The sequence below is a fragment of the Lissotriton helveticus genome, chromosome 10 (genome assembly GCF_964261635.1).
Source record: "Lissotriton helveticus chromosome 10, aLisHel1.1, whole genome shotgun sequence".
Lineage (NCBI taxonomy): Eukaryota > Metazoa > Chordata > Amphibia > Caudata > Salamandridae > Lissotriton > Lissotriton helveticus.
In genome coordinates this window covers 37,984,467-38,056,555 of record NC_136071.1, presented here as the reverse complement: position 1 = coordinate 38,056,555, position 72,089 = coordinate 37,984,467, and the positions used below count along the sequence as shown (strand labels likewise).

Sequence of the window (72,089 nt, the reverse complement as noted above, 5' to 3'; positions counted from 1 at the left end):
GGGGAAAACTCCTTACCTTTTTCCCATGAAAACACCATCATAGAGGCGAGGCTGCATGTTGGTGACTTGGTAAACCACTTCAAGAATGTCAAATATTAACAATGATCCTGCCACAATCTTCAGTTTGAACTGCTAATACACTTATCAGGTATCGAATGCGAAGAAACCCTTTACAGAAGATGCATTCAAAATACCTCTTAAACATACACTTAGGGCCCGATTATGATGTCGTTAGGAACGGCTCCAAACGGGATTTGGATTAAGTGAATCCGATTTGATGCCTATACTTCCAACCGAAGCGTCCGCTTTTCCGGATGAGCAAGTAGGCTGCGTGGAAGCCGTCCGGGCTGACTGAACCGGTTCTGAATGTGATGCAGGCAGTCTGACTCGTTCGGAGGCGAATCGTGCAGCTCAATGGGGACGGTTTCTGAACAAGTAAGTACGATGACTGATTCTGACAGCCGTACTGACTCAGTTTTGATGGACAAAGCGGCTGTGGGAATCAGACTTTGGTGGCCCGTAGCAGGCACCCCTTCACCCGGGCCCTCCAAATTGGTCACATGAGGGTGCCCATTGGTCCCCCTTTTTCATGCATTCACAGTGGGGCGGCACAGGGTGACCGCTTTTCCCCACCAACCCCTTTTTTCAATGGGAGTCTGTGTTCACGTTGGGTACACAGGCTCACATTGAATTCAATGGGAGTCTGACTGAACCGAGTCCGTAAATATACAGACATTTCATAATTGATGGGTGGGACACCCAGAGTGCGATTCGTACGGAAACCTTTACGGAACCAACTTGCCCGGAAGGTTTTCCTAGCGACATCGAAATCGGGCCCTTAATATTGAAGGTACCTTTCTGACCATGTGTATAACTACTGTGATATAACATTCGATTTGAGGTGATGAAAACATTCTCACAACTTTCCTAATTAGTCACAGATAGCTGCTGGATACTTCTTCATCTATTTATTTGGGGAAGAGATATATGATCACGTGATACTTGCTTCTTGACCTCCCGATTCATAATCATATTGATTATCTACAGCAGCCGCCTGCCTAGGATGAGAATCCACTTGTCTGAAAAACAAACTCCCTATTTGGGGACCTGAGTTTATAGTTTATTTTATTTTTGCTCTGTCCTCCTTCCAAGCTAGCTCGCACACTTGAGTTTTACATAAGGGCTGTGCTTTACCTTCTTCTACCATTAAATTACTTCACACCCTCTCAGTACTCCCCATTTATATACATTGGTATTAATAAATCTCAAACTTGGCTTGGGTGCAACCGACATCATTTGTAATCAAGACTGCATACATCAAATGGACATTTACATATTTGCATTAAACAGTCTTGGAATTATTCCTTTAACTGAACAATTTTACAATTTGAGACACACTGAGATTAAGAGATTTGACTACAACACATGTCATTAATGTGAATATAAAACTTGCAACTTCTGGATGCCAATTAACAATGCAAAAAGAACTGAATCACCTGATCATCGTTGATCAATTTGCAAACAACTATAATATCATTACCAAGAACAATTTTTAGAGCTGAGGCACTGAAGATCTATCACATACAGCAATTGTCTTAGAAGGAGTATATGAGACCCGTTTTACCTCCTGTGAATAACTGCTAATCCAATGCATAAGCAGTTCTTTCACATCTTTAATAAGCTCTATACTCTGTCACTGTCCTAAAATATGTCTAATATTGCTACCCCAGGACCTTCTCGAGCTAGCCCAAGGCCTATTTCATATCGTACCTTCACCGTAAGTGATCCTAAACACCTGGGCAGATGAACCATATAGTTTGTATAGTCAAGGCCTCCTTGATGATATTGAAATCCCTGGTTTCACTTAGTTGGTAATGAGCCGACTCATGCAGGATGTCACAGCCTAAACGTGTTATTTACCTTGTTACCTGAACTCCATTGTGTGAGAAGTTTTGCCTGATATGTGATGTCCCCTATTCTAGTGGGCACCCTGAATCAGTCCAAACAACCCTTATGGTGATGGTTGTAAAGTCAACCTTATAGACCATCTATCCTAGTGGTAGCATGGACAAAAGCAGTCTTAGGCTAAACTCAAGAGGGCATGTGAAGCCAGCTATTTTACCATATGCAATCCCTTTAATACCAAATGAAAGGACACCACACAGGTTATATATTCAAAATATATGTATTTATTTCTAAATCAATCCTCTGAACTCTTTATGAGGGCAGAAGCACAAGCGCATGACAAATAACTCAATATAACATACAATAAGTTGCACAATATGGATAGGCCCGGGTGGCCCACTAAACCATATACTAAAATAGTGGTATAAGAACTACGTCACAAACAGTTAAAAGGCCTAGGGCCTAGGGAATCGCTGGGGCTACACTAGACTAACAGTAGTTAGGAAGCAGGAGGCCCACGGGATGCGGGTGCAGAGTCTAAATGCACACTAGTGCACACATAGAAGTCAATGGGTGCGTAAAGTTAGAAAGTTAAAGATTTAGGAGTCTTCCGACTGGACTAGAAGCTAACCACTTGAAACTAGGACACTAGGAGAGTTAATCTTCACAGGAGCACAGCAGTACTCACGTTACCTCACCCACAGGAAGCGGGTGCATAGGTCCCAACGTGTGTCGGGTTTCGTCGTGGAGTTCTATGGAGCTTTGGAGAAAAGATGCTGCTGGCGACCAGGAGAGAAGAGTCCGGTTGGATCCAAGGGCGGATCGAGGATGAGGAGTACCTGAAAGCAGAGGGGACAGAGTCTGGGTCACTAGCCAGTGACCAGGATGGAACCAGGAAGGAACCAGGCGATGTCAGGAAGCAATCAGGTGTTGTCGTGAAGCTTGTCTCCGCTGCCACGTGGACCAGGAGGTGTCAACGACAACCAGGAGCTGGGCACGGACTGTCCCACAAAGGCTCTCGCTGTCGGCGGTGTCAGCTTCCGGATTGAAGTCAACAAGCTTTGGCAAAGGCAACCCACGCAGGATTCGAAGAGGGCTTCTTACTCAGGCCAGCAAGGACTGAGGGGCTTCTCCTTCGCAGGGAAGCAAGGGCCAGTCTGAAGCAACCAGACCAGTGGTGTAGATTTCGGATTTCTTCATCACAGAGGCCACTAGCCAACGGGTAAATGACCGGACAGACGCGTCAAGCAGGAAAATGCAGAAGGGCCCCACGCAGAACTCATGGAGTGTGGAGGGCTGATCTTCGGTGCAGTTGGTGCTCAGGGCTGGGGCTTCTCAATCCCCAATGCACAACTTTGAGGGTGCCTCGGAAGTTGCACAGAAAGCAATTTGCTGGCTTTCCAAGATGGCCGGTCCCACGTCTCTCGTCGCCTCCACGGGTCTCAACTTTGCTGTGGCTGTGGATCGGGCTGTTGGATGTCTGGAAGTCCGGGTCTTGTCAGGCTCTGTGTTCAGGCTCCGCAGGAGCAACGACAAAGCAAACCGTTGAGCGCTTGATGGTGCCTGCTTGTGCAAGGTGGTCACTCCTTGACCACAAGGGAGATTCTTCAGTCTTCTACGTCAAGTAGAATGTCGAAGGTCCAGAGTTTTGTATCAGAGTTTCAGTCAGGATAAAGCTCCTACCTATATACCAAACAAAGGGGCTGGATTACCTGCTAGGTCCCTCCTATGGGTGGGACCCAAGAAGGGGGTGGTTACACCCCTTCCCCTTTGTCCAGTTTCGCGCCAGAGCTGGGGCTGGAGTGCCCCAGCACCGGTTTGAACTGGACTATGCATGGGACACCTTGTGTGCCCCAGGTAGTATCTCATTTCATTCAGCCCTCCCTGCCCCAATACACTATAGCCTGTCTGGGTTGGTGCTAGCACCTCCCTGTGACAGGAAACATATTGTCCAAGCCTCCCTCGCTGGAAGGACTCCCAGCAGCAGGAGGTCAGACTTGTGTCTGTGGCAGCAGCATCCATTTTGTGATGCTGAGGCTCTGGTTAACTTTAACCGGGATTAATGGAAGTAACATGTCTTCTCCCTCTAGAAGGGTGGAATGCTACCCCCGTCGCCAGGACTGGCGAGGGGGTAGTATTCCAAAGCGTATGACACCTTACACGACATGTTTTGATAAAGCCAAACCAGAGTTAGCATTTAACCGCGAGGTTCATAATGCACTTAAGAGTATATGGTATGGCAATATCCTAGAACAGCTATAAGGGCATGGTTCCTAAAGCTGCAGACAGGCTCAGCTCATGCTAGAGCACCATCTCACATAAAACCAAGCTCTCTGCCTTCACGATTGTTAAGGCCTGCCATAGGAGTGACTTATAGGTGTATAGGTGTCTAGATATAAGGTTAGACATAGGAATACTATATCTAAGCAAGGGGTGATTACACGACCTTGCCCCAGCTGAGTGATAAGCCAGTTGTGTCAGTTTGGATGGCCAGCCAGGGGTGGCAAAAGATATGCTGCAGCCCCTGGTAGCCTTGGGTGCACCTATGCCCTGGGTACCTATAGTACACTGTACAGGGACTCATAAGAGTGACCCAAATCCCAATTGGTGATGTACCTAAAGTACATGGTGTGAATTTAGAGAGAGAACAGCAGGGCTGTGGGTCTGATTAGCAGGCCCACAGCCACATTAAGTCAAAAACCAGTGAAGCAAAAAGCAAAAAAATGGGGTGACCATAGGAAAGCAGACCCTACTCTCCTACATACCACCCCCACCCCCAAACGCAGGGACATTAGACTAACCTTGACCAGTTTTGTCTTCATGTTCTAAGTGGAAGTACCTGGAGAGACCATCTGCATTGCCATGGTCAGTCCCTGGTCTGTGCTCCACTGTAAAGTCCATCCCCTGTAGGGAAATGGACCACCTGAGCAGTTTGGGATTCTCACCCTTCATCTGATTTAGCCACAAGAGGGGCATATGGTCTGTCTGAATTTTGAAGTGAGTGCCAAACAAGTATGGTCTCAACTTCTTCAGGGCCCAAACCACAGCAAAGGCCTCCCTCTCAATAGCTGGCCAATGTTTCTCTCTAGGGGTCAGCCTTCTGCTAATAAAAGCAATGGGCTGGTCTTGACCATCTACATTAAGTTGTGAAAGCACAGCTCCCACCCCCAACTCAGAAGCATCTGTTTGGACAATAAACTCTTTGGAGTAGTCAGGACTCTTTAAGATAGGTGCAGAGCACATGGCCTTCTTCAGGTCATCAAATGCCTTTTGACAGCTGACTGTCCACTTAACCTTTTTTGTCATCTTCTTAGAAGTCAAGTCATTAAGTGGTGTCACAATGGACCCATAGTTCTTAACAAACTTTCTGTAGTAACCAGACAGGCCCAAGAAAGCTCTGACCTGTGTCTGGGTGGTTGGAGGAGCCCAGTCCTTGATGGTCTGGATCTTACTCTCCAGTGGTTGAACCTGACCTCCACCTACAAAGTGGCCCAGGTACACAACCTTACTCTTCCCTATCTGGCACTTTGTGGCCTTGATAGTTGGGCCTGCCTTCTGCAGGGCCTCCAAAACCTTCTTCAGGTGGATCAGGTGATCCTCCCAGGTGGAGCTGAAGACAGCAATATCATCACGTTAAGCTGCACAAAAGTCATCCAACCCAGTGAGGACTTGGTTCACCAACCTTTGGAAAGTGGCAGGTGCATTCTTCAAGCCAAAGGGCATTACCACAAATTGATAATGACCTCCTGGGGTTGAGAAAGCAGTTTTGGCCTTGGCATCCTCAGCTAACCTGATTTGCCAATAGCCAGCTGTCAAATCAAATGTGCTCAGAAACTTGGCAGAAGCCAATCTATCAATGAGCTCATCTGCTCTTGGAATTGGGTGAGCATCTGTCCTAGTGACAGCATTGAGACCTCTATAGTCCACACAGAACCTCATCTCTCTCTTACCATCTTGGGTGTGAGGTTTTGGTACAAGGACTACTGGGCTGGCCCAGGGGCTCTCTGATGGCTCAATTACTCCCAACTCAAGCATTTTCTGTACCTCAGTGTTAGACCTGTCTGGCCTTTTGCGTGGCTCCTCCAATTATTTATTTATTTTGTCCCCTTTTTGCCCCTCATACCTTTATATCTTTTTGACCTCACCAGATTTTTATATGTTGGCCTGGGGGTTGGATGCTCTTTTGCCCTCATGATTTTTCACCTCAGGCCTAGGTGCCTTTCCTGACAGGAATGTATCCAGATCCACAAAATGGTGGTTAACAACTGCCACTGCCTAGACCTGACCCATATGTCAGAATAGGAGCATTCCAGAACCTTCTGGCCCCTTCTGGACCTCAGAGGGTCAGCCTATAGAAGGCGGAATGCTAGTCAGCCATTTTGTTGGTACCCAGTGTTCTGTGAGGTGGGACTGGTGTGGAGTGAGGCAAATCTGAGGTGGAGGATAGAGCTTACAGAGAGCAGGATTGACTTGTGGGCCAGCTGATCTCCTGTACTGACCCATCCCTATCCAGTGCTGACCGATCCCTGCCATAAAAGTCCCCACCTGGAAACTCCTGAACAACCCCTTAGAGACTCTAAGGTAATAGACCCAGGTGATTGTGACTGAAGTGTCATCGTCGAGGGAAAAAGAAAACCACCTCCTCCCTCAATCCGGTAGGACCAAACCTGAAAGCGGTGGGCCTAAATTGAACCCCATCTGGTGGTCTGCAGCATACTGGACTCTCGTTGTGGTCTCCCTGGACCGGGGGTCTAGTGTGCCCGTGGGCGTCCTGCCTGGCGCTGAATTATCTTGTGGTTAGCCAAGGACGGGAGAGCGACATCTGAGGAAGCTCATCGGAAGAGGCGGGCTCTTCAGGGAGTGAGAGCCCCGTGGAAGAAACTGCCCGGAGAGGAGCGTCAAAGGAAGTGTCTTCACAACGTACAGAGCGCAGGCCCAGTAGCGGTGGGTGCGCGGCGGGAGCAGTGTCTCCCTAACGGAGCGTGCGCAGTATCAGCCGCTGTGTGAGGAGGCGTCGGAAGTGGCGCCTCGGTGTCCTGAATCAGTGCGCAGGTCCGCTGGTGTCGATCTAGAGGAAGGCACCGGGCGGCGTTGTGAGGCCACCGTCCCTGCGGAGCGCTGAGGTGAGAAGGGCGGGGCGGCTCCGGCATAGGCGATTGCTTTGTGAGCCTGTACCTGATCAGAGAGCTGTTCGGCGGGGACTGCTTGTGGTGAGTGCCTAGCGGAGCCTGGCTCCATTCAGAGTGTGCGGCGCTGCCTCCCGGAATTGACACTGCCGAGAAGTCCGGAAGAGACCTGGTGGGGCATAGCAGATTGACAGTGTCCTGAAGTGGGAAGTAGGGGTTAAGCGATCATTAGACACCCGATCGGAACTCAGGCCCCTCTGTCAGTCTCCAACTGGGCCTGGGGGTAAAACGTACTGGGGAAGCCTCAGGAAGAGTTGAGTAGGCGAACTGAGGTAGAAGGTACAGTAGGAAGCGGAACTTTCTCATGCCAAGTTCCTGCAGGAGAAACGATTAAGGTTCACACTGAGTAATAGAGAATATGTTAACTGCTAATTTCTAGAGAAATCAAGGTTTGTGTCAGCTGCCTAGAGAAGAAGGTGGTAGGAAGCCTTTTAGTCAAGGTGGAAATCCCTCTGGGAGATCCTAGTAACCTTCAATCTGTCATTAAGCCTGTGTATCTGTATCTTCTTAAGCTGAGAAAAAGTACATGCATAACTTTTAGGTAATGTGGAAGGATTTAACATTGCTGAATTGATTTCTCTTAATGTTAATTGAAATGTGGGAAGATCTGATAAATATTGCACAGTATACCTATTTGTAAACTACTGAGAGAAAGAGAGTAAACAATAAGTATATTATTCATAAAACAGCTCGTATTTTTACACAAAGATTGGTGTAGTGTCATTTTTGAGTGGAATTTCCTTGAGTTACTGCTGGGTGGTGTGCAATCTTCACACATGTGCCTCTATTAGAGATTGTCTTACCCTAGGCCAGGATACCCTATGTGACCTGACAACTTTAGGTTCCAACATATTGGTGTCAGCGGTGGGATGAAAACTGTGGTTGCGACTACTCTGCAGTAACTAAGTGAAATCCACTAACCTACACCTGGAGTTTTCTCCTGGCGGCCTTCCTAATTTTTACTTTTGTTTTTTCCAAATTTATTCCTGGTGGTGGGGTGGAGGTAGCTTCAGGTTGCCCTTGTAACTCTAATCTTTTTGTGTGTTTGACCCTGAATTGCCTCTTGCGAAATGGAATTTGCACTGGAAGAACTGGACACTTATTCTGTGGCCCAGCTAAAGGACTTCTGTCAACAAATGGGGGTGTTCTTTAAGCGTGGTGCCAAGAAGAGGGAACTCCAGACCAGTTTGAGGGCTTGGGTGGAAGCACACAGTGAAGGGAAGGAGGAGGATTATTCCACCCTGAGGTGGGAAACCTACTCCCAGGACCAATGACCTCCTCTAGGGGGGGCAGTAGTGTCTCCGGGGGAAGCTTGACCGAAGCGGAACTCACAGACAGGAGGGAAAAAAGGAAGCTGAAGTGGGAGTTAGCCAGGTTAGAACAGGAGAAGGAGGAACAGAGGATGACTCATGAGCTTAGACTAAAAGAGCTAGAACTCAAGGCTCTACAGTTAGGACTCGCCAACTCTCCAAATGGTGGCAGCGAAACCAGAGAACCAACCAGGGAGTCCAGACCCTACTTGCCTAAGGACATAGTTGCCAGCTATAGTCAGGGGGATGATATAGCCAAATGGCTGGCTGCCTATGAGGTCTCCTTAAGAGCCCATGGGATCCAGGAAAAGCACTGGGGGGGGTGGGTTGTATAAGTATATGCCTCCCACTGGTCGAGACACCTTGTTAGCCTTAGAGCCAGAGGAGCAGACTAACTACCCCACCATGAAGCTAGCATTGATCAGGAAGTTTGGGTTAACCCCAGAAAAGTATCGCCAGAAGTTCAGGGGGAGCCACAAGTTAAGCACCCAGAACTGGGTGGACTTCCTAGATTATGCAAGGAAGGCATTGGAGGGCTGGGTACAGGGCAGTGAGGTGAAGGATTATGAGGGGTTGTATAATCTTTTTTTGAAAGAGCATCTACTCGAGAAATGTTTTCCCGAGCTGCGCCAGCACCTGGTGGACAGCAAGCTGACCAACCCCCGGAAGCTTGCAGAGGAGGCGGACATCTGGGCAAGTACCCGGGTGTCCCCAAAGGGGACTGGAGGGGATTCCCAAAAGGCCGGACAGGGCGCCCCTCAGAAGAAGGAGGGGGGAGATAAAAAGCGGGAGTTCTCTAAAGGTCCCCAAAACAGTTTCCAGGGAAAGGGAACAGGTTTCACCCCTAAGGCTAACCCGCCCAGAAACCCTCATCCTGGCCAAAGCCAGCAGCCAAGGGTTGTCCACTGTTTTGAGTGTGGTGGTGTTGGACATTATAAGGGAGATGTCAGATGCCCAAAGAGACCACCCCCTCCCACCAGAGGAAAAGCCCCGGGAGTAGCTAGTGTAGCGATCGGGGAGGAGTTGCCCTTAGATAAGGGGGGTGAGTGGGCGGGTGTCACCTTAGTGTCTCTGGGAGAACGGGAGATGGTTCCTAAGATCCAGGTGCCCCCAAATACTACCAAGTATGGGCAGTGGATCACCATCAATGGCCAGAGAGGGGAGGCTCTGAGAGATACAGGAGCCAGTATGACTATGGTGAGAAGTCATCTGGTGTCTCCAGAGCAGGTGATTCCCAATGTACTCCACCCCGCCGCGATGGCTGACGGCAGAATGGGCCACTACCCCGTGGCCGAGGTTCCCTTTGAGTGGGAAGGGGTTGCAGGTTCACTTCGAGTTGCCGTAAGCCCTGCCGTGCCAGTTGATTGTCTGTTGGGGAATGACATGGAGCACAATGCTTCGAGAGAGGTGCAATACCGGACGCATTCAGCGATGCTAGGTACACCTGACTGGGCCTGTGTAAGCACAAGGTCTGCGACTGCCTGGAGAGGGAGTTCGCCTGGGTTGGAGCCTGGAACAATGGCCCAACCCGCTGCCAAAAAGGGACAGACCCGAAGACAGGAGACGCCTGCTTCGGCTTCCACACCCCATGTGAAAGATCGGCCACCTGCGGTGGTGGACCAGGAGTCCGTGGAGGGGGGAGTAGTTTCTCTGGAGGACCTGCCCCTCCCTGCTGAGTGGCATGTGGAGGGGGGGCCTACCAGAGAAGAGTTCTGTAAGGGCCAGACGGAGTGCCCTACCCTTGAGGGACTGAGGCGACAGGCTGAAGCCCAGGCAGCAGGGGACGTTGCGGGACACTACCACATTTACTGGGAGGATGGACTCCTCTACAGTGAACCCAAGGTACCCTTACCTGGTTCATCAAGGGCCTTGGTAGTCCCGCAACGGTACCGAGCCTTTCTGCTGGAATTGGCTCATGAAATTCCCTTGGCAGGACACTTAGGTCAGGACAAGACCTTTGCTCGGCTTGTCCCCCACTTTTACTGGCCTCAGATGAAAGTGGCGTCTACCACCTACTGTCGGACGTGTGTAAACTGCCAAGCCAGTGTGAAAACAGGGGTGAAGCTGAAAGCTCCCCTGGAACCACTTCCTGTCGTTAGCACCCCCTTTGAAAGGGTGGGCATCGACATTGTAGGGCCATTGGATCCACCAACAACAGCTGGTCACAGGTTCATCCTGGTTCTGGTGGATCATGCCACACGGTACCCAGAGGCAATTCCTCTGAGGACTGTCACTGCACCTGTGGTGGCTAGGGCCCTGATGGGGATCTTTACCCATGTGGGATTCCCCAAGGAAGTTGGGTCCGACAGGGGGACCAACTTTATGTCAGCGTACATGCGGGCAATGTGGAAGGAGTGTGGAGTGACCTACCGGTTCACCACTCCCTATCACCCCCAGTCCAATGGACTGGTAGAAAGGTTCAACAAGACCTTGAAGGGCATGATCAGAAGTCTGCCTGAAAGCCTGCGGAGGAAGTGGGACGTCCTCCTACCCTGTTTGCTATTCTCCTACAGGGAAGTGCCACAGAAGGGAGTGGGCTTCAGCCCCTTTGAGCTTCTGTATGGGCACCCTGTACGCGGTCCTCTCAGCCTGGTGAAGGATGGATGGGAAAAGTCTCCCAGGAAACCCCCCCAGGATGTGGTGAGCTACATGCTGGCCTTCAGGAGCCAAATGGCGAAGTTGTGGAAGCAAGCTTCTGACAACTTGGAGGCCAGCCAGGCAGTGATGAAGGAGTGTTATGACCACAACGCTCACCAGGTGGAATTGGAGCCTGGCCAGAAAGTGTGGGTGATAGAGCCAGGAGAGCTAAGTGCCCTCCAGGATCGCTGGACAGGCCCCTTTGAGGTGTTAGAAAAGAAGGGTAAGGCCACATACCTGGTGGACCTTAAGACCCCTCGACAGCCCCTATGGGTGCTACATGCTAACCGACTCAAACCCCACCATGAGAGGCCCGAGGTCATCTTAATGATGGTGACTGATGGAGGAGAGGAAGCGGAAAGCGAACCTCTCCCAGACTTGTTCTCATCTCAAGAAAAGGATGGGTCAGTGGAGGGAGTGATTCTCTCCCCATCCCTAACTCCTGAACAGCGGGAGGACTGCCGCCAGATACTGGAGCAGTACTCTACGTTGTTCTCCCTTGTCCCGGGAAGGACCCACCTGTGTACCCATGATGTGGACACAGGAGACAGCCCACCAGTGAAGTCAAAGACCTACCGGCTGTCAGATAAGGTGAAGGCTAGCATCCATGGAGAAGTTACCAAGATGCTGGAGCTAGGAGTTATAGAACCTTCCAACAGCCCCTGGTCCAGTCCGGTGGTTTTAGTGCCAAAAGCCGCTCCACCAGGCACCACTCCAGAACTGAGGTTCTGTGTGGATTACCGGGGACTGAATTCAGTCACTAAAACTGATGCTCATCCGATCCCTAGGGCGGATGAATTAATTGACCGACTGGGAGCTGCCCAATATCTAAGTACCTTTGACCTCACTTCGGGGTACTGGCAGATCTCCCTGACAGATGGAGCAAAGGAAAGGTCAGCCTTCCCCACGCCTGAGGGACACTTCCAATTTTGTGTGATGCCCTTTGGGCTCAAGAATGCCCCTGCCACTTTTCAGCGGCTGGTGAATCAGGTCCTCTCCGGAATGGAGGGTTTCTCCGCTGCTTATCTGGATGACATTGCTGTCTTCAGTAGCAGTTGGGAGGACCATTTGCAAGCAGTTCTCCAGGCCCTGAAGCAAGCTGGATTGACAATCAAGGCCAGCAAATGTCAGATTGGGCAGGGGTCGGTTGTGTACCTTGGACACTTGGTGGGTAGGGGAACAGTACAGCCCCTTCAGGCAAAGATTGAGGCAATCATGGCCTGGGAACCCCCCCAAGACCCAGACTGAGGTCGGAGCTTTCCTGGGCCTCACAGGCTACTACCGTCGCTTTGTGAAGGGGTATGGCACTATTGTAGCGCCCCTCACAGAGCTTACCTCAAAGAAACAACCTCGACGGGTAGTTTGGACAGAGGCTTGTCAGCAAGCCTTTGAAAAGTTGAAGCAGGCAATGTGTGCAGCACCGGTCCTGAGGGCCCCAGACTTCTCCAAGGAGTTCATTGTCCAGACAGATGCATCAGAACATGGCATTGGGGCAGTGTTATCGCAACTGAATGAAGAGGGCCTGGATCAGCCTGTAGTTTTCCTATCCAGGAGACTGCTTCCCAGGGAACAGAAGTGGAGTGCAATTGAGAGGGAAGCTTTTGCGGTGGTGTGGGCTCTGAAGAAGTTGCGGCCATACCTGTTTGGCTCGCACTTCCTGGTTCAGACTGACCACCGACCCCTTCGTTGGCTGATGCAGATGAAGGGGGAGAATCCCAAGTTGCTGAGATGGTCCATCTCCCTACAGGGAATGGACTTCCGGGTGGAACATCGGCCTGGAGTGGACCACGCCAATGCAGACGGTCTCTCTAGGTATTTCCGCCTTAGTGATGAGGACTCCCAAGGGGTTGAGTAGCTCTCCCCACTTTCAGCTGGGGGGGACGCGTGTTAGACCTGTCTGGCCTTTTGCGTGGCTCCTCCAATTATTTATTTATTTTGTCCCCTTTTTGCCCCTCATACCTTTATATCTTTTTGACCTCACCAGATTTTTATATGTTGGCCTGGGGGTTGGATGCTCTTTTGCCCTCATGATTTTTCACCTCAGGCCTAGGTGCCTTTCCTGACAGGAATGTATCCAGATCCACAAAATGGTGGTTAAAAACTGCCACTGCCTAGACCTGACCCATATGTCAGAATAGGAGCATTCCAGAACCTTCTGGCCCCTTCTGGACCTCAGAGGGTCAGCCTATAAAAGGCGGAATGCTAGTCAGCCATTTTGTTGGTACCCAGTGTTCTGTGAGGTGGGACTGGTGTGGAGTGAGGCAAATCTGAGGTGGAGGATAGAGCTTACAGAGAGCAGGATTGACTTGTGGGCCAGCTGATCTCCTGTACTGACCCATCCCTATCCAGTGCTGACCGATCCCTGCCATAAAAGTCCCCACCTGGAAACTCCTGAACAACCCCTTAGAGACTCTAAGGTAATAGACCCAGGTGATTGTGACTGAAGTGTCATCGTCGAGGGAAAAAGAAAACCACCTCCTCCCTCAATCCGGTAGGACCAAACCTGAAAGCGGTGGGCCTCAATTGAACCCCATCTGGTGGTCTGCAGCATACTGGACTCTCGTTGTGGTCTCCCTGGACCGGGGGTCTAGTGTGCCCGTGGGCGTCCTGCCTGGCGCTGAATTATCTTGTGGTTAGCCAAGGACGGGAGAGCGACATCTGAGGAAGCTCATCGGAAGAGGCGGGCTCTTCAGGGAGTGAGAGCCCCGTGGAAGAAACTGCCCGGAGAGGAGCGTCAAAGGAAGTGTCTTCACAACGTACAGAGCGCAGGCCCAGTAGCGGTGGGTGCGCGGCGGGAGCAGTGTCTCCCTAACGGAGCATGCGCAGTATCAGCCGCTGTGTGAGGAGGCGTCGGAAGTGGCGCCTCGGTGTCCTGAATCAGTGCGCAGGTCCGCTGGTGTCGATCTAGAGGAAGGCACCGGGCGGCGTTGTGAGGCCACCGTCCCTGCGGAGCGCTGAGGTGAGAAGGGCGGGGTGGCTCCGGCATAGGCGATTGCTTTGTGTGCCTGTACCTGATCAGAGAGCTGTTCGGCGGGGACTGCTTGTGGTGAGTGCCTAGCGGAGCCTGGCTCCATTCAGAGTGTGCGGCGCTGCCTCCCGGAATTGACACTGCTGAGAAGTCCGGAAGAGACCTGGTGGGGCATAGCAGATTGACAGTGTCCTGAAGTGGGAAGTAGGGGTTAAGCGATCATTAGACACCCGATCGGAACTCAGGCCCCTCTGTCAGTCTCCAACTGGGCCTGGGGGTAAAACGTACTGGGGAAGCCTCAGGAAGAGTTGAGTAGGCGAACTGAGGTAGAAGGTACAGTAGGAAGCGGAACTTTCTCATGCCAAGTTCCTGCAGGAGAAACGATTAAGGTTCACACTGAGTAATAGAGAATATGTTAACTGCTAATTTCTAGAGAAATCAAGGTTTGTGTCAGCTGCCTAGAGAAGAAGGTGGTAGGAAGCCTTTTAGCCAAGGTAGAAATCCCTCTGGGAGATCCTAGTAACCTTCAATCTGTCATTAAGCCTGTGTATCTGTATCTTCTTAAGCTGAGAAAAAGTAAATGCATAACTTTTAGGTAATGTGGAAGGATTTAACATTGCTGAATTGATTTCTCTTAATGTTAATTGAAATGTGGGAAGATCTGATAAATATTGCACAGTATACCTATTTGTAAACTACTGAGAGAAAGAGAGTAAACAATAAGTATATTTTCCATAAAACAGCTCGTATTTTTACACAAAGATTGGTGTAGTGTCATTTTTGAGTGGAATTTCCTTGAGTTACTGCTGGGTGGTGTGCAATCTTCACACATGTGCCTCTATTAGAGATTGTCTTACCCTAGGCCAGGCTACCCTAGGTGACCTGACAACTTTAGGTTCCAACACTCAGTCTTTATACAGTCCCTGACATGGTCAGGTTGCCTGTAGATCTTACTCTTCACAGGAGGACTGTCACCAGTTTCCAACTCATGGGTGCACCAGTTAGTCTGACTAGTTGTCAATGAAAACATATGTCTAAAGGCCTGTAGAACTTGTCTGCAGTCCTGTTGCTGCTGGTCAGTGAGGCTGCCAGCTAAGGCCACACCATCAACTGAACCATCATCAGGGTTCTGAGTCAACAGGTCTGGGAGAGGGTCACTCTCTTCCTCCTGTCCCTAATCTGTAGCCATGAGCAAGCCCATGTCTGCCCTGTCAACATATGCTTTGAGTCTGTTGACATGGATCACCAAGTAGGTGACCTCTCCCTTTTTCTCAACAATGGTGTGGGGTCCAGACCATTTGTCCTAGAGTGCTGCTGGGGCCACTGGCTCCCACACCCACACCTTCTGTCCTGGCAGGTACTCAGTCAGCACAGCCTTTTGGTCATGCCAAGCTTTTTGAAGTTCTTGGCTAGCCTCAAGGTTTTTAGAAGCCTTCTTCATATACTCAGCCATCCTGGAGCGGAGACCAAGTACATAGTCCACTATGTCTTGTTTAGGCTTTTTGAGAGGTAACTCCCATCTCTCCTTCACCAGACATAGGGGTCCCCTTACAGGATGCCCAAACAAAAGCTCAAAAGGGCTGTAGCCAACCCCCTTTTGTGGGACCTCTCAGTAAGCAAACAGAAGGCAGGGTAGAAGGATGTCTCATCTTCGCCTAAGCTTTTCAGGTAAACCCTTGATTATACCCTTGAGGGTCTTGTTTAATCTTTCAACAAGCCCATTGCACTGTGGATGGTAGGGTGTAGTGAATTTGTAATTAACACCACACTCCTTCCACATAGCAGTCAAGTACCCAGACATGAAGTTTGCACCTCTGTCTGAGACAACCTCCTTTGGAAAGCCCACTCTTGAGAAAACTCCCAGGAGGGCTCTTGCCACAGCAGGTGCTGTTGTGGTCCTTAGGGGAATAGCTTCTGGATACCTGGTGGCATGATCCACTACCACCAGTATAAATCTGTGCCCAGAGGCTGTTTGGGGATCCATTGGTCCAACAATGTCAATCCCAACTCTTTCAAAGGGTACCCCCACCACAGGTAGTGGTATGATGGGGCCTTTGTTGTGCCGCCTGATTTGCCACTGGCTTGGCAGGTCACACAGGTGCGACAAAACTCCTTAGTATCTTCTGACATATGGGGCCAGTGAAAGTGAGGGACAAGCCTGTCCCAAGTCTTGTTCTGGCCTAGATGTCCTGCTAAGGGAATATCATGGGCTAAGGTAAGAAGGAAACCCCTGAAGGTCTGAGGTATGACCAACCTCCTGGAAGCACCAGGCTTGGGGTCTCTACCCTCAGAATAAAGGAGTCCTTCATCCCAGTAAACGTTATGGGTACCTGTAGCATTCCCAGCAGCCTAAGAAGCAGCTTGCTGTCTGAGGGGTTCAAGAGAGGGGCAGTCTAACTGAGCCTGCCTCAAGTCTGCCCTTGAAGGTCCCCCTGTCCCAAGAAACTCCACCTGTTCAGGTTCAAGCTCTTCCAGGACAGTTCCTTCAGGAGTCTCAGAATCAGCTTCCTGTGAAGGCTGATCCTCACTTGAGGTCAGGGGGGAAGGCACTGCCTTAACCCTACTGCTCTTTCTCTTGGATGGCACTTGGTCCATAGTTTCAGGATCCAAGGCCTGCTCAGTTTGGCACTTTTTGGCCTGTGGCCTGGTCACAGCAAGGACATGTGCTGATATGCCTAACATCTCTGCATGAGTCCTATACTCCACTTCTGACCATACTGAGTTTTCAAGATCATTGCCCAAAAGACATTCAACTGGGAGGTCTGCACTTACCACAACTCTTTTGAGGCCAGTTACCCCTCCCCAGGAGAAATTAACAACTGCCACACTATGTGTAGTAGTGACATTGCTAGCATTGGTCACCAGGTAATTATCACCCAGTACAATCTGTCCAGGGTCCACAAAGTTAGGTGTCACCATAGTGACACTGGCACATGTGTCCCTGTAGGCCTGGGCCACTTTATCATCAATCAAAGGTGCCTGTCTGTACTTGCCCAAAGTATTGGGACTCACAGTAGTGGACATAGCCATGTCCACATCACAGATCAGGACAGCCTGAGTTGGAATCCTGACTAGGCCAGAATCCACCTCAGTACCCATGGTTAACCCCACTATAGCCTTGGGTTGGGAACTACCACTGCTGACTGTACTAGAGGGTGCAGTCGCCTTAGGGGCTGCAGTGGTAGGGGCTGTACCTTTCTTGGTGCACTCACTAAACCAGTGTGAGGCAGATTTACAATAATTACACCAAGGTTTCTTTGGACCTTCTTTCTTCTTCTTCTTAGAAGTTTGGGACCCCCCTTCATTAGAATTTTGGGGGCTGATGAAGACTTCTGGTCTTTTTGTTTCTGATCCCCACCTTTTTGGTCTGCCTTTTTCTGATCACCACCTTGGTTTTGGGGCTTCTACTTAACCCTGGTTCTGACCCATTTGTCTGCCTTCTTTCCCAATTCTTGGGGAGAGGTCAGATCTGAGTCAATCAGGTGTTGGTGCAACAACTGGTTCTGACAAATATTAAGGATTTGCTCTCTCATGATCAAATTATACAATCCTGTATAGTCCTTAACTTTGCTTCCCAGTAACCAACCTTCCAGAGCCTTAGTGGCACAATCAACAAAATCAGTCCAGTCCTGAGTCTGTGTCTTCTGGGTATCTCTGAACATCAACCTGTACTGTTCAGTGGTTAGGCCAAACCCATCAATCAGAGCACTCTTCAGGACAGGGTAGTTATTAGCATGCGCATCACTAACTGTGAGGAGCTTATCTCTGCCTTTTTCTTCAAAGGAGAGCCACAAGATAGCTGCCCAGAGTTTTGTATCAGAGACTATGCATGGGACACCTTGTGTGCCCCAGGCAGTGTCTCATTTCATTCAGCCCTCCCTGCCCCAATACACTATAGCCTGTCTGGGGTGGTGCTAGCACCTCCCTGTGACAGGAAACCTATTGTCCAAGCCTGCCTCGCTGGAAGGACTATCAGCAGCAGGAGGTCAGACTTGTGTCTGTGGCAGCAGCATCCATTTTGTGATGCTGAGGCTCTGGTTAACTTTAACCGGGATTAATGGAAGTAACATGTCTTCTCCCTCTAGAAGGGTGGAATGCTACCCCCATCGCCAGGACTGGCGAAGGGGTAGTATTTCACAGCGTATGACACCTTACACGACATGTTTTGATAAAGCCAAACCAGAGTTAGCATTTAACCGCGAGGTTCATAATGCACTTAAGAGTATATGGTATGGCAATATCCTAGAACAGCTATAAGGACATGGTTCCGAAAGCTGCAGACAGGCTCAGCTCATGCTAGAGCACCATCTCACATAAAACGAAGCACTCTGCATTCAGGATTGTTAAGGCCTGCCATAGTAGTGACTTATAGGTGTCTAGATATAAGGTTAGACATAGGAATACTATATCTAAGCAAGGGGTGATTACACGACCTTGCCCCAGCTGAGTGATCAGCCAGTTGTGTCAGTTTGGATGGCCAGCCAGGGGTGGCAAAAGATATGCTGCAGCCCCTTGTGGTAAATAAATAAATAATACCCTATTTTTGACTAGACATATATCATAACAGATAGCTCAATAAATAAGAGTCAAGATTCGAGGTAGTAGGAGTTTTGCAGGTTTAATACAGCATAAGGACAGGAACAGGACAACCTGCATAGGAATAGGATGACAGGGCCCAGCAGCTGCTGGGGCTGGGTCTGGGATGAGCGCGCTGACTTTTAATAACAATACATGAGCATATATACACAACGCAAACACATAGCATTACATTGCAGTAGGCGTAGCAGTGGGTGGAGCAGAAGGCGTGACGCGTAGCAGTCGCGAAAGATAAGGGCGAAAGTAGGTGTAACTGGGCGTAACATAGACATGTGATGCAAACGTAACAGAATATGTCATGAATGGGGCGGAAACCATGGAGGGGGCTACCTAAGGAGCCGGGACCTCTAACCTGATGGTGCGCGCAAACTAGAAATGACGTATCACTAGGAGAAGCTGGGGGCTATGAACTCTGTGCTAGGAGCAGAGACTGAAGTCTGGAGAGTCAGGGCGACATGTACCTAAACAGTATCTAGTATCTGATGTTTAGAGAACATGTTGATATAAACTAGAAGTCAGGAGAGGAAAGGCTAACTTGATTCTAAGACTGGACCATGCATTATTCTACATGTAGTGCGTGATGAAGAATATTAAATGACCATTAAATGCAGTATTCCTCTAACGTGGAGACGTGAAGGCTAGACAATGACGGAAACTATTGATGCAGTTCAGTAGCTTAGGAATGCAGAGAAGGAGGACTGAACTGATAACTGGAACTATAACATACTTTTGGCAGACTCAGAGACTGAGCCAGGCTGAGCCGGGCACTGCGAGGCAGGAAGTAAGTGAAGGGTCGAGGATACAGGTGGGGGCTGTATCGCTCCTCAGCGAAGTTGCAGGAGACAGGAGCTGAATCTGGTGTCCAGGCCCTTTTGAGGCCTAGAAACGGGAGCTTTATAATAGAATAACGTGCACACTGAGAAACGTGGCAACGTAGCTTTACATAGGCCTGATATTCGTAGTATTCACGAGAACTGGAAACTGGCATACTAGAGGTGGACACAACTGTAATTGCGTCATTAATCGGACATGGGGAATGCATATGCATATTTAATCATGCACACATAACATATGATGGATGACACGTAGGGACACAGAACATGGCAAAATTTACTTTTCCACATTCCCTCCTTGTCACTACGTTTCCATCAGGAAACATCAATATTCATGATATCGTCTATCATTTCATACAGTATCATTTGCTCGTCTCGAATTATCCTGGAACGGGATTTAGAACGGGGCTTGGGACTAGGAATACAAGAGGTAGCACAAATGCCGCAAATCGCAGGGCCACATTGTATACAGAGGCAGCAGCTGAATATGATCGCTACTGCAATACCTAGAAAGGACAATATTTTCCATCCCCATGCGGAAATTATATTCCAGAACCAACCGGACCATGTCCAGGTGCCTGGATCTTGGTGTATCAGATGGGCAATTTTATGGAGTCTGGTTATAGCTGAATAAACAGACGGCGCGTTATTTGGAATGAAAATGCAGCAACTAGATCCGATGACTCTACAGGCCCCGCCCCTATCGGCCAGTATGACGTCAAGGACGAGACGATTCTGTAAAACGACAAATCTAATAGCAGATTGCTCTTCTGTTAAGTTACCTAGAGCAGAGGCAGTCTCATTTACTACAGCTTCGAGGGTTCTGGTTAACCTACGGATCAGTTTACTATTCTGGATAGGTCCTATAAAGAAGAAGAAACCTCTGTTGAAATCTGTATATTGTTCTAGAGCAGTTTCAGTATAATCGACAATTGGGGACTCCCTTTTATGTCTAATGTGTACTAGATGTGTATTCCTATGATAATCAGGTGGGGCTAGAAAAACTGGTGGCAGTAGGAAGGCAATGTAACAGGTTCCCTCCCAATCGAGGGGCAAACGAACATATGCGGTTTGACCACAAATAAAATATGAATGACGTGAAACTTTGAAAATAGATTTCCCACTGTCACTATACTTGACAATAGTAGTACAATCACTATGTCCTACGTGTACGGAACCCTTATTTCGGACACATAATTCGCCTCTGACTGGTAGTACTGAAATAGCAGGTAAGTCTGGAGTAGTATCAGACTGAACATTCAGGACCATAAAATTCGACGAATAGTTACCTAAATTATACACTTCATTTTCTAGATCTAAACCTGTTCTGTGGGGAAGACCTTGCTTGTCTGGAAAACATGTACTGTTAAGAAAAGACATATCTGTTGAGGATGACGTTAACGTGGACCATGCTCCACACGAACCATTATGTGAAAATGGATAAGGAAAAAGTGGCAGGACTCCCTTCGGTGTCTGGAAAGGGGGGAGTCGACCACACACCCAACAATTAGTGGCATTGCTGGTCTGGTGTGAGTAATGTAACATGCGGATAAAGGAGTTATTACGCATAGCGAGGCGGTAAGAGAGTTCATGAGGAGGCAGATCACTAAACGTGTGTTCTACTGTAGCATTAGCAGACTTATTTACATGAAGAACTGGGAAATACAAGAAAAATGCATAACTGGTGCAGGAAATCATAAGGCTGAGAAACAATATGAAACATAGAAAAACGATACATCGGATTGAGTTTTGACTAACTCTCTCACTATGGGGGTCTATTTTATACATGTCAGAAACAGTCTAACCGTTTCACCTAGGGGAGGACTTAGACAATCAAACTGACTGACTTATTTTACTAGACCGGAGTTTTAGCTTGTACTCCTGTTGCGGAGTTTTCTCTAACAGGGGAGGGGTTGTAGCAATGTCTTTTGCGGGACAGTCCTTGAGAACTATATTTTGGCAATCCTTCAAATCCTGGGAAATGTTCTTTAAGACGGGTTTCAGTCCATTAAAAAGTTTGACATGAGAAAGGTGTACCCAGCCTTTGCGTCCTTCCAACTTCACGGCTGTACGGGTGGTGAGGAGGACCTGTCGGGGCTCTTTCCAACGAGGCTCCAGCGGACTTGATCTGTCAAAGTTGCGGACCATCACCATGGATCCTGGAACGATTTCGTGCGGTGCCACCTCGGTATTGTCTGGAAATGCGGCGGCAACCTGTGAACGACATGAGTTGAGGGCAGACATCAAGGAAGCTAGGTAATCTGTCAGCATATTACTTGAAACATCGGTAATACTTCGGGGTCTAGGAGTACCCCACATGTTAGGGGGGCGGCCGAATACGACCTCATACGGGGACAGACCTGATCTGGAATGTGCGACCATGCGCATATAAAACAAAGCGACTGGCAGAGCTACTAGCCAGTCCACACCTTTTTCTTTACACACTTTTGCAATACGGATTTTCAGGGTCTGGTTATGTCTCTCTACGAGACCGGCTGCTTCAGGATGGCGTACACAATGAAACTTCCACTGGTACCCTAATAACAGGGAAACATGCTTCATGAGTTCAGATGAGAATGGCTGGCCGTTGTCAGAATATACGACTCTAGGGAGTCCATAACGAGGGAAAAACTCACGAACCAACTGCTTGGCAGTGGTCGCGGCTGTGTAATCTGGGACTGGATATGCTTCTGTCCACCTGGACAAAGCGCATACAACTACAAGGACATACTTGAAACCTCGACATCGCTCCATCTGAATATAATCCATCTGGAGGACTTCAAAAGGGTGGTCAGGAGGCTGGAATCCACCTTGTTCCACCGGGACACTTTTACCTGGATTAAACTGACAACATATCATACAGGTACGGACTTTCTGCTTGGCTGCAGCTCGTAAATGCTTGTTGAACCAAATGTTCTGGATACTATCTAACATAGCTTTTTCTCCTAAATGTGCTGGACTATGTGCGGTATTAATAATGACTTGAACCATAGAGTCGGGGAGAAACCATGTGGCTCTACCCTTCGTTAACCATCCTTGATCTGTCTGGACCCCTCCTTGTTCGGACCATTTCTTGATTTCTTCAGGAGTAGCATGTAACTGGATATCTATGACATCTTGTGTAGGGTCCTTAACTGTCATGCATGTAGTCGGATCTGGAGTATGTGTCTGTGTCGGATTAACTGGAATGTCTGGAGTCTGTGCTGTAAACTTGGCTGTGCGATCTGCTAGATCATTACCTTGAGAAATAATGTCAGTAACTTTCGTATGTGCTTTGCACTTCATGATAGCGATAGATGTCGGTAAATGTATGGCATCTAACAGAGCTTGAATAAGGAGACCATGCTGAATCTTGGTTCCATGAGAAGTCATGAAACCTCTCTCCTGCCAGAGCACTCCGAAGTCGTGTACAACTCCAAATGCGTAACGTGAATCTGTGTAAACATTAACTTTCTGGTTCTTGGCGTGTATACAGGCTTGTGTCAGAGCAACTAGCTCTGCTGCTTGAGCGGACAGGGTGTCAATACGGTGTGTTTCAATAACTTTAGTGTCAGTAGTCACTGCATACGCGGCGACTAGTTCTCCTGTACTTGTTCTCATACATGAACCATCCACATAAAGTGTCAGGTCGGGGTCTGGTAACGGAATATCTGTCAGATCTTGTCTTGGCTTTGTCGTAATGTTAACTACTTCCACACAGTCATGTGTGGCTGGATTTGAATTAACTGATGGTAACAGTGTAGCAGGATTTAAAATGTTGCAGCGTCTGATTTCTATGTGTGGCTGGAACAGTGTCAATTCATAACCTGTTAAACGTGCAATTGTCAAGTGCTGAGTTTGTGTTCGGTTTAAAAGAACTTCCACAGAGTGTGGAACTTGTACTGTCAAGGTATGTCCTAAGACTATGGAATCACTTTGTCTGATAGCTAGTGCTGTGGCTGCAACTGACTTGAGGCACGCAGGCAGAGCCTGGGCTACAGGATCTAATGCGCTCGAAAAATAAGCACAGGGCTTGTATTGTACTGCTTGATCTTGTGTAAGAACAGATAATGCTGTACCTTCGCGTTCAGTGACGAAAAGTGTAAAAGGCTTACTGTAGTTCGGTGTTGCTAGAACTGGAGCCTGGCATAAAGCTTTCTTTAACTCGTTGAAACTAAGTGTATGTTCAGATGTCCAAGGGAGGACAGTCGATACGGCTGCCTCCTGTGTCGTTAACTGTATCAGTGGTTTGGCTAGAAATGCATACTGGGGAATCCATTGTCTACAATAAGAAGTAAGGCCGATAAAAGCACGTACCTCCTTCTGGGTCTTGGGCTGAGGAAGACTCGCTATTAACTGGATACGGTCTGGTGTCAACTGCCTACCCCTCTTGGACAGTAAGTGTCCTAAGTAGACCACTTGCTGGACACAGAATTGAAGCTTAGAAGGGGACACCTTGTGCCCCATCTCGGCTAGGAAATACAAAACTGTAAGGGATGCTCGCTCGCAAGCACGTTCAGAACGGGCTGTGATCAGTAGATCATCGACATACTGGAGCAGGGCAGTGTCAGTTGGCATGTGAATGTTGTCTAGTTGTCTCTTGAGTGCTTGACTGTAAATACTAGGACTTTCTGTGAAACCTTGAGGAGCTCGTGTGAACATATAGCTCCTTCCATTTAAACAGAATCCGAAAAGAAACTGGCTGTCTGGATGAATTGGAACACTAAAAAATGCATTCTTGAGGTCGATTACAGTAAAGAACATGGCTTCGGAATCAATGGCTGTCAATAGGGAAGAGATGTCGGGGACAACTGGGTACTGCGGAATAATACATTTATTAAGTTCTCGTAGGTCGATCACTAATCGATATACTGGGGGTGCATTTGGATCAGTACGTTTCATGACTGGAATGATCGGAGAATTACATACATTGGAGTCAGTTTCTACAACCACTCCTTGAGCCATGAGCTCGTCAATGATTTTGGATAAGGCTGCTACAGCCTCAGGTGGCAATCTGTACTGTCTGATTCGTGGTAACACTACACCTGGTTTGAGAGTCACACGATAGGGTGTGATTTGCATGTACCCTACATCAGTTGGACCTTGCGCCCATAAGTGCTGCGGAACATTAGACAGTCTTGAATCAAAATCTCGTAATACATAGTGACCCTTAAAGTCACGTAGGAACAATCGTATTCCCTCTGGGGAACAGCATATAACTGCACCCAACTCTTTCAGTGTCTTAATACCTAATAGGTTTTCTGGACATGACTTAGTAAGTAACAGATCAGTAGTGCGGGACAATGGACCTACTTCTAGAGTAACTGGCTTTGAAATCTCATTTACGATAGGTTTTCCTGAAAATCCAAGGGAAACATTTCTTGAGCCTGAGAGCGGAGCCCCTGGAACTTCGGCGTGACTAATTGTGGTCCTACTTGCCCCTGTATCGATCAAAAACTTTCTGTCTTTCCCTAATACTTGACTATGAACATAGGGACCTTCTTGATCTACAGGTATCTCGATGAGAGGCAAGCCTACCTCCCTCTCTAGGCTGTTTCATGAATACTGCTGGTGCTCTGGATACTCAGACTGTGCATACTGGTACATCTGCGATGTAACATGCTGTGTTGCAGCAATAGGCTGCGGTGCTGTAACTGTCTGTGGTGCATTCTGTGGCTGAGGAATCTGGGAAACTTGTTCTTGTCTAGGCGGACGTGGTCTTTCTTTAGTCTTACCAGTAGCTATGTTGTGTTTCAGAACTGCACACTCATTTATGAAATGACCTGGCTGTTTACAATAATTGCAGTTCCCTTTAACGGGAGCTGCAGGATGACTGGCTTGATTCGGACCCCTCTTCTGACTGTCTTGAGGAACAGATTGTGCAACTAGTACTTTCATTTTCGTATCTTTCATACGTTTTCTCTCGTGTTCTTGTTCTTCTCTGATTCTATTCTGGTGGTATTGAAGCATCTGCAACATCTGGGACGGGGTATTAGCTTGCCAGGTACTTTCGACTTTCAAAACTCGATTTTTAATTTGTGGACTTGAATTCTCGACTAATTTGGTAACAAAAAGGTGAGGGTATGACTCACTACTTGTCTTGAGGCCACTGTTGATGCTGAAACACTTTTCAAATCTAGAATAAAAATCACTAATATCCTCATCTTGTTTCTGTTTACAGGCTGAGATTGCATCCCAGTCTTCTTTTCTAGTTGTCAATAATCGGGGTAAAACTTGTATTAATAATTCTGGTAATTCTTTACATTTATCTCCAAGACCGGTACCTGGTACTCGTGCCTTGTCTTCAGCTTCTAGAACTGCCCAATCGATCTTTTTCTCTCCCACCTCCCATTCTTTTTCCTTAAGCTTTTCATACACCCCTGCGGGCAGCAGAACCTTTAACATTTTAATTATATCTGGGTATGTGTATTCTCCCATACGGAGCATGTCTTTTAGTTCTCTATGGAACCCTGCTGGATCTTTGTCATGACAGGGAATTAATTTCTTCATCTCGAGGAGTTCCATCTTTGTAATCGGAGTGTATACAAACACTTGTTGCATTTCGCCACCCGTTCCTTTAACTGGGTGGACTTCTCGTAACGGATTCTGTCTTTCCATGTAAAATGGTTTACCTTCTGGAGGTGAGGCATGAACAAAATGCGGGTTCAGAAACGTTCTATATTTGTGGCGCTGTTCTAGAATGACACTAATTAAATCGGTACCTAGACCTTTCCATCTATACTGGAGTAACTCGTTCAGGACATCATGTAACGGACCTGGATCAGAGTGTTGACCCTCATACAAAGTAATGAGGTGCTGAATCATATACATACCCGCCAGTCGTTGCTCGGCTGGGGGCATTTTCAGAAACATTTGTGCCACTATTTCGTCTGGAAAAGTGGTAGAATCAGTAGTCCATCGGACTGCTGATCGGGCTAGTTCTTGTTCATGCATGGTACTTAACTCACTGTAACCGATTCGTGATTTCAGAATGTGATCGGTAGCTTGAAACACTTGTTCTAGAGAACCTTGTTCTGGTGCTGGATGATGGAAAGTAGACTTGTGTTCTAGGCGTAAATGGCGATCTGGAAATCTAGATTTTCCTACATACGCTATTCTGGCGGGATTCTCGTCCTCTACCTCTTCAGTATCAGAGTTACTTTCTTTCTCGCTTACTTGTGCTGCTTTACGTTGTTCGTGTATCTTTATTATTTCTCTACGGATTTTCTTGTACATACTCTCCATAGCACCGACGGTCTTGTGCTTACCCTCGGCTATATTATCACTCCACCTTGTCAGGATTTTCATTTCGCCTGGATCTTTAGACGGGTAATCTTGTTCTCTTATTAGACAATTGATCAGAAACTTTAATATCATGAGCTGGATCTCGGCTTTCCTTTGAGACATGGCCTCGCTAATACTTTCTGGATCATCCCCTGTACGGATGAAACGATATATTCTGTCTAGATCTTCTTTCATATTCGGTAAGGTGACTAGATACTCGGCCACCTTTCTTACGCGGAATGAATATAAAACCATATTATCCTCGCCTGGGACTGGATCATAGCCGCATTCGGCAAGGGATTTTCTTATTTCTGCTACAGTCTGATGTCTGGGCGTACGCTGTGACGCTTGTGCATGTAATTCGGCTGTCGTTAGACGCTTGTGTGGCGGCGGGGTTTGAGGAATACCTCCCCCTGCGGCCCCTAAACTAGAGTCGTCTACTGAGGCTCTTCGTCCTGGCAGAGTGGGAAATGGAAATGTAGGCTGGACTTGTATGACGGACTGGACCGGGGGTACCGTAACAGGTACTCCGGTGTCTGGAGAAACGGGGAGTGCCTGATTTACAGGGACTGGCGGAGCGCGAACAGGATTTGCATATTCTGGGACTGTGTCGTCCAAATAGGACGAAATGAAAATATCAGCTGCGGTCTGTTTGTGACGTAGCTTGGTCGGAACTAATGGTGGCGGGAAATTACTGGATGCCTCTGGGGTCGCTTTTGGCAAGCCCTCGGCAAGGAGAGGATACATACCCCTAATAAGGGCATGCCTCTGTCTGTCTGACTGTTCGGCTTTGACTTGTTCACCTGTCTCGATTAATTCTTTTTCTTGTGCTCGTTCTAAGGATTCTCTACTTAATTCTGACTTTCTGATTTCCTTTTCAGTTCTTTTATGAGCTTCTTTACGCCATAACTCGATGGCATCTTTCTGTGACTGTCTGGCTTTCTTTTTCCATAATGCTTCTTCTACTCGCATGATGCATTCGGCATCCCATGTACCCGATACGGGCCATCTATACTTTTCTTCTAACTGTTTGGTATATTCTACCCATAAATCTAGATACAATATGGCGCTTATGCCATGCTTCTGATACATAAAATGACCTGGACTGTCCCTAGGCGGAACTGGAACTGCTTCTTCTAACAAACCCTTTCTAGTTTTTAGCTGACGTAATCTCGAAAAGAGAGACATTGTAAACTTGAATCGGAACACAATACAATACACGAGAAACAATAACAATTGGGAGAACAATTCAGGCATACCACGACATTGGAAATACATTGAACAACATCATAACATAACAGTTCGGACAGAATATTACCTGGAATACTGAGAACAGAAACACAAGAATTTCTCGAGAACGGAACAGACTAGAGTTACTGGATGCACTGCTGAAACAGTACGGAACATACCGGTCCCATAAAGGGACGCATCAAGACCCGTATCCACCTAAGTGAACACTTCGTTTGTGAATCTGTGTACCACCAACCCACGGACCAGAGTCAATTTAGATTGACCCTGTCTAGATACTACCCCAGTAATGGTACTCACCGGGCAGCAAGAACGGAAGGCCTCGGACTGGACTGGACTGCTACGACGACGGACGACGAACTTCGGACTTCAGTTACGGGTGGGCCTCCGGATACCTCGGACCTTGGACTCTTGGCTTGGGCTCTGGTCGGGACTCGCCGCGTTCCTCCACCGTCTCGTTTGGATGCTGGACCGCCTCCTCCGTCTCCTCCGTGGGCCTGAGGGATACTTGAAGCAGAAATATCTGCCGGTGCACAGAAGAGTTCCGTCACGACTGCAGAGGGTCAGGGGGTCGGCGTGGCTTCACCGACGCGTGGGGAAAGGGCAAGTCCCTGTTCGGGCGCCATTATGTGGTAAATAAATAAATAATACCCTATTTTTGACTAGACATATATCATAACAGATAGCTCAATAAATAAGAGTCAAGATTCGAGGTAGTAGGAGTTTTGCAGGTTTAATACAGCATAAGGACAGGAACAGGACAACCTGCATAGGAATAGGATGACAGGGCCCAGCAGCTGCTGGGGCTGGGTCTGGGATGAGCGCGCTGACTTTTAATAACAATACATGAGCATATATACACAACGCAAACACATAGCATTACATTGCAGTAGGCGTAGCAGTGGGTGGAGCAGAAGGCGTGACGCGTAGCAGTCGCGAAAGATAAGGGCGAAAGTAGGTGTAACTGGGCGTAACATAGACATGTGATGCAAACGTAACAGAATATGTCATGAATGGGGCGGAAACCATGGAGGGGGCTACCTAAGGAGCCGGGACCTCTAACCTGATGGTGCGCGCAAACTAGAAATGACGTATCACTAGGAGAAGCTGGGGGCTATGAACTCTGTGCTAGGAGCAGAGACTGAAGTCTGGAGAGTCAGGGCGACATGTACCTAAACAGTATCTAGTATCTGATGTTTAGAGAACATGTTGATATAAACTAGAAGTCAGGAGAGGAAAGGCTAACTTGATTCTAAGACTGGACCATGCATTATTCTACATGTAGTGCGTGATGAAGAATATTAAATGACCATTAAATGCAGTATTCCTCTAACGTGGAGACGTGAAGGCTAGACAATGACGGAAACTATTGATGCAGTTCAGTAGCTTAGGAATGCAGAGAAGGAGGACTGAACTGATAACTGGAACTATAACATACTTTTGGCAGACTCAGAGACTGAGCCAGGCTGAGCCGGGCACTGCGAGGCAGGAAGTAAGTGAAGGGTCGAGGATACAGGTGGGGGCTGTATCGCTCCTCCGCGAAGTTGCAGGAGACAGGAGCTGAATCTGGTGTCCAGGCCCTTTTGAGGCCTAGAAACGGGAACTTTATAATAGAATAACGTGCACACTGAGAAACGTGGCAACGTAGCTTTACATAGGCCTGATATTCGTAGTATTCACGAGAACTGGAAACTGGCATACTAGAGGTGGACACAACTGTAATTGCGTCATTAATCGGACATGGGGAATGCATATGCATATTTAATCATGCACACATAACATATGATGGATGACACGTAGGGACACAGAACATGGCAAAATTTACTTTTCCACACCCTGGTAGGCTTTGGGTGCACCTATGCCCTGGGTACCTATAGTACACTGTACAGGGACTCATAAGAGTGCCCCAAATCCCAATTGGTGATGTACCTAAAGTACATGGTGTGAATTTAGAGAGAGAACAGCAGGGCTGTGGGTCTGATTAGCAGGCCCACAGCCACATTAAGTCGAAAACCAGTGAAGCAAAAAGCAAACAAATGGGGTGACCATAGGAAAGCAGACCCTACTCTCCTACACATCGGAATGGTCTAAAGCACATCCACTACTCGGACCACCCCTAAGCAAACTTCCCCATTGAAGGGGAAAGGGAAAAGAGACTAAAAGAGAATACAGATCAGGCATACAATACTCCATGGAAAATAATTGAACAAGCTCATTCCTGAAAAATGTACTGACATTTTTCTGTCTACACAAATGTGACATCTAATACGCCCATTAGATATCCTTGCTCACTTAGAATCAAAGGTTTTAAAAAAGCTTAATATTTTGGCCCTCATCGCCATTTATAAGTGCAATCCCCTGAGGACAATGAATGATACAATAAAATTGTCCAGCAGCTGAATCATCAAGATAGAATGCTCCACAAGCAGCGGGACAAATAGAAACTAGTCTGACTGCATCACTTGCCGCATATACTCCTATGGATATATAAATTAGACTGCAGCAGAGCAAAAAAATGAACACTTCCAATCTTTTATCAGAGAATTCAAGACTTTTACTAAAGGACTCTTTCAGATATATAATGAGATGGAACTTTTAAGCTACTCAAGGAACCAACTACTTTCTTCAGATCTTTGTGAAAGTCTCATTTAATTTGTTCATTAATAAAATCATCTCCACAAGAACTAATGCTGTCACCTGTAACCATACAATGGACAATGCCAACATATCACAGTGTTCCAGCTCTGTTCCCCTATGCACGTTCTATGATGTCAACTGTATCAACTGTGCATCAAAAAAGTTCTGGCACCCTACAAAAATTCATTTACAGGATTTGTGCAATGCCAAAGTCATAAATCTAGATTTAAGTGCTCTCACTTCCATGATCACTAACCTCAATCACTCCTCGCGCTGGCCCAAAAGACAATCCCCAAACCCTTAGGCATAGAATCATCACTACACTTCTGAGGAAATTCTCCAAAGATTCAGACAATCTTTAGAACCACACGCTGATCGTATGCTTTCCCTGGATCTCTAAGGGAATTGAAACAGTCGCTACAAGCCAACTTTCCTTCACCCAGAGTCAAAAGACCGTCTCATGAGTTTCTGTTGAACCTCAAAATGGACCTGAAAGAATACTCCTAAATATCAGAGCGCATTTCCTCACCTCTTGCAACAAAGCACGTCATGTACGCTAACGCTACTATACTGCTCTGTCGTATGTGAAACCATTGACCACAACATATTATAATAATAATAATGAGAATGATTTATAGAGTGCACGGCTACTCAAAGAGTGTCCCAGCGCAGTAAAGAATGGTGGCCATTGGTGGGAAAGCTCTATTATGGTTCACTTTTATTCTGCTAACTGGAACACATCAAGATAAACTGGGCCTTTATCTCTAGAAAAGCCAGCGTCACACAATGAGTATCTTAAGGATCAACAATGTCACCAACACTATTCATTGTCAATATGGCACTGCTTGCCCAGAGTTTAACTACCATGAAATTGGTTAAGTAATATATGCCCTAGAAAAACAAATTCATCTCAAGCTGAATGGTGCTGCAGGAGATCTTCCTAAGATGTCCCTCTGACTATCTTAGTGCCAGCTCAAGATGCAAAAAACCCTGGCTATGCTTGGACAAGGCTGAGATCATATTTTAAGTCCTCACTATTCTCCTCCCTTCCCTGTGCCTAGACCTAAATCACTGCCTGTAGATACAGCCCTACATTGAGGAGTGTGGTTCAACAGTGGCTCTCATTCTCACCCCAATAAACAATGCTAGTAAAACAACCTTCCACCACCTACATTTTCCTTCAGAAATATTTCCCCTCCTTCAACTTATGTGGAAATAGCATAATTCTTCACCAAGGTCATGTGTCACCTGGACTACTGCAATGAAATGTACACAGAACTCCCTAATACTTATCTAAATAAACTACAAAAGAGCTGAGAATCATACTACTCAACTAAAGTGCAGCATCGCATGACAAGAGCACATCTTGTCAACACCAAAGTTCCTCCACTGGTGTTGGCTCCCTCCAGTTCTGAACATGGATGGGCTCCCAATCAGGACAAGGTATATTCCCCCCTCCCTCTGGAGGGTGGCATCAGAGGGGGTGAAGACTCCCCAGGGAAGGGACCAATTGGTCCCAACCTGCAAGCCTCTGTACCACCCCTAAATCAAGTATTTAGGGCCACCCCTGAACCCTGCTCCTTAGATTCGCCAAGACGAAGAAGGACCGAAGAGCCATGCTGCAGAGAAGAGGACAACAAATACTGCTTTGGTTCCAGCCCTACCAGCCTGTCTCCTGATTCGGAACGCCTGCAAGCTGTAACCAGATTGCCCTGCAGCCAGCTGTCTCCAAGAACCCCGGGAACCTGCCCAGCCTTCAAGGAAAGACTCTTCTCTCTTATGGACACCTGATCTGTCCAACAACCAACTGCCGCTCAGATACCGGATCCAGATGGAACAGCGTGTCTGCCCCACTCTGCACCTGATGCCCACAGCCCGAGTCATACCAGCCCAACACCACTGCAAGGTCCCCCCACTAATGCTGACCTGGGATCCAGCCTTGGACGGCCTTATCCATCCTCCAAGGGACTAACCAAGTGCAGGAGAGTATGTCCAAGCCCTGCCAGAGGAGGGCTTGGACATAGGGGAGGATACTCCCACATTCGTTGTCCAGTTTTGCTCCAGAGTAGGAGCCAACAGCTCCGTGAACTGGTTTCAATTGGAGTATGCAAGGAGTGCACCAAATGTGCCCTTCTAAGCAGTCTGGTGGCGCTGGCAAGTGCACCCAACCTGATACACTAAGTACTGTCTCCCTGTGACAGGAAACCTATTGTCCTACCTTCCCCTGCTCGAGCAGGCTCAGCAGCAGAAGGTCAGAATGGTGTCTGTGGTCAGCAGCAGCACTAACTTGCTGTTAGACCCTGAAAGGATGGTACCGGGAATACAGGGGGCTGGATTCCAACATGTTTGATACCAAACATGACTGGTTTCAGTGGAGCCAATATATAGTTAGACATCTCATAATTGTCTTGATGTCCATTATATGTAAAAAATGGCTGACCGCACTTACAAAACCTGTAGAATCAACTCCTGGGTTTGTAAGAGGGTTCTTGCTCACATTAGGCACCCTCACAGTTACAACCAAGCACACTGCCTTCTGGATTGACAGGCCTACCCTAGGGGTGACTTATAGGCTTTAAGTGCAGTGACTTCAGATATACTTGTATCTGTGGTGAGTGGTCCTAGCACCAGCTCCAACAAGCTGTAATGGCAGGCCTGTAGTCACAGTTTGAGTGGTCTCTCATGGGTGACATAATACATGCTGCAGCCCATGGGGGGCCCTGGTGGCCCCTGGTGTACCTATTCCCTGGGTACCACAGTACTATATACTAGGGACTTAGAAGGGAACACCAGTAGCCAATTAGGATGGTACCAAAGTACTTACCATAGTCCAATTTAGGGAGAGAGCACAGTGACTGGGGTCATTATTAGCAGGATCCCAGTCAGACTAGTCAGAAAACAGAATGACACGAGCAAAAAGTGGGGGTAACCATGAAACCAGATCCTACATTCCTACACAACCACCCCCCGCAAACGAAACGAAAGGAGATGAGACTAACCCTGTCTAGTTGAGTCTTCATTTTCTAAGTGGAAATATCTGGAGAGTCCACCTGCGTTGGCAGGGTTACTTCCAGGTCTATGTTCTACTGAAAAGTCCATTCCCTTTAGGGAAATAGACCACCTCAAAAGTTTGGGATTTTCACCCTTCATCTGTTTAAGCCATAAGAGGGGCTTATGGTCTGTCTGAACAATGAAGTGAGTACCAAACAGATAGGGCCTCAATTTCTTCAAGGCCCAGACCACAGCAAAGGCTTCCCTCTCAATAGCTGACCAACGTTTCTCCCTGGGGGTCAACCTTCTGCTTATAAAAGCTACTTGTTGGTCCTGGCCCTCTGCATTAAGTTTGATAACACAGCTCCTACCCCTCTCTCAGAAGCATCTGTCTGGACAATGAGAGGTTTGGAGTAATCAGAATGGGAGCAGTGCACATGGCCTGCTTCAAGTCATCAAATGCCTTTTGACAGCTAACCGTCCACTGAACTTTCTTAGGCACTTTCTTGGAGGTGAGATCATTAGGAGGAGTCACAATGGACCCACATCCCTTTACAAACCTCCTGGAGTACCCAGTCAGGCCCAGGAAAGCTCTGACTTGAGTCTGGGTGGTGGGAGCAACACAATCCTTTAGGGTCTGGATTTTTTTCTCCAATGGTTGAACTTGGCCCCCACCTATCAGGTGAACCAAGCACACAACCTTACTCTGCACTATGTGGCACGTTGTGCCTTGATAGTGAGGCCTGCCTTCTGCAGGGCCTCCAGAACATTTCTGAGGTGGACAAGGTGATCCTCCCAGGTGGAACTAAAGACAGCAATATCATCTAGATATGCTGCACTGTAGGACCTGTTAGGACTTTGTTCCCCAGCCTCAGAAATTTGGCAGCTGCATTTTTCAGCCCAAAGCGCATGACAATAAATTGATAATGCCCACTAGGGGTTGAAAATTTTGTTTTTGGCTTGGCATCCTCAGAGGGGCTGATTTGTCAGTAGCCAGCCGTCAGGTCAAATGTACTCAGATACTTGTTTAAGGCCAAAGTATCAATAAGCTCATCTGCCCTTGGAATTGGATAGGCACCAGTCCTAGTGACTGCAGTGAGGCCCCTATGATCCCCACAAAACCTCATCTCTCTCTTGCCATCTTTGGTGTGAGGTTTTGGCACAAGGCCTACTGGACTAGCCCAGGGGCTATCCAAAAGCTCAAGGACCCCGAACTCCAGCATCTTTTGGACCTCATTCACGATGCAGTCTCAGGCATACTCAGGTTGTCTGTAAATATTATTCTTCACAGGCAGGCTGTCACCTGTGTCCACTGCATGGGTACACCAGTTGGCTTGACTAGGAGTCCGAGAAAACATGTGTCCGAACTGAATGAGGTTTTCCCTACAATCAGCTTGCTGCTGGTCAGTGAGGCTGCCTTCCAAGGCTACTCCATCAGCTGACCAATCAACAGGGTCCTGAGAAAGGAGATCAGGGAAAGTGTCACTCTCTACCTCCTGTCCCTCATCAGTGGCCATGAGCAAGCTCCTGTCAGCCCTGTCAACTAAGAAACTTTAGGCGGTTCACATGAAGTACACTGTGAGGACTTCTAGGAGTACCTAGGTCAACCAAGTAGGTGACCTCACCTTTTTTCTCAAGAATGGTGTGGGGGCCACTCCATTAGTCCTGGAGAGCCTGGGCCACAGGCTCCAACACCCACACTGTCTGTCCTGGCTGGTAAGCAGTCAGCACATCCTTTTTGTCCTGCTAAGCTTTCTGAAGCACCTCGCTGGCCTCAAGCTTTGTACTGCCCTTCTTTAGGTACTCAGCCATACGTGAACGCAGGCCAAGGACATAGTCCACAATATCCTGTTTAGAGGTTTGAGAGGTTGCTCCTAGCACTCCTTAACCAGACAAAATGGACCCCTAACTGGACGGCCAAACAGAAGTTCAAATGGGCTGTAACCAACCCCCTTCTGTGGAACCTCTCTCTAGGCAAAGAGAAGGCAGTTCCGCAAGTTGAATAGGTGGCCTGCCTTGAGGAGATGGCCAGCCGTACCTAGGTAGCCCATTTGGCTTGGGCAAGGTGACCTGAACATTTTGGTGAAAATACTGATGACCAGCAGGAGAACTTTTCCAAAAAATGTCAGTTGTCTTTTTTTGAACTTCTGAATTAAATATCTGTGAATCGCCCTGCTGGGCATGAAAAATATGCATCAGCTGGCCATCCCTAAATATGGTTAATCTTCTGGTGCCTTGACCAGACAGCCCAGTGGTAGATGGGCTACCAGTTCCTAGGTTTCCAACTGGAGAACCAGCAGATTTTATGCCTTCTCTGAGACCTAGCTATATGAGGTTACACAGGACTGGGGAGTCAGAAGTCCCACCAATTTATGATGGGGCTTTCACTCCGCCAAACTCGAAATGAGGGCCTAATTGAGGGATTTGTGATGCTGTAAATTTTAATTATGCATGCCAAATTTGTAAAATTTCTGAAACTTCACATTATGCAATTTTGTGTTTTCTTCATCTGTGTCTCCAGCCAGTATCTCAGATGACTTTTTTACGAAAGGCAAACTCTTGTGGGGAAAAATCCATGAATCATACAGGCAAACAACGTTTCATGTCAAAAGAACAATTTTGCAAAATTGCTTTGAACTTTTGTGTCATTTCACAGACGTTTCACAAAAAATAGGTAATTTCATACATTCTTAACAATGTTTGGTAAACACAGGTTTGATTGACTGGATCCAATGAGTTCAAACAGAACACAGTAGACAAGGAAACATGATCACTTCCTCCTCGTTTGTCTTCCTCTCCACAGTAATAACATGATGAGCTTTAGTCTCCCTACAGAAACTTCCAAGAAAAAGTTAGCACACTAGTTCCCCATCCCTACAATATGGCCGACTTCCTTTCCCTCCATACACATAAAAAGGAAGTTCACCCAGAGTTCCACTTGTTTTTTTTGCTTCTGCTGTGAAACTTTCGAGTGGATTTCAAGAGTTTTCAGGTAAGAAGGTTAGAGGTCGTGCTATAGCCGACATTCGTCCCATAGGGTGGAGGTATTGCTGGAGCATGCTCGGGCCTTGTTTTATTTGGGGGCAATATTTTTGCGCCCTTATTTTTTTTACAAGGCTTCCAATGTTCCTAAAATGCGCTCTTTGTTACCTGGGCTTTAGCAGGGCTGTGGGGAGCGCGATCATGATATTCCTTTGGTCTGCAAGGAGCAGCCAGGGGGAGGACATGTCACGGTCCCGGTGTTGTGCTCTCCTTGATCGAGTGCAGCCAGACTCTCTATCGGCAATTATGGGGGTATGCGCAATCGGCGCGGTCTGTTTGGTTGACCACGCCGAACACGCACACTTATCTGGGGACCCTAGAATTATGGCGATTGTCGCAAGGTACTCTGGGGCGGTTGCTTGGCAACAGTGGCGCTTTCAGAGCATCAGTGGTTGTTGTTGCCAGGTTCCTATTCAAAGTGGTGTTTTTTTCCTGTTTTGCCATTGTACTGAATCGTGTGATGGAGACTAGTGGGAAGCCCGTCTAAAAGACTTACCATGGGGAGGAACCGGGTGTTCCTGCGGCAATCACCTGCGTTACCTGATATCCATCAGATGATTCAGCAAGCAGTGGCAGCTGCTTTTAAGGAAAGCTCGCACACGTAGCCCGACAGCACGACCTCAACATAATCTCCTATGCCGACGAGACTCAGCTGGTCCTCTCCTTCACCAAGGACCCCATCACCGCCAAAGCCAACCTCCACAAAGGAATGAAGGCAGTCGCCGACTGGATGAAGACCAGCCATCTGAAGCTGAACTCGGATAAGACGGAGGTCCTCATCCTCGGCTCCAACCCTTCAGCCTACGACGACTCCTGGTGGCCGACGGCACTGGGGGCAGCCCCGACACCCACCGACCTCGCACGCAACCTGGGAATCATCCTCGACTCAACGCTCTCAATGACCAAGCAAGTCAACGCCGTCTCCTCCTCCTGCTTTAACACCCTCTTTATGCTCCACAAGATCTACAGATGGATCCCGACAGATACAAGAAAGACAGTCACCCAGGTCCTCGTCAGCAGCAGACTCGACTACGGAAACGCCCTCTACGCGGGAGCCCTGACCAAGCTCATCAAACGACTATAACGTATCCAAAAGGCTGCGGCACGACTGATCCTCTACGTACCACGCCACGACCACATCACCCCCCACCTGAGAAACCTGCACTGGCTCCCCGTCAACAAGAGGATATCCTTCAAGCTCCTCACCCACGCACACAAGGCACTCCACAAGACCGGCCCAGCCCACCTCAACAGACGGCTCTCCTTCTACATCCCCAACCGCCAGCTATGCTCTGCCGACCTCTCACTCGCCACCGTCCCGCGCATCCGAAGAACAACTACCGGTGGGAGATCCTTCTCCCACCTCGACACCAAGACAGGGAACATCCTCCCACTGAGCCTACGACAGACCCAAGACCTGCTGACCTTCAGGAGGATACTAAAGACCTGGCTGTTCAATCAATAACGCCCCCACCCAGCGCCTTGAGACCCTTACGGGTAGGTAGTGCGCTTTACAAATGATTGATTGATTGATCGAGGCTGGTCCTCCTGCTAAAAAAGCCCAGTTTTGAGGCTGTGGCAGCAGGAGATTCTGACTCAGACGAAGATGCTGAGTTGAAGGGGCGATATGTGCAGGGTACTAAGTTGAAGGAGGTCCTTCAGCACATTTGCCAGAATATAGTTTTTCCAGATACAGTCTTGCCTGAGGAGAGTAAGGATTTCTTCTCTCGGTATCAGAGCTAGTCCGTGCCACTACATTCATCTGTAGAAAAGTGTTGGAGAATGAATGGAAGGATGTCGATAAACATAGTTATCCACGTTTACTGGCAAAATGTTACCCGTTGCAGGGCTTTGCAGGCAATGTTCCAGCATCCAGAAAGGTAGATTCCTTGATGGCTGGGTTGGCGTCACAAGGTACTATTATCTCTGAAGACACTTTACCAGCAGACTCTGTTGATAAGAGGGTGGGTGTGCCAGTAAAATGCACTTTTGCCGCATCTAATTTTGCGATTAGGGCTGTGGCTTATTCGTCATATATGATTCAGACTCTCCTCAAAGACTTCCAATCCCTGGCGGAGCTTATGGATCGGGGGAAGACATATCATCTACTCTGGCTATGATTGTGCAATAGGTCAGACTTTATTTAGACATTTCTTTAGACTCTTTAGGTGCAGCGGTATCTACGGTGGGATCTTCCAAAGCGGCAAGGTGCAGATATGGTTGAGGGCCTGGATGGCAGATGCCACTTAAAAAAGAATGGCTGATGAAAATTCCTTTTTCTGGGGTAAAACGATTTGGTTCTCCTTTGAAAGACATGATAAAAAAAATCTGCGGAGGATCCTAAGCTGATGGCTCCTGATAGGCCTGCTTGTCCTAAATTCTCTGGGAAAAAAGGGCGTTAGGTCAGGGTCGACAGGGGAAATCGAATCAGCCCTTTCGTGGTAGGGGGGCGTGGCCGGGGTGCCCCTTCCCATTACAAATCCCGGTTCCAGTAAACCTACTTCCTCCTCACCAGCCACGCCTAAGCCATTACTATATGGCAGTGGTGCTAGATCAGGTGGGGGTGGGTCAAGTGTATCTATTTTCCTAAGTCTGGGAAAAGACTGTGACAGACCACTGGGTGCTTCAGGTGGTTACAGAGGGGTTCAGGATTGGTTTCATGGAGAACCCGCCAGAAGTTTTTTGAGTCACTCCTTGTCTGCTGGAGGGCATGAAACATCAGGCTCTCATAGAGGGAGTTGAGAGCCTCCTGACAAAGGGAGCCATCATTCCAGTGCCTTTGGTACAGGCAGGGCAAAGCGTTTATTCTATTCTTTTCCTAGTGGAAAAGCACTTAGGTGCTTTTCCACTAGACTAAAGTGTCTGAACCAGTTCAGCTCAAATGTCAAGTTCAAGATGATATCTCTTCAACTGATTCTGCCATTCATCAATCAGGGGGACTTACAGGATGCATACCTGCATGTGCCTGTCCATCCAACGTCAAAGGGGTTTACATGATTTTGTGTTCTGGGTCACCATTATAAGTTCCAGGTATTACCTTTTGGTCTGTGTTCTTCACCTAGGGTGTTTACCAAGGTGTTGGCTCCCCTGATTGGTGTTATGCATGGTATGGGGATTAGAATTTTACCATATTTAGCTGATTCACTGATATCTGAAAATCGTGTCTGACTCCAACTCAGGAGCTCACATACATTGTGGCAAGGAAGATTAGGACCCCAAGGGCCAGATGTAGGTAATTCCGATTTACCTACTCTTAAATACCGAATCATACCGATTCGGTATTTAAGAGTAGGTAAATAGGAAGTAGGCAGATGTAGGTAATTTTAATTTCACAATTACCGATTCTGTAAGATTCTGTATTTACCGATTCTGTAAATACCGAATCGGTATTTCCTATTGATTCCTATGGGCCTTGAAGCCCATAGGAATCAATGGGAAATACCGATTCGGTATTTACTGAATCGGTAAATACCGAATCCTGGCAGGGGGAACAGGGTGTCACTTTGACACCCTGTAGCACCCCAATTGCAGGCTTGTGTGCCATGTGGCACACATACATGCCCTAAGGGCATGTCTGTGTGTCACATGGCATAGGTGTACATGCACAGATGTGCATGTACACTGGAATTCGGTATTTTACCACCCAATAGGATTGGGTGGTAAAATAAGAATTCCTAAGGGCCTGTGGCACTGCAAACTGTGCCACCTACATATGGATTAACAGAATCGGTATATTTACCAATTCGGAAAAATACCGAAGCGGTAAATTTACCGAATCGGTAAATATACAGATTCTGTAAATTCCGAGCCACCTACATGTCAAAAGCCAAATACCGGTCGGTAACGGCCGAAATCGGCAGTTACTGACCAGTATTTGGCTAACTACATCTGGCCCCTAGTAATGAAAATTACCGGTGAGTAACCAGAGCGTTCTATGCACCTACTTTTAAGCATGCAAAGCATTGCAAGGTCCATATTCCACAATTACTTATATGTTACTCTGTGGGGATAAAATATCCACAATAGTATTACATGCTTCAATGTGTGCTACTATTTATTTGTCAGAGGATTTGGGTGACTATGAATCAGGCCTGTCGAATTTTCAAAATTGTGAACAGAGTATCTGAATTTCAATTGTCTACTTAACTATTACTTTTCACTGTTTTATTTAGTGAGGTATGTCAGTACTGTGTTCAATGTTCACGTTCTGTGTGTTCTATCATTTAAAACTTAGTGCATATAACTTTGTGCACTTGTTTGAAAAGCAAGCCTCGCTCTTTCTATGTCAGTTATTTTTAGTGTTATCTGCACACACACACAGGAGGATTGAGTTTCAACTACTCGTCCTCTGTAGTTGTTCCGCCAACCATAAGAGGAGTGGCGAGAATGCTGAATGAGCAGGGAGTTCGGTATATAAGCAGGAATTTGTGTTCCATGGATGTCAGTCAAGTTTGTGGTACGTGGAATCTGTTGGGTGCTTTCTGTTGCTCGTCTTAAGAGCATTATGTGCATGTATGACTTGTAGAAGAAATGTCCTCTGTTTTTTTTATCATCAGCGGACACATAACACTAAAAAGACTTAAGATTTGCACTTGGTAGAAAATTAATAATTGTTTATTTAAATGTAAAAATGTGGCAATCCTAAACGCGAGAAACCCTCGTTATTTTATTTTGAGACTCTTCCTGTTAGAGCACGGGGTATGCATGAGTCTTAGAATTAGCCGCATGGAAGGTCAAGTCTTAATAGCAACCTTATAAAGGTAAAGTTATCTAAATCATGTTCTTCTCTTTCCAGCGGCCAAGGGGACTGCCGTATATTCTTCATAAACATCGAAAGGTAAGGACCGGCTCTTTCTTTTTGCTGTCTTAAACAAAATGATCAAAACAAGGAGGAAGGAATGAACATAGTAACTGGCATAAAAAAGGCATTGGCTGGCAATACTAGTATTGTTTCTTTTACTCCATCTGGAAGATATCTGCGTGTGCGTTCTATGTAATAATTAGCATTGAAATGCTCGGCTAATGTGCATTGTAAACTGAGACGAATTGGGCGGGTGAGACATCCACTGCCAGCAGCACTAGCCTGAGCTATGACCGGGTGAGGGAGGGGATGGCGCTGCCCAAAGGCACAGTCACGAGGCTGGGATAGACAGCCAGGGCCCCAGAGGCATGTCTAGTCTGCCTAGAGCTCTGCCTTCAATGCACAGGGCACGTGACCTCTCACCCTGCACGGATGCTATACATGCAGCTGAGGCCTTCTTGGATGGTCACTGCTCTCACCGACTCTGCCGCTCTCAAGGCCTGTTCTTCCGGTCCTCGCATCTACCACAAAGTCTGGTCTGCCCTAAGTACGTCCCCGAAATCCAGCTCTGCCTGTTGTAATCATGATGTCTCCGCCCTTGTATTCCTAAACTCCTAAGTGCCAGTGCTAGGCTTCAGCCCAGCCCCCTGACACCCCAACACTGACCTCTATGTTTGAAACCCAACAAAAACAAGCATTTGCAATGCAATCGGTCTCGCCTTCGGGACCTAATATGAATTCAGCTATGCAGCACATTAGCCTGGGTGCTGAAACATCTACTGTTCTTTAACGTTGAGGGAAAGTAAGCACCAAAGTGGGTGACACGCCAGGTGTGGAAACACATGGGGAGAAACACTGCCTTTCAGCAGGAAAGGGTATAGTTCAAAGCTCTGTATTTAATATAAAATCCGGGCCTCCAGTGGTCATATTACTGAAAAGACAAGATATGAAAAAAATATCATTGTCTACGGGTGCTCATGGAAGACAATTTCTATGGACTGGAATATAGAGAATGCTAAAGTGATTCTGGTATTTTACTCACCTCTGCTGGTCGTTTTCTATCAAGAAAGTTAAATAGAGGCAGTTACCAGGAAAACTTTAAAAAAAATCCCTCAGCAGAAAGCAATTTTGGTATTTTACTGATCTCTACTAGTCGTTTTCTATCAAGACAGTTAAATAGAGGCAGTTAAACAAGCAGAAAACGATTCTGGTATTTTACTGACCTCTACTGGTCGTTTTTTATCAAGACAGTTAAATAGAGACTGTTGAACAGAAAGAAAGAAAAGTCCCTAAGCGGAAGGAGAGAAGTCCTAGGGCTGATCTCCAGAACCCACAAAGTAGATACACATAGAAGTATATACTAAAGTATATACAAGAGGTCTCGAATGCTCGACCTAAAAATTATGAGTAAAGATGTTGTGGGGCAGTGGTTCCCAACCTTTTACCTTCTGGGGACCCCCCACTTAATGATTACTGGAACCTGCACTGCTCCCACTAATCAATCCGAGGACACTAATGTCATTGTTAACCTCCAATTTCAAATTCCTTCACATTTACAGTATGTTTCACATGTACATTTAAGGGCAGATTTACAAGCACCCTGCACCACCAATAAGTCACTTTTCGTGACGTACTGGTGGCGCAGAGGGCTCCTCCATATTTACAAGGAGAGGAAAAGCCACCCAGCGTGACTTTTCCTCTCCTTGTAAATACGGCCCCTTCACACGCAGCACTTTTCGTTGAAGGGGCGTTCCATGGGTGTTGCTGTGGGTGTTCCCACGCAACACCCATGGAACAAGACACATCCAGAGGAATCGTAAATCTGGAGATACGTCTGAATGCTACGTCACCCTAGAGGTGGCGTAGTGAGGCGCAATGAGGAAAATGCATCTTCATTTATTCCTCTTTCAATGCGTACTGCATTCTACAGCACGCATTGAAAGAGGAAAATGCCTGTAGTGATTGCTTTTGCGCAGGAAGGTTCCCCTTCCTGCACAAAAACAATCTACCCATGACGCAGGCATCCTTGCACCATGATGCCAGGGTGCCTGCGCCTGGCTGCAGTTTGTGCGCTAGCGCAGGGGGAAGCACAGAAATGTGACATTCTTGTAAGTACGTTGCATCCCTGTGCTTTGGAAATGCCGCAGCCTGGCGGAGCCAAAGGGCTTGCGGTGCCACACTGCAGCACTACCTTGTAGATCTGTCCCACAACTTCTTTATATTCACTTTATTAATCTTAAATATTATTTAATTTTCTAAGTAGCCGCAGACCCCCTGAGCAGGCTTGATGACCCCAGGGGTCCCCGGACCACAGGTTGGGGGTCCCTGCTGTGGGGTACAACGCTAGGCGAGCTGTCTGTAAGCCTAAGCTAGTTCTGGAGTTAGAGGGGATGGGGGCGGTACCCACTACTTTGAAACGCACTGGTAGATTTGTTTGTGATTGGATAAAGAGGTGTTGCTAACTTAACACCCATGAATGCAATGCCCAGTAGCGGATCCATCCCGACCTTCTAGGCGCTTGAGAGAGGGCTGTCCGGGCCAGTGAGGCGCGAGGCGCAGTTCATTGACAGTCTCAGCAGTTTGAAAGAGAGAGTGTGGGAGTGCTGGAAAGACAGAGGCTTAGAGGAACGCGAGTCCGGGAGAGAGAGGCCCTGGGCTCCGTTTAGAGTGCTCGATGCGACCCCTCGGCCGCAGCAATCCTGAGCCCAGGCGTGATGAACAACCTTCATTCCTGACAACTGAAGGGGGCAACACGGCTCCAGCTGGTCGGCCCTGAGACAGCCTGCCCGCTATAGGCTACAATCTGCCCAACAGGTGAAGGCCGCCTCGAAGTGCTGACTCGAGGCGCTGCCGTCCTATGCAGTGGGGAGATGAGAGTGCACCAGGAGCTGAAAGGAGGTCATGGCGCCTGACCTGGCCTGGCTGGGAAGCAGTCGAAAAGAAGGAGCTAGGGTGATCTATAATTACATATTTTAAGTAATGCAAACTCAGCTGATTAGCTGCGTTAATCCTACTTGAAGAAAACTCAAGTACAGAGGCTTCCTTTTTCATGTAATCGTTGAACTGATACGGGGCTGATAGCACAATGTACCTTACAACACCATGTATTTAAATACAAAAAGAACAGCAGATGGTTATAGATTCAGGCGACAGGAGTTGGGGAGGGGAAAGTCGAAGACGGGGGGAGTAAAATGTTAACGGGAAGTGAGGGTTTGATCTGAAAATTCCCTCCTCCCCAGCCCAAGCCTTCAGGCAGTTCAGGATTAAAGTCTCACACAGCCAGACAGAGTGAGATCCATGCCGATGCAAGGGGGGGGGGGGGGGGCTTCAAGGGGTTAGAAACATAAGGGACCCTAAGAAACCCCGCAGACATCCGAGGGCGACTGGCCGCGGCTCTCCGGGAGGACCGTGGCAGCCTTGCGGTGCTGGCCATCACCGGTGACGCACAGAAGCATCTGTCTGTCTGTCCGCAATGAAGAGCGCAGCCACAGCAGGCATCAGACTGCACAGGGACGCAGTCAAAATGACTCGTTCATACACACACACCATTTCCAGATTCAAATGGCGGTGTCTCTGAGGCAGGCTAGCAGGACACATTCAAGACGTTTCCTCAGCAAGGACATTTGTGGAGCTATTTTTGGAATATTGGCAAACCCAGAAGCCAAAAGCTTCAAGACGCTCTCTGGCTGCGACTAATGTTTCTGAAATTAAACGCCCTTTCTCCTAGTACTGTAATGTATTGTAATTGCATTTATATAGCGCTTACTACCCCTGACGAGGCGTCAAAGCGCTTTTTTCAGCGAGTAGCACGCTACTCCGGGACCCATAGAGGATTAGTGTTGAATTAATATAGTGAAACATGCAAGTAAATTTTAAGAGGAGGATAGGTTAGTCAGTTATTTGGATTGGAAGGATAGCAGAAGGATAGAAGAGGAAAAAAGGTTTGTATTTATATAATACAGCTTCTGTCAGGTCTATCAGACCCTCCAGGTCACCCATTCCCTGATTATATAGGGCTTTAAGTGGGGTGAAACACTGGGGGGGGGGGGTGTTCTCTAAAAGGGGCGTGGTCAATCTAATTAAGGGCGTGGCTTAAAACACATAAACTAAAACTCTGTGTTGAGCCCAGTGCCGCCCGACTTGTATTTTGCTGTTTCCTGTCATTGCGTCCAGATATATGATGCAACAAGTCACATCACACCTACAAGTCAGGCGGACTATTGGCTTTGTCAATGGTTGCTAGTTGCATAAGATAAAAAAAAAGCAGCAACTATGGCTTGTATATAATATTGAAAACACTTCCACTAAAGCCCTGGTGGTGACACCACGACAATGTTGCTGCTCCTGAGATTCAAAAAGAGAAGGGAAACCCAGAGAGAAAATGACTCTTTAAAGGATTTCCATTCCCCCTACGACGCTCACCTGGCATGACGTCATGCCGTAACTTCTCCACTAGTGAGAAGTGAGCAGTGTGAGCAGTGCACACATGATGTGCCTGCTGTCACTGCAGTCCGCGCTTGTGCCAGGGCACAAAACGGAGCCCGATAGAGACCAGTTTCGAGGCCCCCTTCAAAAAACTGCCGGTGCTCAGACCCGGTGAGACCCGGCCCGCTTAAAGCCCTGCCCTGATAAATCCTCCATAAAGATGTGTTAGATCTTTTCAGATTGCCCAGGGCTTCAATTCCCTGGCTTTGCTCATCGGAACTCCAGGCGCCCTTGTCAGTCAGGGTACTGTAAGTGGTAAAGTTATTTATTATGTTCTCGAATCAGAAGAGTAAAGGGCACAAAGAGAGAAAAGTACTCCTGTGTGGGTCCGCTACGTATGTCTGGCATTCAGGGTTTCCTACAAATCTGAACCAGCAGCAGGTTTCCAGGAGCACAAACCCCTGGGACTCCTGGCCGGATTACATGCAGCGCAGTAACTCCAGGACTCCAAGCCATTGGGCTCTTTATCAGTCATGGGACAGAAGAAAACTCGACCAGGCCCTGAGGCTACAGACAGAAGAGCAAGGAGACAGGGCCTGTAGTAACCCAGACGGCGGGCATATTAACAAGACTGACCTGTTGTGAGCCGGTGATGGCTGCAGCATGATGATTGGGGGCAGAGGGGGCGTCTGGAGCGAGTGCAAAGCAAACTATGAATGAGTAGAGTAGCCAGTCACATTGTCCAAAACTAGCCAGTTAAAGAGTCCTTTGACTGGAGAACTGACGCGTCTGCACCTGTGATGGGTTCTGAAGTGGAGGGCGGAAGCTGCAATTGTTAGGATGAGCCCACTTTTATGAGTCAACACAGTGTAGGAGTTAAATACCCCTTTACTGAGGGAGGGGGGCGTTCTACGGAGAGGATTTATTTAAAAATGCACGCGCAGTCTGTACATTCGTAAGCACATTAGACTGCTGACGTTTTAAAACCTTAGCATGTTTACCGGCTTGGAGCAGGTATGAAAGCACACAGGTTGCTATCCTAACACAGCAGGTACCTCCATTCTGCTGTCGCCTTCCGGCGGCATTAGGCGGGACTCCTGCAGGCCCAGCTGGGAACATTTTCAACTTGTATAAGCAACAGTTGTGCCCTCGTTAAGGACATGGGCCTATGTCCGAAACATGTTGGCGCTCGCAAGCCTGCGATTCCCAAAATCCCAGGCTAACTGTTCCCTGGAGGCGACCATCCGCCTCTGTAGCCAGGCGCAGAGGGCCACTAACAGTGGCGGCCCAATTAATATCCACCCGGCGTCTCATTCTGCACCCCTGACATAGGAGGTTTTGCTCTGTAATCTGTTGCTTTAAATGAAAGTCTTTGGTTCATGGAGCCCAGTGTGTGCAGCTGCACTTTGCGAATAGAGGGTTGACAGATCCCGGTCCTGGCTGAGTGGAGGGCGCGCTACAGGTCTGTTACCCCTCTGGTTCTGCAGCTGCCATACAGATGTTGGGGACTGACCATGTGGACCCTGCAGATGTGTCTTGGCTCTGGTGAATGGAGCATGCGCACAGTGTAGGAGTTCCTTCTCCCCTTTGGACGTTGTAGCAGTGAGTGGCACAGGGTATGGACAGGGTACCGCCAGGGGACCCCATACTTTTAAAGAAGATTTCTCGTCCACGGTGATCCAGACATTAGAGGCACCGAGCAGTGCAGTCCCCGAATGACACTCGACCCCCTGCTCCCTCCCATGGGCCTCATTTATGAAAAGTGACGCATCGCTGCTTGAAAACAGCGATGCGTCACTTTTCACTGCGCCTTCCTTGCGACACCAATGATGCGTCATATTTACAGTATGACGCATCATGGCGCAAGGAGTTAAGGATACGCCAGTATTTCTGACGTACCTGTATGGCGCAAAAGTGACGCATTGCTGGAGTGTGTCACAAAAGTGACGCAACTCCAGCAATGCGTCCTTTCACATGGGGCTTACTGTGAGGCAGGCGCAAGAAATTGACGCATTTGTGTCCTAGAAGTGGTGTAGTGAAATTTTATAGATTTCACCGAGTCACTTCTATGACCCTTTCTTGTGTCAGAACGCCCCCCCTGCATACATTATACCTGGCGCAGGTATAATGTGGCGCAGGGGTTTACAAAGTGACGCATCTACCTAGATTCTTCACTTTGTAAATATGGTGCAAAAAGGCACATTTTTTACGCTGCTGGTGCGTCACAAAAAGTGACGCACCGGCGGCATAAAAGTGACACACGGCCTCATAAAAGGCCCTATGTGTTTACTGTGCACCAGAAGGTTTCAGCTGCTGCAGGAGCCCCAAGGATGCTTCTGTTGGGAAGACAAAGAAAGGTGGCTGAGGAAAGGCAGCCATTCCTTACCCCTGCGAGGGCCACATGCTGAAATAGATTTAATTCACATCAATAAATAACAGCGCGCATTTAATTACGCTCTGCCATATTCCTAATGTTACGAACATTATCTTTCTAGTAACCATCTGCAGCCATGGCTTCGGATGCAGAAATGGCCGTGTTTGGGGAGGCCGCACAATACCTGCGGAAGTCTGAAAAGGAAAGACTTGCAGCCCAAAACAAGCCATTCGATGCCAAGAACACCTGCTTTGTAGATGACGAAAAAGAGCTCTACGTCAAAGGTTTCATCACAGCCCGAGAGGGTGGCAAAGTCACTGTCAAGACTGACGACGGAAGGGTAAGAAAAATAAGTGTAATAGATTTCAGCCACACAGCTTCTGCCAGTCTCTTGCATTAACTCTTCCTCCTTCTCTCTTGCTGCAGACTGTGACTGTCAAAGACACTCAAGTCTACCCCCAGAATCCTCCCAAGTACGACAAGATTGAAGACATGGTCATAATGACCCATCTGAACGAAGCCTCCGTGCTGTATAACCTCGCCGAGCGGTATGCAGCCTGGATGATCTACGTAAGTACCATAGAAAGGAGACCCCATGACACGGGGGTGTCAGAGCCCAGGGTTCACCCTAGGACTGTATGCAACTGACAAACGCCTGAACATAACCAGCTGGTAGCAGGGAAACAATACCCTTCCCTCGCACTCTGTTTAAAGTAATGTGGGAGGCCCACATCCCTGGGGGATAAGCATCCTCTCTCACAAGCCTGGGGACACCCATTCTGCAATCACTAACGGTACTGAGGCATGTACTGCTAATGCCACTAGTGGCCACAGTGGATACGAAGGACAGAGGCTTTCTTTCACTCTCAAGATTCATGCTAGACCACAGCTCTTAAAGACACATCCATCTCTGCAGCTACACTCTCTGCTAATATCACAAAAGGCATCCACTTTGTTTCCAATGTTTTTATAGAGATTCGTTCATACAGCAAACTCTTTGAAACTACTACCACACGCACACACACACATCTCCACCCCTTTCTCCTCCGCGTACTTTAGCTACGCAGGTCCACCTAATCTTATAATTTAACCTTAAAGTCCTCTAAGCGATTTATTATTAGAGCATCCTTAAACGTTCCTCAGCGTACCAGGTTGGAGAGTCAAAAGAATATTATAAGCGGCTAGTGGGTGGCACGTGGGTGGGAGGCACACCAGGGAATCCTGAGAATTGTGGATATGGCTTGGTGCCAACAATTTAGCAGACACACAGAGCGCCAGGCTACCAGAAATCCTGAAAATAAACCCCCATATATTGTTGAACTTAATATTAGACACGTACTCTCCCTTTTGAAGATACTTATCTTTTTGGATTCTACCACGGCTCCCACACGGCAATCCCGTATGAACTCAAGGAGGCTCATTTCTGAGAGGCCTGTGGCACTTTTGCACCATGTAAAGTGGTACATGAGTGATGCAGGCCTCTACTTCCGATTTTTGAAGCCCGCAAAGCCACCCGGCTTGGCTTTGAGTGCCCTCATAAATCATAATGCCACGCAGCGCAAGTTGCTGCGTCACCATACTCCGCGCCCGGGAGAGGTTCCATGGGCGTAGCAGTGGGTTTTCCTACGCAACACCCATGGAATTTGACGTTGCCCAAGATTTACAAAGTCATGTAAACCTGGAGAAACACCAAATCCGTACACCTCCTGAGGTGAGGGACACAAGGAGAAATATGTTTATCTTCGTTTTTCCTGTTTCCATGTCTGCTGCAGTCTACAGCACACCTAGAAAGAGTAAAAGGCATCAATGGATTGTTTCTGAGGGAAGGTGCCCCTTCCTGCACAAAAACAACCTCGCCTTCAACGGAGGCATCTTTGGAGAATGGTGCAAGGGTGCCTACATTTGTGCTAGACTGCCGAAACGGCGCCAGCGCAGGGAGAAGGGGCAGGAATGCATCAGATTGCTTAAATACGGTGCATTCCTGCCCTTTCACTTTGGCGTTCAGAAGCTCAGCAAGGTGCCTTGCTCCGCTGCCCTACGCCAAAATCCCATAAATGGGGCCCATAGCTTTTGTCCACGTGCTCTACTCTGAGGCTGGATGGATGCCACGCAATTAGTTGTCTGACCAGCTAAGAACAGCAGCTCTTAACACAAGCTCTTAACATGCAAGGTTTCATGGCTCATGTGAGCAGAAAACATATTTTACTTTCTTCATAGTAGAAAGACGTTTTTCAGTGCTGGGGCTCACAGAAGGACATTCTTTAGTTCAGGGTCGCTTAGGACCATAACCGCGCTGCTACTATGAATTACTATATCTTCAGAGGACCCCAAGAGATCTGAAAAGCTTGTGATGGAATTATAAGTGGAATCTGCCACTTGTTTCCAATGGTAAATATCGACATATTTTAGTGAATTTTGAATTTACCATCTTGGACACTGATCACATTGGAGCTTGACCAGTTAGACTGCGTCCCTTTTATTGAATTTAACTAAAAGGTATCAATGGAAACTAAGAGTCTGTTTCACAGAGGTAAACTTACATCATGTTTACGTTTGTTTTAGAAATTACAAAAATGCATTTTAATACCAAGTTCACAAGTACGGACACTCCGCAGTCGCAGCAGAAAACTCTGCACATAAAAAGATTGGCATATTTTATCTTTTTATGTGCAGAGTTCTCCACCCCACAGTGGTGTCTCCGCACTCATAAACTTAGAATTAAAATACGTTTTTGTGAATTCCACAACAAACGGAAAGACAAAGGTGTAAGTTTACCTTTGTGAATCAGGCCCCAAGTACGATCACTAGTAAAATCATTTCCAAGGCAGACTACAGTTTTTAAGCTGGTGCAAGAAACTGTGACTAATTCCACAGCACATTATTAATAGTCACAGAATTATGTGCTTACCTTAGAACAACACAAAACAGGGATACAAAGCCCAAGAAAACTCAATAGAGAGCAACACATGATGGAAATGTTAAACACAAGGTAGTTTGTCTGCTAATCATGCCCTTTCCTTTCAGACCTACTCTGGTCTCTTCTGTGCCACTGTGAACCCCTACAAGTGGCTGCCAGTGTACAACCCTGAGGTTGTAGATGCCTACAGAGGCAAGAAGCGCCAGGAAGCCCCACCCCACATCTTCTCCATCTCTGATAACGCCTATCAGTTCATGTTGACAGGTAAAGTTTGATTCTTTTATTCTTGCTCATGGATGTATCTTCTTTTGCTGTACAATGATGTTTATTTATCTATTTCCTTCAAACATTCGACCAACAGATCGTGAAAACCAGTCTGTCCTGATTACGTAAGTAAAAACTCATCCCTAGAATATCATTATGCATGAAGTAAATAACACGTTCCGCGTGATCGATGTACACTTACAATAATCGTTCTGATTTCCTCAATAGTGGAGAATCTGGTGCAGGAAAGACCGTGAACACCAAGCGTGTCATCCAGTACTTTGCGACAATTGCTGTTGCTGGTGGTGACAAGAAAAAAGACGCCCCTGGCATGGCCAATAAAATGCAGGTTTGTAGATTCAATTATTTTTTGCATACCCTGTGCAAGGTGCAGTTAGTGACATATATTATGTGTCAGAGGAGCTTATTCCAATTGAAACCTTGATTTTTACAGGGAACTCTGGAAGATCAAATCATCCAGGCTAACCCGCTGCTGGAAGCCTTCGGTAATGCCAAGACCGTGAGGAATGACAACTCCTCTCGCTTTGTAAGCACAGTTTGTTTCTTTTTTCCAGTTCACTTGTCCATTGCTTCCTTGGGAAAGCCTGAAGTATCTAAACTGTCTTTTTATTGTTTAGGGTAAATTTATCAGAATCCATTTCGGAACTACAGGAAAACTGGCGTCTGCAGATATTGAAACATGTAAGACCAGCCTTTAAACCCTTTGAATATGTTGGTGTGCTTTGGAGAGACTGGCTCACATTTACTCTTTCTTAGATGTATTACCTTATTCATGAATATGGCCCTAAATAATCTAATTACATCAATACATTGTACATATAAGCTAATTTTCGTTTTGTCTCTTTTACAGACCTGCTGGAAAAGTCCAGAGTAACATTCCAGCTCTCAGCTGAGAGGAGTTACCACATCTTCTACCAGATCATGACCAACAAGAAACCAGAGCTTGTCGGTAAGTTTTGATTATTTATTTGCAGTTCTCTGCTCAGTAGAGCAGAACTGGTTTAAAACTGGACCTAGATGTGAGATGAGAATGGAACTTTATGCTAGGAGTCGTGGGAATGCCGTGATTAGGATCCTAGAAACTTCAATTGTCCTTACACATGATCAGGATTTGCTTGTTGGTTGTCGATGTGCATCCATCACAGTATGGAGTAAGGATTTAAGCACATGAGATGCAGAAGGAAGTGAGGTAAAACAGCAATAATTATTGGAACTGGTATTCAGTGAGTGAGATTTTCAAAAGTCCTCAGAGAGCCATAATGGCGGGCTTCGTACAGGTTGGGGCACTCCATAGCTCACCGACATTCTCATTCTTTTGGAATGTCACATACTCTATGCTAGTCGCTGTGAAGACATCATATGTTTGTTACTTGGATTCTGTAAGTGAGGAATTCATAAAAGAGGATTGAGTGAATAAACAGGTTTTGTAGGGCTTTGCAACGAGGAAGAATATTCTCCAGTGGAGTGCACCAGCCTGAGAAAGAATCTCAATATACTTAGGGGCTTATTTACAAGAGGCCTGAGCCATGGAGCAACACTTCTTTTGATGCTCCGGTGGTGCAGGCTTCTCAATCATATCTATAAGACGCCGCAAAGCCACCCTTCGTGGCTATGCGTGGCCTCATATATATGGAGTAAGGCAAGACAGCGCAAAGCTCTGCATTGCCTTACTCTGCATCAAGGAGGCGTTTCATGGGCGTTACGGTTGGTGTCCCGACGCAACACCCATTGACTTTGATGCTGCCCCAGATTTACAAAATCACATAAGCCTGCGGCAGTGGCAAAAACCTTATGCCTTCCCAGAGCAAGAGTAAGAAGGAGAAATGTTTTAATTTCTCCTTGTTTTTTCCACCTTCAATGTGTAAAATGCAGCACACAGAGAATGAGTATACCCCTCCATTGATTGTTTTTGTGCAGGAAGGTGCCACTTCTTGCACAAAAACAATCCCATCAACAACGCACGCCCTTACACCATGGTGCAAGGGTGCCTGCTTTGATGCTAGGCACAAAATTGTGCACGGGCGCAGGACGAAAGGCCAGGATTGCACCGTATCTCGTAAATACGATGCATTCCTGCCCTTTCAAATTGGCACACCTCAGCATGGCAAAAAGACTTGCATTGCTGCCCAACGCCAACTTTTGATAAATAAGGCCCTTAGTTTCAAGTACATTAACCTGAAATGCAGCAACTCGATTCTCTCTTTAATGCAGCTTATTTTTTGTAGCGCCTTGTGTGTTGACATCAGGGTGCAGGCTGGAGAAACATTGTGTTGTGCTCGAAAGTGTTGCCAAACCTATCAATAAAATGAGTACTACACCGAGAACTCTTCAAATAAATGTAATCTCAGAATTCACTGCAGACTTCTGAGGGGGACTCATTTTGCTGTCCCGTTCTCTTACGGTACTACTTCCGTCGAGAGACTTGCCTTGGCTTCCACACATTAATAGGACTGCAGCAGGAGAGCTTAAGGAGCATGACATGCCCACGACAGGAAGGCTGTCCAGGGGCCCGTTTTATTAAAGGACCTGAAATGATCAGTTGGGGGAATGCATCAATAGTTATAATTACAGAACTCTTACAGAACGAACGCCTGAGCCCTGTCTCTCATGTCCAGAGCCAGTGCAAAGGATTTTAGCCATTTGATGTTGAAATGGAACAGATCGATGGAAAACACCACAAAACAAAGTATTATGAATGCGCGCGTCGTTTATCCTTTTATGAATAGAAACTACTTTGCCTGCCAATCTCAGCAGCATATTCCTACAATCACACTCTGATACCCCTCTAACCTGGAACTGTTTTGTTTCGAAGAAATGCTCCTGATTACCACCAACCCCTACGACTTCCCGTCCATCAGCCAGGGTGAGATTGTGGTGAAGAGCATTGATGACGTGGAGGAGCTGCTGGCCACTGATGTGAGTCTTTCTTCAACAACTATCCTGAAAAAGTCAGAATACTCTTAAGCTTAAAAACACCTTTCATTTTGGCTTAAACGTAAATACGTCCCCCTCTCTTGACAGAGTGCCATTGATATCCTGGGGTTCAACCAAGATGAGAAGATGGCCATCTACAAGCTGACCGGAGCAGTCATGCACCACGGAAACATGAAGTTCAAGCAGAAACAGCGTGAGGAGCAGGCCGAGCCCGATGGCACAGAAGGTAAGGACGGATGTATGACATTACAACGCTGGCTTTTACATCGCATGCCCTTACAACGCTGTTTTTACAACGCATGCCTTTACAACGCATAGTGCTTTGGGGCGCTGGATAGTGAATAGTTTAATTTACTATTCCAACTCCAGTCCCCGTGGATAGTAGGGAAGGTGTTGGATAGTAAATTAAACCTATTCCCTATCCTAGAGCGCCCCCCAGCGCAATGCATTGTAATGGTTTGCGTTGTAAAAGTTGCGTCGTAAAGGCACTGCGTGGTAAAAGTTGCGTTGTAAAGGATGTTTCCCGGTAAGGACTGATGTGCACTGCAGTCCCTGAAAAGCTCACTTCAAAATCCAAAACATAGGATTTCAAAGGGAGAGAATTTGTAGACAGAGAAGGATTGCCATGACTGTACAAAGATGAGAGCAATGACCAATAAACGTAGTCTATGAGAGGATCAATTAGTCTGAAGGCCAAAAGGTTGAAAGTGTCGCAAATTGATTGACAGTTTGGTTGTTAAAGATACGTACTGATCCCATAAAGTCCCATGGCCCCCGCCACCATCACCTAACACTAAAACGAACGATCATTTATCCAGTGCAGAGCAGTTCCAACCCTAGAGCTAATCACCCTTTACACCATCACTACTCTCTAGCCATAAGTCTAACATACCACAAGCTCTAATCCTAAACTTCACCTTTCCTCATGCCCTAATACAAGCCCTAAACCTTATTACCGCTTACTATCTTCCTACCCTTTGTTATCCTAAAGTTCATATTTGCCTCAATTCTAAAGGTAACCTTACCCTAATCCGAATCCTATCCCTGAAATACACACTAACGCGAAGCTTATCCTTTTTCCGAATAAATTAAACACACTGTAAACATTTTCAAAGTTTTCCCAACATGCTGGTTTTCCTTCCAAAGATTTCCCTTTCAAACTCATGGTTTTCAGCCTTTACATGCCAAATGTTTGATACTTCTGTGTTAGTGTTATTCAGCTGTTTGATCTAATTCAGTGAGTGATCAATATATTTTCATCGGAAGACTAGCAATTACACACCACCCTCTTGGGATTCAGGGTATAATTCTGCGAGCGATAGGATAGGAGAAATATGTGGGCATGATACGACAAGATGTTGAGTACATTTTCAAAATCTGTTGCAGCTTATACATAGCAACTAAACAACAGAAACGTAGGACAGAACACTTTGCCAAAGGGAATTAAAGAGGCTTTGTTAATACTGATCAAACTGCTCCATGTGTGTGACACCGAAATCAGCTATTCAAATATAACCCACACAGACAATAAACGGGCAATAAGAAGAGAACTGCACCATATCGCTAGTCCATCTATTATCATCTCTGTGGATAAATGAGGATAACGCTACTGCACTCTACTGCCTTTTGGCTAGGTTAGCGATATAGAAGGAATACATGCACAAATACGCAATAAAGATATATCATCTTTTAGGTTTTATGTCTATCAAAACATAAAACAAGCTGAGTCTACTACACCGTCACTGATAATCAGATTCCAAATGTATAGTTGGCACAATCCTAAACGGCTTTTCTACTTATAGTTGCTGACAAGATTGCATACCTGATGGGTCTGAACTCAGCAGACTTGCTGAAGGCGCTGTGCTACCCAAGAGTCAAGGTCGGCAATGAATTTGTCACCAAGGGGCAGACGGTTAACCAGGTAAATCTACGTTGTCACTAGTCATACTTTTCTCAAGAAAACTACAGCTGATTGAAAAAAGAATACAAAATAAACACGCTGCATTCAGTTTAAAAATGTAACTATGTATCCAACAGGTGTACAACTCCATCGGTGCACTCTGCAAGTCTGTTTATGAGAAGCTCTTCTTGTGGATGGTGATCCGCATCAACCAACAGCTGGACACCAAGCAAGCCAGGCAATACTACATCGGTGTCCTGGATATTGCAGGCTTTGAGATTTTTGATGTAAGTTTCAGATGTTTTAGTGCAGATATAGAGAAGCCTCCCGCTACTGAGTTCATTATAAGAATCTAATCAAGAACCAAATGTGTTATCTTTTAGTTCAACACCTTGGAACAGCTGTGTATCAACTTCACCAACGAGAAATTGCAACAGTTCTTCAACCACCACATGTTCGTCTTGGAACAAGAGGAATACAAGAAGGAAGGCATTGACTGGGAGTTCATTGACTTCGGCATGGATTTGGCTACCTGCATTGAACTCATTGAGAAGGTGGGTGACTGTTCAAACTGCATATGGTTGTATTAAAATAACGTACCCATATACCCAAGTCTCACATAGATATGTTTCTTTCAGCCCATGGGAATCTTCTCCATCCTTGAAGAGGAGTGCATGTTCCCCAAGTCTACAGACACCTCCTTCAAGAACAAGCTCTATGACCAGCATCTGGGCAAGTGCAAGAACTTCGAGAAACCAAAGCCAGGCAAAGGAAAGGCTGAAGCTCACTTCTCCCTGGTGCATTATGCTGGTACTGTGGATTACAACATCTCTGGCTGGCTGGAGAAGAACAAGGATCCATTGAATGAATCTGTTATCCAGCTTTACCAGAAGTCCGCCCTTAAAGTGCTGTCCATGCTTTACAGCGCTACTGCAGCAGAAGCTGGTAAATATCCTGCTTCAATGCACGCAAATAGTAAACAATGCCACAAAACTTAAGGTGTTTCTGATTCATGGATTCTGGTTTTTTTTTCAAATCCTAGAAGCGGCAGCTGCTGCTGCTAGTGGAAAGGGTGGAAAGAAGAAGAAGGGCGGGTCTTTCCAGACAGTGTCTGCTTTGTTCAGAGTAAGTCAACATAATTAATCTACTTAAATATAAACTTATTGTGTTCATGTTATATTAACCCATATCATCACTATATTTGCCATATTTTCATGTATTCAATCCTATGTAAAGCATGATTTAAAAGATATTTATATTTTTGCTACAATAGGAGAATTTAGGCAAGCTGATGACCAACCTAAGAAGCACTCACCCACACTTTGTGCGTTGCCTCATTCCAAATGAAACAAAAACTCCAGGTACAAAGCTCCAACATTATTATTGATCTCAGGAACATCTGTTGATCTAGTGAGAACGTGATCAACTAATGTATTTAGTCTTTCCCTCTAGGTGTTATGGACAACCATCTCCTGATCCACCAGCTGAGATGTAATGGTGTCTTGGAAGGTATTAGGATTTGCCGAAAGGGATTTCCAAGCAGAATCCTCTATGGTGATTTCAAACAGAGGTAATTTGAATGTTACAACAAGTGTTAACACATCCATGAAATATAAGTACACAAACTGCGGTTTTATCTAAATGGAAAGTGCAAGCAATGTAAACCTGCAAGGCTAGCTAGAGGAATTTTGAATCTCATTCTGACCAATGATTACTCAAGACAATAATGGTATTTATTTTCTCAATGCTACTTTGAAGTATTGCTTGCTCTACAAAATACTTGAGCTTCACTGTTTTCTTTCTAAGGTACAAAGTCCTCAATGCAAGTGCTATTCCCGATGGTGCATTTATTGACAGCAAGAAGGGATGTGAGAATCTGTTGGGTTCCATCGATATTGATCATACACAGTACAGATTTGGACACACTAAGGTACAAAATGATGTATTCATTAAATAAAAATGCAAAACGTACTCCAAAATACTTTAGGAGCTAATATTTATTACATAGGTGGTGGCTGCTGTCAGAGAGAAGGCGTGACTAGCACAACGCAGTAGACATCAGCCATTGCAGTGCTCAGGGGAAAAGAGTAATCTTATTCAGCTGAAAACCTATCAGATATGAAAATTGGCTCCATCAGATTGGCTGGAACTTTTTGTATTTGGGTGGGGCAACAGCCAAAATGTTCCAGCTTCAAGAGACAAACTAACTTGGTATTAGCAAGCTAGTGGTGGATTGAGCCCAAAACACAGACTTAGAACAGCATTTTGAAGGTCTGCTTTTCAGTTGTGTACATTGAGAGTCTCATTTCTCAAGGAGAGACTATTTCTTCTGGCACCCAAGTTGCAGGTGAGGGAAAGACCAGAATTTGAATCTGTACAGGAAAGACATTCTTATTTTATGGAATGTGCCTTCTGTGAGGGATTTATGTCTGAAAAAATACCACCCGCCAGGGTTATCATTACTCCTATTATAATCATGTAACCTTAAGGGTTCTTTCCAAATGGTACAATAAGTGATTAGATATCTCCATTAAACAAGTCAGCGGGAAAAGAAATCACAACATTTTCTCCCATTGGTCAGTTTTCAATAATACTTGTTACTTTAAGGTGTTCTTCAAAGCCGGCCTCCTGGGTACCCTAGAGGAAATGAGAGATGAAAAGCTGGCCGACCTCATCACCCGAACACAGGCGGCCTGCAGAGGGTACCTCATGAGAGTTGAATTCAAGAAAATGATGGAAAGAAGGTATTAATAGTCTTTGTGAATAAATAAAAGACAGGTTCATGAGATACACTGTGCCTTACAATATCATTTATTTGCCTATAACAGAGAAGCCATAATAATCATCCAGTACAACGTCAGATCATTCATGAATGTCAAAACCTGGCCATGGATGAAGCTGTACTTTAAGATTAAGCCACTTCTGCAGAGCGCTGAGACTGAAAAGGAGATGGCCAACATGAAAGAAGAGTTTGAAAAGACTAAAGAAGCTCTGGTCAAATCTGAAGCAAGAAAGAAAGAACTGGAGGAGAAAATGGTTTCCCTTCTGCAGGAGAAGAACGATCTGGCATTACAAGTTCAGTCGGTATGTAAAATCCAATACTTACAAATTCTTACATTTCAACACAGTATATGAAACTAACTCTTTTCCAAAAATATTCAGGAAAGCGAAAACATGGCAGATGCAGAGGAAAGATGTGAAGGTCTGATTAAAAATAAAATCCAACTGGAAGCTAAAGTGAAAGAGCTGACAGAAAGACTTGAAGATGAGGAGGAAAGCAATGCTGAGCTGACCGCCAAGAAGAGAAAACTGGAGGATGAATGCTCTGAGCTGAAGAAAGATATTGATGACCTTGAGCTAACTCTTGCCAAAGTAGAGAAGGAAAAGCATGCCACAGAGAATAAGGTAACTTTGTAACAATTCAATGAAATATATATGTTACAAGTGCATGAATCCAGAAGAATATTTTAGGTTCGTATTGATAACAACCATGTATCTATTTGTTTCCAGGTTAAAAACCTCACAGAGGAAATGGCAGCTCTTGATGAAAACATCTCAAAGGTTTCCAAGGAGAAGAAAGCGCTCCAGGAGGCCCACCAGCAGACCCTGGATGACCTACAGGCAGAAGAAGACAAAGTCAGCTCACTGACCAAATCCAAAACAAAGCTGGAACAGCAAGTGGATGATGTAAGTGTTAACAAACATTATTGAGCTTGTCTGTGAGGAAATTGTAACCCGTCCTTGGCTACATAACGCCAAACTATATGAATCGTTCTGGTTAAATTACTAAGAAAGAAAGTGTACAACAGAGACCTCATTCACAAAACCATAGAGTAGGTTCTACCTTTTAACGCTGGAAGGTTAAAATATTCGCTTTCCACAAACAATTTAAATAGTCATATAGAAACACCTATGTGGACTTAGTTTAGCAACTAAAAGTATGGTCAAGCCGAATTCTTGGAATCCTACAAAATACTAATTTGTTAGAATCTGATCAAGCTTAAGTTTTAGTGTGCTGTGACTAAGCTACATGAAACAGACACGGATTTATGTTAAAACGGCACAGCTTCACAAAGCCGTAGGCAAAACACTGACTTTCTATTACAAATGCATATTTTAAGTGTAATCCACTCAGCAAACAGGCAGTGTTAAAAATATGCATTTGAATAGGGGTTCCTGTAAAACAACCTCACTCAATAAATTTTTATTGCTGTGGATTGTGTAATCTAAGGAACATTTTACTAGTCAGTGTGCATCAAAATTGTATGATATATCCTTTGTTTTAAAATCCTCAGCTTGAAGGATCTTTGGAACAAGAGAAGAAACTTCGCATGGACCTTGAGAGGGCCAAGAGGAAGCTTGAAGGCGATCTGAAGCTGTCCCAGGAAACGGTGATGGATCTTGAGAATGATAAACAACAAAGCGATGAAAAACTGAAGAAGTAGGTATTTAGGAGACCAATTTACTGAAATATGTATAGAGAAGGAGGCATTGTGTATGCTCCATGTAGCTATAATATTTATTATGAGTAATATTTAGGTACATTTGAAAATGTTAAAGGGGAAAGAAACAGCTGTAAATAATGTATAAGCTCACTCGTTTCTCTGCTCTGTTCTGCTAAAATATCATATTCAGATCTGAAGGCTAATCACATGTGCTATGAGTGTGAACATGAGAGGAGAATTGCACTTCTTGAAATCCTAATAAACATGTGTTTATAAAACAGCAAAGCAAAGAAGAACTAAAGAAGTTGGAATTTATGAGACCTATTTGACGAAATATGGTGTAAAGAAAGAGGCATAGTGTCTTCACCATGTTACCATAACATACTTTAGAAGTTATATTTAAGTGTATGTAAAAAAGTTTACAAGAAAAAACTACAGTTTAGATAATGTATCAGCTGATTTGTTTCTGTGGCTAGTTGTGTTAATATAGCATATTCATATCTGAAGGAACAACAAATGTGCTGTGAATGTTAACCTGGTAAAGGAATTTCCCCACTAAAAATTCTACTAAACACATTTTTATAAAACAATAGGAAGGACTTCGATTTGAGCCAACTGCTGGGTAAGATTGAGGATGAACAATCTTTGGGTGCCCAGCTGCAGAAAAAAATCAAAGAGCTTCAGGTACACACCTTTGCTGAAAGTAGCATTTGACTTGCTGTTGCAGCGACCAGTTGTGTTTAAATATGTCAAATAACAAATGAAACTATATGAACTTGTAGGCTCGTATTGAAGAACTTGAGGAGGAAATTGAAGCAGAGCGTGCAGCTCGGGCAAAGGTTGAGAAACAGAGGTCCGATCTCTCCAGGGAACTTGAAGAAATCAGTGAAAGACTGGAAGAAGCTGGTGGAGCCACTTCAGCCCAGATTGAAATGAACAAGAAGCGCGAAGCAGAGTTCCAGAAAGTGAGGAGAGACCTGGAAGAGTCCACTCTTCAGCATGAAGCTACTGCTGCTGCCCTTCGCAAGAAGCACGCTGACAGTGTTGCAGAACTTGGGGAACAGATCGACAATCTGCAGCGGGTCAAGCAAAAGCTGGAGAAAGAAAAGAGTGAATACAAGATGGAAATCGATGACCTTGCCAGCAACATGGAGAATGTTTCCAAGTCCAAGGTAACCTATTTTAATCAGTAAGAAGCAACATGTTGTGCAACAAGTTGATTACCTACACTACCACTAATTGCATCTTTTGTCCACAGGCCAACCTTGAAAAGTTGAGCCGCCTATTGGAAGACCAACTCAGCGAAGTTAAAACAAAAGATGATGAACATCAGCGCATAATTAATGACCTCACTACCCAGAAGGCACGCTTCCAGACAGAAAATGGTATGAATTTCATTTGAAAAGTTTGAAAGAGGAAGCTGCAATTTCTGGAAACATTTACACTCAAAAAAGACAGAAAGACAGTATGTGAATGAGAATTCTACATAATACACTGTTACTTTCATGAACACCTATATTTCAAATCTAAAAGTCTCTTTTAATTTAAATTAGATTTTCACACAAGTATTGATCCAATTTTATTATCCATTCAATACTGTTAATTAATCAGAAAATAAGAGACCCGAAATATATGGACAATACACATGATGTAATCATAAATTACTCACAGTGCATGTTTAAAATAGTAAAAATGGTTTAATTGACTTTTAAATAGTAATTAAGGGATGAAGTGCCACATGTACAAAGCATTTGTTTGGTCACAAACGGCCTGATTTGCAGAAGAGGGCTGTATACGCCAGAAAAATTGATTCTTCAAATGTACAAACACCAAACTGTGAAACTAGCTAATCGCAGTTTGGGTTTGCAACCAGAAACAGAATCACTGTCTGGAAGGGGCGTGTTCAGGGCAACCCTTCCAAACAGGGAATCTAATTGGTTGGTGGTGACCGATTCGCAAATGGGAAGGGATCCCCTTGTGAGTACTTCCCCTTTGAGAATGTTAAAACGTTTCATTTTTTTTTAAACACATCCTGTTTTCCATTAACGAAAATGGGCTGCATAAAAAAATTGCTTTATTTAAAAGCAAGCACATACATGGTGGTCTGCTGACTCAAGCAGGCCAGCATTCCTGTGGTGGGGCAAACCCTAGCGAGTCACTAATTGCGATCTACCTCATTAATATTCCTGAGGTAGGTCTATTTGCGACCCACTCTGAATCAATACTTGGGAGATAAGGGCCAGATATAACTTTAGCACTTTAGTTATAGTGATTTGCAAAGAAATTGCTGTTTGGCATCGCTTTTACTAATGTTAGTACATATGGCCCTTAATGAAGAATTGTAGATAATAAACATGCTCTTGTCATGCTGAGAAAATTCAATGAAATGGTGATGAGCTACATTTATGACAACATTTCAAAAATATTCAGAAAGTCCACCTTAATATCATACACATTTCAGTCAAAGCCACAGCTTAATAAGCTGTTTAACAATGAAATACAGAACATCACTGCAGACTGCCAGACCCATTCAGCCAGCCTTCTACCTGCGTTTCCCAAACTCAATCAAACTCACATAATTGGGTGTTGTCGCTCAGACAATAAATAGCAAATAACTGTGAAACCAAGACTAACCTAATACTAACACTATTGTTTTAAAAAAAAGGAAACAATAAATGCATCGCTTTCAAAGGCATTTTCACTTTCAGTGTCAACATGCACTTCACATTCTTCATAATTTCACAGCCTTGGCTTACTATTATTCTACGTTCACGAACAATAAGGAAAGTTACAGAACATTGCACTTTGTTTCCGATCAGGTGAACTCTCTCGTCAGCTGGAAGAAAAAGAGTCTTTGATTTCTCAACTGACAAGAGGAAAACAAGCCTTCACCCAACAGACTGAGGAACTGAAGAGACAGCTGGAAGAAGAAACCAAGGTATCTTGCGTTTTCACATGGAAATGTTCTCTGCACTTTGCTGAGTGAATCATCACGTTCTAAGGCTGAGAGTGGTATCAGAACACCAACGGTGTCTGTAGCATCCCACATTCTGGAATTATCAACAGATAAAGTCTGAAAGCAAAGTACATAATATGTTCCCCAAAGTTGCTTGACCAGCTACAAGATGAGCTGTTATGCAAATAGGTTATACCACTGCACATTGTTCAGTTGCATAAAAATCCTAACTTGTAACTCGACAATATTGCAAAGAAAGACGATTATGCAGGAGCTTGAGCAAAGTCAAATCAGAGATACCAAGCAAATTATTGATCAACATAGATCAGTAGAATACATTACAACAAAGTATCTGCTCTTCAGTCTAGCTCTGTCCATCCTACATACACATATACGTCAATTTGTCACACTCTTCAACAAATCAGTGATCAAAAGAATTATTTTCCACTTGGTCACAGTAAACACCTCTCTTTCACCCTATGCTTTCCCTCACACATTCGGAGCTATAAATGCAAGACTTTGTGGATTAATTGAATCTTAATGATCACATCTTTAATACTTGTCCGAAGCTTTCTTAAAGTCCTTGACATCGTGTCACTTCCTCCGGATTATTACTTCACTGAAAGGGTACAATTGCATTTCCAATTGCTGTGAAACTATACCGGTGAACGAGACACAGACAAGAATTATTCTAAAGTGCCCGACTTGCCAACTCGTGTACCTATTACACCACTCATTTTTTTCCTCATTTGCTAAATTTGTAGAACATTTTTATTCGATCCTCTTTATAGCATTTTGTAAAAAATAAACTCAATACACTCCCAGTACAGGCCTTACACTTTCTTTTCTATGTAGCAACTACCTCATTGGTTATACAGGATATTAAACATAGAACTGTTTCACTCATGTTTATTCAACAACACACATGGGACTCTTGATCTAACTGAACATTAAAGGATGGTAACAAACTAACCGAGTCACAGTTTGACCGCAGAGTACCTATTCAGTGAAGTTATTGATAAAACACAAAATAAATAATGATGAGGCTCTGACAAAAGTAATCTGTTTACAGGCCAAGAATGCCCTGGCACATGCCTTGCAATCTGCTCGACATGACTGTGACCTGCTCCGTGAACAATATGAGGAGGAACAGGAAGCGAAGGCTGAGCTCCAGCGGGCAATGTCCAAAGCCAACGGGGAAGTTGCCCAATGGAGGACCAAGTATGAAACAGATGCCATCCAGCGCACAGAAGAACTGGAAGAGGCCAAGTATGTTGTGTTAGACAAGAGGTATGTGGGGTTGTGAAATTGATGGATTTTTCTCATTCATAATACTACTGCTTTCTTACCCAATTGCAGGAAGAAGCTTGCTCAGAGACTGCAGGATGCCGAAGAACAGGTTGAAGCTGTGAATTCCAAGTGTGCATCTCTGGAAAAGACCAAGCAGAGACTGCAGTCTGAAGTGGAGGACCTCATGGTTGATGTGGAGAGAGCCAATGGTGCTGCTGCAGCTCTCGACAAGAAACAGAGGAACTTTGATAAGGTAAATTGACACAAATCTTCTTACCAAACTACCTGTGTTTCCTGGAATCATATTTTATGTTGAAAATATAACTCTCTTTGACAGGTCCTGGCAGACTGGAAACAGAAGTTTGAGGAAGCTCAGGCAGAATTAGAAGCATCTCAAAAGGATGCCCGCTCCATGAGCACTGAAATCTTCAAGATGAAGAACGCTTATGAAGAATCTCTGGATCATCTTGAAACCTTAAAACGTGAAAACAAGAACCTGCAACGTAAGTATCTGTCCAAGGTAGTTCATGCAAAGAGTATCCATATTAATGTAGCATAATAGATACATAGAATGATTGCCACAATCTAGTGTCAGATTTTAGAAACTTGATGCCATCATTTATATATCTCTAACAGAGGAGATCTCAGATCTCACTGAACAGATTGGGGAAACCGGAAAGGCCGTCCATGAGTTGGAAAAAGCTAAGAAACAGGTTGAGCAAGAAAAGAGTGAATTCCATGCTGCCTTGGAGGAAGCTGAAGTATGTAAAAAAGCCAATGTTAAATATGTTCCACTGAGGTACTGCGTTTGGTTAGTTTTAATACAATGTTTATGATGTTACCCTTCTCCTATAATAGGGATCTCTGGAACATGAAGAGGCCAAGATCCTGCGCATCCAGCTTGAGCTCAACCAGGTCAAGGGTGAGGTGGACAGGAAGATTGCAGAGAAAGATGAGGAGATTGAACAGCTGAAGAGGAACAACCAGAGATCTGTAGATTCTCTGCAGGGTACATTAGACTCTGAGATCAGAAGCAGGAATGATGCTCTGAGGCTGAAGAAGAAAATGGAAGGAGATCTGAATGAAATAGAGATTCAGCTCAGCCACGCCAACCGCCAAGCAGCAGAAGCACAGAAGCAGCTCAGGAATGTTCAAGCTCAACTTAAGGTATTATATTTAACCAAAGCCTCACTGCACTTCTATGTCTCTTTATACAAAACATTTACATTGTATCACAAAAAATGCTATGTGCCCAATAGGATGCCCAGCTTCATCTTGATGATGCTACTAGAGGACAGGACGACTTGAAAGAACAGGTGGCTGTCACTGAACGTAGAAACAACCTACAGCAGGCGGAAATTGAAGAGATGAGGGCTGCACTGGAACAAACAGAAAGATCTCGCAAAGTTGCTGAACAGGAACTCCTTGATGCCAGCGAACGTTTACAGCTTCTGCATTCTCAGGTACTATTATCTGTTGGGAATTCATTCATTATATATGAATGCAAGATAATGCACTTGTTACATTCTAGAATCTGTTTCTATCTCTACTTAAGAACACAAGCCTAATCAACACCAAGAAGAAGCTTGAGAGTGATAACACCCAAATTCAGAGTGAAGTAGAGGAAGCCATCCAGGAAGCCAGGAATGCTGAGGAAAAGGCCAAGAAGGCCATCACCGATGTAAGGCTCTTGTAAAAAATTGCAGAAGTCTAAATATTTAGTGCATTTTCGGTACCCTTAATTAAATGTAAAAGAGACATCCATAAAAATTAAGTATAAACTTCTATTCCATTTTAAAACTTAATGTAAGCTTATGACGTTTGAGATAACAATTCTTTAAAATGCATACCTTCATGTAGGCTGCTTTAATGGCTGAGGAGCTCAAGAAGGAGCAAGACACAAGCGCCCATCTTGAGAGAATGAAGAAGAACCTGGAGCAGACCGTGAAGGACCTGCAGCATCGCCTGGATGAGGCCGAGCAGCTCGCGATGAAGGGAGGGAAGAAGCAGCTCCAGAAACTGGAGAGCAGAGTGAGTTCATCAACAGAGTTCAAATTGTTGGGGTCTGGAGGTAGGGGCCAGTGAGGGAATGAAATAACCATATCAATTCCACCTTCAGGTCCATGAACTGGAGAACGAGCTGGAAGCTGAACAGAAACGCGGGGTAGAAGCCATTAAGGGCGTCCGCAAGTACGAGAGGCGAGTTAAGGAACTAACATACCAGGTATGTGTTTAATTTCAATAGTATGCATGGATTATTGAGCAATTAACAGGAGCATACAGGGGCAAACAATGAGGTGTGTGAGTGTGTGTGTGTAAGTTATACAGTGGACTAAATTAAATATTTCTAAACTTTTCAATTTTGTATACACTTTCTTGTAAATATGTCAATAGCATCTTAAAAGTATTTTCTCATATTTCTGTGTTTTTACTTTTAGTCTGAAGAAGATAAGAAAAATGTTTTGAGACTTCAGGATCTGGCTGACAAACTGCAATTAAAGGTTAAAGCCTACAAGAGGCAGGCAGAAGAGTCTGTGAGTAGCACATAATACTTTCCTTAACATGTATCTTTATATTGAGAACATTTCTGTATAATTTATGCCCAGGTTTGAATGAACGCAATGAGACAGACATCTTGTGACACACTGTCCAAACTACAGCACCCTTTCTTTTAGTTTTAAGAGACATTCAATTAGAAAATCCCCGTTATACCTTGGATGTAAGCGACTTTAAACAAAATACATCCAAGTGGTTTTAGAGCTGAGTTACAGTATTTATGTTTTGGAGCCTCCAGGACCTCAAAGCTCATAGCCCATCTGCTATTCTTTAAAGGATAGGCAAATATTTGATGTCTTCAGGAAGGGCGGCATACAACAAATTTCAAGGGGCAAAGGTGTGAATCTTGAAGGACTCTGGAATCTGACAGGAAATGGCCTGGCTCCAACCTCTTAAATTAGCCAAATTGAACACAGGTCCTTTAATGTCTGAAACACAGGGGAATGGAATCTCGTGTTTTACAAAGCTGGCAGCTGTCCTAAAATGTAGTACCTGCAGGCGGAAACTCATGAGGTCTGCCTCTGAGAATCTTTCAAATAGAGAAGTTTCTGCTTAATGTCATCACTGGATAGAGAATCAAGGACATCCTTCGCAAAAGGCACCCTAGGCAAAACATTACTAAGCACATTTCTACACAGATGTATTGAAATAGAAAATAGGGCATTTGCAAGTAAGTTGTCCTGCATTTTCGTTTGTGTAGGTTGGGGAAGTCAATTTCTAAAAATTGCGCACTAGAATAAGACCTTAACAGAGTTAATCCTCTCTTTACTTAATTATACCAAAAACTGTAGGTGGGGTGCTTTACACAATGAGCAGTATCATAGTGTTGTCTGTGTATTTGCTCAAAAGTGTGATACAGAGAGAGTGCTACAGCATGGAGAGTAAGACCCACCGCTATCCACATTTTGAGTTATAGTTAAAACAACAGTTCTCTGGTATTGGTCATTCAACAATTGACTGAAGGGTTGGTGATTCTCAGTTGTAAATTATTGGCATTAGTAGATCAATCGGTCTTGTGTATGGCATCAATCTACTTCGAAGAGAAGATCCTGTCACTAATTGCTAACCACACATGCGTAAAACAACACCACATTTAAATTGTAATGATCTCTCCTGTGAGGGACGTTTGCATTTGAAGCCCTCTCTGCCTCCAACCACCTACCTGAGAATTTGCTCATGTGTTTGCCCACAGCTATTGCTGTCATTTTGCTAAACACATGGTCTGTACGACTTTAGATCCACTATCAGTCCCATCCCTGGCCTATGCAGACTTCAGTCCCTAAACGTGAAATGGAAGAACTATTCAACCAATTTGATTTTAAGTTTGGAGGGTTTTCCATTCACTAAGAAATCCAATGATAGCCCCTCGTGAGTGATCACCACACCACGGCGATGAGTAAGGAGACCTGTAGCGCGACGAGGTAAATGCAGTGGGGAAAGGGAACCGCGATCCCAGAGATTGTCGGCAATTGTCAAACCGGGGGAGGGAGAGGATGGATGACAGTAATGGTGCAGATGTTGACTACCAAGTGATCACAGGTCAGTGTCTGACCCAGGCCATGTTTACTTCACCTTGGATGGCTCCAAAGATTGTGGACCAAAGTGATATATTTAAGACAGCACAAGTGGACAGTGAAAGTGTGACTCTCTTTGGCATTTGCAAGTGCTGCATTGAATGGCAAACTTGAAACAAATAAGTAAAAAATAGTCTGGAGGGTTTTCTGCATGCTTTCCTAACCCCTTTATTGGACAGTGGGTGGAGATGTCTCAGTTTGTTTTAATTCGCCCCGATGCTAGAATAGTAATAAACTGAATAATATCCAGTTCACATTTCAAAGTTTTACGTATAAAAAATGTAAACAAAAAAAGTCGCTATTTCAGTTCATTCAAATCTCCTAATACGTTTTCCCACTAACTTTAGGAGGAGCAAGTAAACGCGCATCTGACTCGATTCAGAAAGGTGCAGCACGAGCTCGAGGAAGCCGAAGAAAGGGCCGACATTGCTGAATCCCAAGTGAATAAACTCAGGACCAAGAGCCGTGACGTTGGAGGCAAGGTGAGATAAATCCGTTAGAAATGGTAGTGGTTTCCATCCATGTCCACATATTTGTCTCTTCTCCTCATTAACATTTAATCCAGATCAAGATTTCCACAATAAAACGAGTGGCACCAAATAACTGAGTGATAATGAGTGCCACACAAATGTTTCACTAGGTATAGAGGTGGCAACTCCAACAATGGTTCCTGTTTTATAAGTTGGAACCACTTGTGTAAAAAGCCTGGAGATGTTCCCAGAAGGCGGGCGGGTCAAATCGATGAATCCTGCTCACAATCTAGGGATGTACACTTTGCACGCCAGCTAGTGTCTGCATGTAAACGCAGTATGGGTGGCGACCTAGGCACTGTTAGATCGCATAGCCAGGTGTCTGTTCGCTGGGGTGTTGTGGGATGAAATGTTATCCTTCTCTCTGAATTAAAAACAACCTATTTCTTTCTCTAGAAAACCGAAAGTGAGGAATGAACAAAAGTACGCTCCAGGGAGGACTCCGAAATTTGCAAAATGTGAATGAAAACTTCCCTGTAATATTTTGTTTACCTCAGTAACAATAAACCTATTTTTACAACATTATTGTCTCTTTGATTGTTTTTCGCTGCTCTCTGTATGTCATCTGCACATCAAGTGCTTTTTGGGGGCAAGTCATTACAAGGCGGTCCCAACTGAAATGTCACCTACAAATCAGTGTGTTGTTATTTGAATCAGTTATGCTCCCTGGAAGATAAAACAAAAAAACGAGCAGAAAATAAGTCACATAAAAGTGTATTGAGTTGGGACAAAGCTCCCACGCGTCAACCAACCCTTTAAATGTCTTAGTAACATATCCTCATGACCTGTCCGCAAGAATACCTGCAGGAGTCCCTTGTGATGGATGCATGAGCCTGCTGAGTGTGCTACTATTACCCTTTCTATAAGAAAACAGGAAATTACTAAAAATACAATCAACCCCACATGGCTCCTCTGGGCAGCCCCCCCCCCCCCCGCCCCCAGACCAGGCTTTCAGATTGATGGTAGATTAAGCATTCCAGGGACTACAGAAAACAACCAAAATTAGCGTGACTATTAATCAGACATTCTATGTGAAGAAAAGCAGCAGGCGTGGGATAATACTCCCCTCCATTGCCTTAATAACATTAGGACTCTCCTTCCCTACTGGGTATGAGAAACTGCAGATTTATCACAAACAAAAGAGGTTTCACATTATGCATGTTCAAAGTGCATTAATAAACATAACAGAATGACCAACTGGTTTACCGTCGGACGTTCTAAATGTGGACAGCATGGACCAATCTGCAGCCTTCAAGAGGTCATCCAATCGAGCCCCTGCACAGAGAGCCTTCAAAACCATGGCCCCTCTAACTGAATGGGCACCAAAAGAACCCATCTCTACACCGGCCTTAACCATAATGCCCTTGACCCATCTACTCAAAGTAGTAACAGACACCAGAAACAGGTTTTTCCTAAGGCTATCAATAACTGAGGAGCAGCTATCCACACCCCTTTAGTCAAATGAATGTATTGCTGAAGGTAACATACCAGACAAAGCTTAGGAGGATACACCTCCAAGCTTGGAAGAATTCTTAGTTCTCCTCGTAATGTGGAAGTGTACCCAAGCTGGTGTGAACTGCAAAGAATTCATGTCTAATGCTCTAACATCAGAGATTCTTTTAAAATAAAATAAACCTAATAGAGTCACCAACTTTGTCGATAACCATTTAATTGATGAAATCTCGTTATCCTCCCAGTATTCAAACAAATGTAACACCAAATTAACATCCCACATGACTGAGTACAAAGGTTTGCCCTGGTTCATATATCTAATACCTCCAAGGGGTCTACATACCAAGGGATGCACCCTGACAGGTTCCCCATCAACTTCTTGATGTCCCGCTGAAATTGAAGACCTGTAACCATTAGTAGTCCTGTAGAAGATTTGATGTGCTGCTAACGAAGCTAAGGAATTCAACACCCCCACCACATTTGCTGAAATAGGGTCCAGACATCTTCACAGACACAAGCTACTTCAAAAGTTCCCAGTATGATCTGTAAGCCTTGATGGCATCCGAGGCCCATTATGCCTCAATGGAATCTGAAGCCTCATTCAAAATGCCTGGCACATCTGCAAACAGCCTGAAAGCTTCCATGCCACCAAAACTAGATCACCACTCTTTCTGATTGTCTGCGCATTTGTGCCAGGCTTCTTGCTGTCCTGACAAATGGAGGGAAAGCATAGGGAACCCCAAGACCACTCCTGGTGAAAAGCATCAATTGCCAGGGCATTTGGATCCCATCTCCAACTGAAATATCTGTCCAACTGAGTCATCAGCCTAGATGCAGCGAGATTTATAAAAAAAAAAGGTCCCCATTACTCCTCCTGGTAGACCAAACTCCAATCACTACTGTTCAACACATTCATGGAATAACAATCTGCAGTTCCATTTACTGAACCCTGCATGTATTCCAAAGATATACCCTGCTTGAGGCAGAATTCCCAAAGTGTTTTTGCTAGGTCTGTTAATGGTTTTGATTTCGTT

General features: G+C 45.7%; 1 protein-coding gene across 1 annotated transcript; it reads left to right on the top strand.

Annotated features, from left to right (window-relative positions):
- The first annotated feature begins 41,330 nt into the window (after nucleotides 1-41,330).
- Nucleotides 41,331-70,125, top strand: LOC144785845 (myosin-4-like). The gene is made up of 40 exons (XM_078664690.1): nucleotides 41,331-41,453; nucleotides 48,338-48,556; nucleotides 48,643-48,786; nucleotides 51,241-51,397; nucleotides 51,495-51,522; nucleotides 51,626-51,746; nucleotides 51,852-51,944; nucleotides 52,036-52,099; nucleotides 52,269-52,367; nucleotides 54,231-54,334; nucleotides 54,440-54,578; nucleotides 56,155-56,273; nucleotides 56,390-56,539; nucleotides 56,636-56,806; nucleotides 56,891-57,197; nucleotides 57,295-57,377; nucleotides 57,526-57,613; nucleotides 57,705-57,822; nucleotides 58,059-58,182; nucleotides 58,860-58,996; nucleotides 59,081-59,336; nucleotides 59,415-59,657; nucleotides 59,763-59,939; nucleotides 60,548-60,693; nucleotides 61,291-61,381; nucleotides 61,480-61,869; nucleotides 61,956-62,082; nucleotides 63,517-63,635; nucleotides 64,726-64,922; nucleotides 65,013-65,196; nucleotides 65,281-65,446; nucleotides 65,580-65,704; nucleotides 65,802-66,110; nucleotides 66,203-66,406; nucleotides 66,499-66,624; nucleotides 66,804-66,974; nucleotides 67,063-67,167; nucleotides 67,382-67,477; nucleotides 69,421-69,555; nucleotides 70,000-70,125. Exons 2-40 carry the CDS (start codon nucleotides 48,353-48,355, stop codon nucleotides 70,018-70,020), a joined length of 5,838 nt encoding a protein of 1,945 aa, XP_078520816.1. The 5' UTR covers nucleotides 41,331-41,453; nucleotides 48,338-48,352; the 3' UTR covers nucleotides 70,021-70,125.
- Nucleotides 70,126-72,089: the final 1,964 nt, after the last annotated feature.

Bases quoted from the DNA above. Each gene is read 5' to 3' on its own strand.
- LOC144785845 (XM_078664690.1), top strand. From the start codon at position 48,353: ATGGCTTCGGATGCAGAAATGGCCGTGTTTGGGGAGGCCGCACAATAC. The intron at 58,997-59,080 runs GTATTAATAGTC...TGCCTATAACAG, and splicing joins AAGAAAATGATGGAAAGAAG to AGAAGCCATAATAATCATCC. The intron at 60,694-61,290 runs GTAGGTATTTAG...ATAAAACAATAG, and splicing joins AGCGATGAAAAACTGAAGAA to GAAGGACTTCGATTTGAGCC.